We start from the raw sequence: 72,089 nt of genomic DNA, 5'->3' as shown, positions 1-72,089 counted from the left end.
ATTTTATTCTATTCCTATTCTATTCTATTTCTATTCTATTCTTCTATTCTATTCCTATTCTATTTCTATTCTATTCCTATTCTATTCTGCAATTCTATTCTATTTCTATTCTGTTTCTATTTCTATTCTGTTTCTATTTCTATTCTGTTTTTATTCCATTCTGCAATTTAATTCTATTCCTATTCTATTCTATTCTATTTCTATTCTATTCTTCTATTCTATTCTATTCTGCAATTCTATTCTAATTCTATTCTATTCTGCAATTCTTTTCTCTTTTTTTCTATTCTACCCTATTCTATTCGACTCTATTCTATTTCTATTCTGTTCTGCAATTCTATTCCTATTCCTGTTCCTACTTATATTCTCTCTCCATGGAACCAGTCCCTGGTGCCCAAAAGATCGGGGGCCGCTCCCCTAGATAATAAGTCGAACCCCTTTTCTTTTGACAGCCCCCTCAAGACACTTACTATGATTGGCAACTCTCGCTAAGTGATGCCGCTATAAAGTGAAATATCACACGACTGTGCCCAATTGAGGACCTCAGTTCTGCTACAGTCCTCAAGCAAATTGCCCCCCAGTCACTGATTACAGCGTCACTTAGCCACAACTTGTGATTTCCTGCCGGCTTCCCCATTGACTTTGCTTGTCAGCAGCCAGCTGTGAAGATGACAAATGGTAATCATGTAACGGTGGGATGCTGTGACTTACAAGTGCCCGACCCATTGTCAAGTGCCTGAATTGTGATTGTGTGACTGCAGAGACCCCACGACAGCCATAGGTTGAAGGTCTAGTCATCAATCTACTTTTTAAAAAACTTTTTTTTGTTAAGTTTGAACGGTTGAAGAACGAAGCAGCTGTTAACCGAGAACTACTTGATTGTGTCTACACAATGTGTTAATGTTGCCCTGCATGCGGTGAAAGTTGTTGTGTGTACCCAGCCATTGAGTAAATGAAGGTAACGCTTTGTAATCCATCTCTTGATGTCAGCACATGATGCTCCCCACCTCCTGTGATACAAAATTGAACCGAAAAGTTTCATATTTTTTTTAAAAAGACACATATATGGAAATCACAAATAAAAATAATGTGGATTACTCCTTTCGAGGATCTTAGCTATTTCCTTGTCACTTGTCACTTCCATTTAACATCTGGATTTCCTCCCACAATATGTTCTCACTCCACAGATACTGTCTCAAATGGGTAGCAATATATTCCCCAATCCCTAAAATTTCCCCCTACAATTCCTTACACTTGGCAAACATGGCTTTCCCTTCAACCTGTTCATTTGATTAGGGATCCCCACAATCTCCTCTGCAAAAATCCAGATGACCCTTAGATGCCAATAAAGAAATAAAGTTCTATGCACAAGTTCTTTGCTGCCATCTAGTGGCTGACTGACGTTTTGCAGCTGAGGTATGGTAATAATCCTAGGTGTGATGCCACCTGCCTCTGTAATGTTCTGTTGGGACCTTGGGAGACAGGAAGAAGAGCTGCCAACAGGACAATTGGCATGTAAATGGCCTCTCAGCCCATCGAAGGAGGGAGGGCATGGGAAGCATCTGAGAAGGGACCCTCCCTAGGTTTCCAGAGAGTAAAAGCAAAAGAGGAGAGAAATACTTTCTGTCTTGCAGGAAGTATTCTACACTTCCATTTCCTTTTGCAACAACTTCTCATTCAATCTTTAGCTTAGGGATGTCGAACTCAAGGCCCACGGGCCACATCTGACCCGTGGGGTGCTTAGATCTGGCAAGAAGGGACAGGAAAGGAGAAAGGGAAAGAGGAAAAACAAAGAAAAAAGATGGGGAGATGGGAAGAGAGCAAGGAAGGGAAATAAGAAAAGAGGGGAAGGTAGAAGAAAGAATGAAGGGGGAAGGAAAAAGAAGGAAAGGAAAAGAAACAAAGGAAAGGAAAAAGATTATAATGAGAGTGAGAGAGGGTCTAAGGGAAATCCTGCCTTAGCACTTGTCCACCACAGGTCCCCCCACCTCCGAGTGATGTTGAGCTGGCCACGGCCACTATGGCCACACTATAGCAATAGCAATAGCAGTTAGACTTATATACCGCTTCATAGGGCTTTCAGCCCTCTCTAAGCGGTTTACAGAGTCAGCATATCGCCCCCACGGTCTGGGTCCTCATTTCACCCACCTTGGAAGGATGGAAGGCTGAGTCAACCTTGAGCCGGTGAGATTAGAACCACTGAACTGCAGATAACAGTCAGCTGAAGTGGCCTGCAGTACTGCACTCTAACCACTGCGCCACTAATGCCCGGCCACACACCCCTGGCCTTCCAAGGTAAAATACAACCCTGATGTGACCCTCAATGAAATCGAGTTTGATACTCCTGCTCTGGCTGAACAGCCATTGCAATTAAAAAACCGGATATAAATCCATTAATCATTTGTTCATCTAGCAAGGGAAAGTAAATTATTTATTTACAATTATTGTGGTCTCTTCACAGGTATCTAACTCTTTTGTGTTTAGTCATCTTTTACAAAAGCAATTTGGAAGCACGTTTTGCAGGGAACTTGGGGGGATACCCCAAAACTTTCAGGGATAACACACAATTTTAAGGGCTCGGATAGTTCAGCTCTGCCTTAAGGGAATACCGATGGAATATTCCTTTTAACAGGCAGAGCTAGCAATATAGATAGTTCTCGACTTACGACCACAATTGAGCCCAAACGTTTACGCTGCTAAGTGAGACAGTGGATTTTGCCCCATTTTATGACTATTCTTGCCACAGTTGTTAAGTGAATTCTTTCAGTTGTTTTTTTTTTAAATATATTTTTATTCTTTTTAAACAAAACAACACATACAAAACAAAGCAAGAGAAGGAAATAAAGAACAACTTTCCTCCATTTCATCAAGCATGTCGTTTGGTTACAAGTTTTTGTGCATCAATTCTTAAATTTAGGATTAAGATCACTGGTTTACATTAAATGTAGCCGAATGTTTCGCTGTCATTGAGCATTATACATTCAGATTACCATTAATATTATTTCATTTGTAACAATCCTTATTTCCTTGAATTCATAATTATCTATCAAATAACAATAGGTCTTTAAAGTATTATAGTATCACCTATCTCTAAAGAGAAAAAGTGAAGATTCTTTCAGTTGTTAAGTTAGTAACATGGCTGTTAAATGAATCTGGCTTCCCCATTGATTCTGCCTATCAAGTGGTCACAAAAAGTGATCCCATGACTCTGGGACACTGCAACCGTCACAAATACGAGTCAGCTGCCAAGTGTTTGAATTTAGATCAGGTGATCAGGAGATGCTGCAATGGTGGTAAGTGTGAAAAAGCCATCATAAGTCACTTTTTTTCAGTGCTGTTGTAACTTCGAACAGTCACTAAATGAACTGTTGTAAATCGAGAACCACTCATGAGGGGACACGGAGGTACAGTGGCTAAGACGCCTGAGCTTGTCGATCAGAAAGGTCGGCAGTTCGGCAGTTCGAATCCCTAGCGCCGCGTAACGGAGTGAGCTCCCGTTTCTTGTCCCAGCTTCTGCCAACTTAGCAGTTCGAAAGCACGTAAAAAATGCAAGTAGAAAAATAGGAACCATCTTTGGTGGGAAGATAACAGCGTTCCATGTGCCTTCAGCATTTAGTCATACCGGCCACGTGACCATGGAGATGTCTTTGGACAGCGCTGGCTCTTCGGCTTTGAAACGGAGATGAGGACCGCCCCCCAGAGTCAGGAATGACTAGCACATATGTGCAAGGGGAACCTTTACCTTTAACCTATTCATGACAGCTCATGATGTGGCTATCCTTTTCTTTTCTCTTTCATGTGCCACCTTTACTTTCCAATCCTTGTTTCTCTTACCTGCCCTGCACACCCAAACCCAGCATATTTATAGGAGGGGAAAATATTCTTTTAACCAACAGCTGAAGATCCTCAGCGCAGCATCCATGCTACAAACGCAACGCTCTACTTCCAAAGGAGGAAAACCTTTGTCTCAGTTCTGAGCCTCTTGGTTAATCATTAAGTACATCATCCCTTGCCTTCCTGCTGGAAATTCCCTTATTACGCTGAAAAATGTGGCATCTGCCGTAAAATCAGATTTAAGCCATGGGCTCCGTGGGGGAAGGGTTTACATTTGCTTGATGTCCCCGCAGGCGAAGAGCAGAAGGGGATGGGATGGCACCAGGGTGGCGCAGACTGTGGGAGGCCCACAAAGCCCCCCGCAGGTTGGTGGCTTAAGCCAACTGTGGGCCTGCTGGGGGCCCAAGTGGGAATGCCGAGACACCCCGCTGGCTTCTGCGTCATGGTATGGAGATGGTTGGCATATTGAACAGATGTGGGTGATCAGGTGCCGAGTCCCAAGCATTCCTGGGTGATTAAGGGACAATTTTCAAAGGTCCTCGGACCACCCCGAGAGGCAGACGAAGCTCGCAAAGAATGCCAAGTTGTCATTCTTGTCCCGAGCCAAGTGAAAAACAGAGGGGGAGCTTGCGATGACTTCATGACCCGGAAGCTGACACGCCTGGCACCCGGAGTGATACAGTTGTGACATCACTGATAGTGAATTGGAAGCCACTTCCAGAGCCCTGCAGTGCTAGAAGGGAGCCTGCAGGGTGGGGGGTGGGGGGAAGCAGACAACAGAAGAACAGTTGCTCAAGCAAGAGACATTCTGGAGAAATGGCTGTCCAATTTTGGACCATTTTTATTTGTATCATTATTTGTAGTTGTATTTAGTGCACCATCAGCCAGATGTTCAAAAAAACAAAAAGCTTTGCAAAATTAAGTTTACAACTCTTAATGCTTTTTTTTTTTTTTTAGCAGGGGTGAAATCCAGCAGATTCTGACAGGTTCTGGAGAACCGGTAGTCATGCCGGCCACATGACCACAGAGACGTCTTCGGATAGCGCTGGCTCTTCAGCCTTGAAACGGAGATGAGCACCGCCCTCTAGAGTCGGGAACGACCAGCACATATGTGCGAGGGGAACCTTTACCTTTAGCTAGGTCCTTAGTAAAGTGAGGCTCATCAGCTAGATCAATGTCACCTAGCTTATACTTGACATTCTGATTACGTTTACCAATATGTAAGACAGGGCATTTATTAATCGAACTTTGAAGTGGCCAAATAGATGACCATTCAGACACATAGCCGGGGTCATGTTGCAAAACAACAGAATTATCTGTAGAATTGAATAATTGTACGTCATCGGCAAAAAAAAAAGAAAAAAAAAAGAACGCAATTGTTTTTAAGTTGATCATATAAATCATTGATATAGAGCAAAAAAAAGCGTGGTAGTAATAACGTTCATGTGCAAGAGACAAAGTCTTAAGGTTTTGCAAAGGTGTTATCCAGGGGTGGGTTCCTGCCAGTTCTAACCTCTTCTATAGAAGAGATTCCACAAATCTACAGTGCCATTTAGAACCGGTTCCAGCTCCCTCCCCCCACCCGTCCGCACATCATCAAGATGAAGAGCGAGAGGAGGAATTCTGGGAGTTGAAGTCCACAAGTCTTAAAGCTTTCAAGTTTGAACACCCCTGGGGTTTTTTTTTCTAAAGGGTTAGGGGTGCGAGGGTCTGGTAATTTGACAGCTTTAAGGCTTGCACACTTCAATGCCAGAGTTCCTGAGCCAACATGACTGGAGGAGGAATTCTGGGAGTTGAAGTCCACAAGTCTTAAAGCTGTCAAGTTTGAACACCCTTGGTTTTTTTTTTTCTAAAGGGTGAGGGGTGTGAGGGTCTTGTAACTTGACAGCTTTAAGACTTGCATGCTTCAAATGCCAGAGTTTCTGAGCCAACATTTTGGTTGCTAAGCAAGAGCGTTGTTAAGTGAGTTTCACCACATTTTATAAGTTGGCCATGCCCACCCAGTCACATGGCCGGCAAGCCACTCCCACCTGGTCACATGGCCGGCAAGCTACTACTCCCACAAAGCAGGCCACACCTACAGAAGAGGGTCTAAAAATATTTGAAACCCACCCCTGGTGTTATCTCATAACTACGCTAAGAAAGGCCTCTCTCTGCATGTGTGTGTGAGAAAGTTAAGATGGTGACCATAAACAGATGACAGAAGCTCCTCCTTTAAGTTGTGCAATTGTAGCCTGCATCTTGCTTTTTGGATAGGCGCCCTTGTAAAGAAAAAGAAAAAAAGTTATGAGGAGATACATTTTTGGTTAGAACAACTGCTTTTGTTTCTTTCAAATGCAGCTATTTATTTAGATTTTGTGTGCTGTCAAGCCCCCAAGTTTTTTTGGCATCTCCTTTTATTTACATTCCATTTTTCTGTTATAAACCATTCAAGGTGGCTCAGAAACTATAAAATCCAGAGAGAACCCAACAGAAAACTAAAACAGGCAAATAAAGAAAAACCTCCCAAATTAACTAAAGGCAAAAAGGAGGCCCAACAATCAAATCAAAGCCATCCACCACCCTTAAAAAAAAACACAGGAAAAAACACAGCGATGCATTCATTATTCCGTGCCAAAAATATAATAACACTGGTGCTTTTCTATTCAGTCAAAAGGCTGGTCCGTAGATTAATTTAGGGCAGGGGTATCCAGCCTTGTGAACTTCAACCGGTGAATTTAGGATGGCTGGGGAATTCTGGGAATTGAAATCAGTGGTGGGTTTCCATTTTTTTTTTACTACCGGTTCGCTCGTGCGCATGTGTGTGTGCGTGAGACGCTTCTGCACATGTGGACGCCACTGCCACCACTACCTCCCGCCGGCACCACTACCGGTTCTCCCAGTCCGGGCCAAACTGGGAGCAAACCCCCTCTGATTGAAATCCATAAGTCTTAAAGTTGTCAAGGTTTGACCCTCCTGATTTAGGGGCAATATAGCAATAGCAATAGCAGTTAGACTTATATACCGCTTCATAGGGCTTTCAGCCCTCTCTAAGCGGTTTACAGAGTCAGCATATCGCCCCCACAGTCTGGGTTCCTCATTTCACCCACCTCGGAAGGATGGAAGGCTGAGTCAACCTTGAGCCAGTGAGATTAGAACCGCTGAACTGCAGATAACAGTCAGCTGAAGTGGCCTGCAGTACTGCACCCTAACCACTGCGCCACCTCGGCTCTTTATTATTTAATATTGTTTAGCCACTCGCATTATGGAACCAAAGAATTGTTAGTTTGGTTTAGTTTATTGATTAGCGCTTGGGGCCTATTAAAGTACAGAGTTCCAGAGGCAAATTATTACTAAAAATCTGATAAAAGCAGTTTAAAATGGAATTGGAGAAGATACAATTTAAAATGAAATTGGAATAAAATACAATTTAAAATGAAATTGGAATAAAATACAAATTAAAATGAAACTGGAACAAAACACAATCAAGTAATATGTGGATGGATAAAATATGATAAAATTATATTTCGGTATCACCCCTACAATCTACCCCAATCAGTCCCACATATGCTGATCTCAACCGAACCATTTTGCTCAAGTAGTGTGCTGTGTTAAATGTTGTTTTCAGATTTCGGCCGCACATAAGACAAGTTGTTTTGATAGGGGGATACCAATGGGTCATTCGTTTAGTATATAGACCCGTGAGGGCAAACCTATGGCATGAGTGCCACGCATGGCACGCGGAGCCATTTCTTTTTTTTTTTATAGAATTTTTTTTTATTTTTGTTACATAGACAACATAATCACATAACAATAGAAAAAGAAAGGCAAAGAAGAAAAAAGGAAAAAAAAACACACACAAACAAAAAGAAAAAACAAAGCCCATCATCCCATGCAGTATGTCATTTGATTACAGGTGTTTTAACCTTTATCATTCTTATACATTCATTGTTTCATTTAATAGATTATAATTTAGTATTGTTTCTTATTCCCCTGCCTGTAGCAATCCATCCCTATTACGTTTCCCCCCATACACATACCCCGTATCTCTCTGTTATATATTTAATAGACACCACAATAAACTAGGATTTTTTTAAAAAAAAAGGAAAATTATTTTTCTGGGGAAAAATAATGCTAATGTTAACTGAATATATATTGTAGAATGAAAATGAGGCTTTTAGTTATACTAGATGAAACATTTGAGACGGTAAATATTATTTGAAGATGTAGATGTTAAAACACTTGTAACCAAACGACATGCTGCATGTGATGATGGTTTTTTCTTTTTCTCTTTTTTTTTGTGTGCACGCGGAGCCATTTCTGAGGGCATGCGAGGCGTTGCCCTGTCGTCTCCAGCACGCATGCTCATTTTCGGCCTTGATTTTTGGCTGTTTTTCACCCTCCGGAGGCTTCCTTGAACCCTCCGGAGGGCAAAAAAACACCCAATGCGCAAACCAGAAGTTTGGGAATGGACTTCCGGGTTGCCCATTGGGCTATTTTTCTCCTTCCGGAGGCTTCAGGAGGCTTTCCTGAAGCCTGCAGAGAGCATAAAACGGCCCAATGTGCCTCCCGGAAGTCCGGAGTCTTCAGTGAGGCCTGCGCGCATCCGTGGGGTGGGGTGGTTGTACGCACATGCGCAGGAGGGAGGGCATTGCCTTATGGGTATGGGCACGTCCGCTCCCCCAAGCTCCCCTCCGCTTTTGGCACACCTCGATAAAAAGAATAGCCATCACTGATATAGACCAAGATATCTGTCTCTCACTCTCTAATTCAGGCAACAATCGTATAATGGTCAATAGCCATTCATTCTAAACTAAGGGTGTCAAACTTGATTTTATTGAGGGCCACATCAGGGATGTGTTTGACATTGGGGGGCCATGGGGGGCGTGGCCAGCTCAATGTCACTCATATTGGGGACACTTGTGGTGGCCCAAGGGTTGCACCACAAATGCACGCACAACAAAAGCGCGCCTGACTAAAGCGCGGTGTCTAAAGCGCGGTGACAAAACCGCGTGACGAATTAGCGACTAATTAGCCCTAAAGCGTGCCGACAAAAGCACGCCGACAGAAGCGCGCTGTAACGTATCCCTCAACCTAACCCTCAACCTAACCCTCAACCTAACCCTCAACCTAACCCTCAACCTAACCCTAACCCTAACCCTAACCCTAACCCTAACTGTAAATCTTACCTTAAATGAAATCGTGCTTCTGTCGGCGCGCTGTTGTCGGCGCGCTGTTGTCCGTGCGCTTTTGAAATCGCGGTTTTAGCGCCGCAGTGTTGTCGGCGCGCTTATGACGTTCGCGCTTTTGACGGGTCACGGGCCCAAGCACTCTGCCAGTGAAAATGGGCTCCCGAGTTCCTTTTTCGACTGCAACGGCCTCCTGCAATTCTCTGCCAGTGAAAATGAAAAAGCGCACGTTTCTCTGGCAGAGGCACTGCGGGCCGATCGTTCCTGTTTCCAAGGTGGCCCCATGGGCCAGATCTAAGCACCCCACGGTCCGGATCTGGCCCCTGGGCCTTGGGTTTGACACCCCTGTTCTAAACAGGGACTCTCAAAGCAGCTAACAACCACCCTTATGGAATGACAGTAAATAAAAGCTGAACATTAATGGTTGCAAATGGAGTTTTTGGAATTCTCTGGCTTTTTTAACCCAGTCCTCTGCTTTCCAGATGTGTTGGAATCACCAACATTCCCAGGTAGTGGGGCCAAGTTGGCAAGGACTGGATTACTCAGCCAATTAATCAATCCAAATCTGTATGATTAATCAACTGAAATGGGACGCCGCCGCCTTAATTGTAACAGGAGATTTGGGACAGCTTTGATCTTCCTCGTAGCGCCTTTTTAACGCACCCTCGATAATCCAAAATATGTTATCCAGATGTGCCCGGAAAATTGCCTGTAAGATAAAATGGCACTTGCAGAAATTATTTGCTTCCTAAACATCACACACTTTTTTTATCTTGGGCAGGGGCTGGGAAATGGAGATCCAGACTCCCTTCCGGATACCAAGCAGATTGTTAGAGAAAAGGGTCAACTCTCCAATCAAGATGTCAGAGGCTGCTAATTATTCTGTTAATAATACCTGTATTAATACAATACACGTATTCTTCGACTTACAACCACAATTGAGCCCAAAAGTTTTGTGCTAAGCAAGAGAGTTAACTTAATTTTATCCCATGTTACAACCTTCCTTGCCACAGTCGTTAAGTGAATCACTGTAGCTGATAAGTTAGTCACACGGTTGTTAAGTGAATCTGGCTTCCCTGTTGACTTTGCTTGTCAATGACAGCATGATGACCGTTTTTGAACTTCCCAGCCAGCTTCCAATAAGGAAAACCAGGCATGGTCACATGATATCTCACTTAATGACTGCATCACTTATTGATCAAAGTTCCAATCCCAATTGAGGTTGTAAATTGAGGACCACCTGTAATAGTTAATTTGAAAGGTACGCTTAATATTTTTATAAGAACCAAAGACCTCAGGGTGGGAGGAGTGGGACATGTGTCATATATTTAAGTGAATATATTTCTCTGTTTTTCTGACAGGGATTTTGCTGACTTCCTCCGTTCTCTAAGTTCTGAAGCCTGTTTTAGGGGTAAGATAAAAGATTCTCTTTGCATATAGTCATTTCCGACTCTAGGGGGTGGTGCTCATCTCCATCCAAAGAGCCAGCACTGTTCGAAGACGTCAATGCATGGTATAGGAAGTCACCCGAACAAGTTCAATCACCAAGTTGAATATTCAGTATTATGCATAGCTCTGGAATTAGGGCTGGGATTTAGTATTTGCAAGGGAATTCGTGTTTGCAAGTCTGAAACGCCAGAAGTGTTGCAAAAAATAGATTCCCCCCCCCCCAAAAAAAAACCCTGGAGCATGAAGCAAAGAGATTCCCACTGGCAGGAAGTTTCATGCCCAACCACTATCATGGATCCACAGTTCTTGTAGATAAAAGGCTATAGGGCAGAAGTGGGGAATGATGGTCCCTTTAGGTTTCAATCATTCCCTACCTCTCAAGAATCAAGATCAGGTGAAGTGTTAATATCACTTTATCATGCCACACTTGGAATACTGCATCCAGTTTTGGTCACCACGATGTAAAAAAGATGTGGAGACTCTAGAAAGAGTGCAGAGAAGAGCAACAAAGACTATTAGGAGACTGGAGGCTAAAACATATGAAGAACCGTTGCGGGAACTGGATATGTCTAGTTTAATAGAAAGAAGAACTAGGGGAGACATGATAGCAGTCTTCCTATATCTCAGGGGCTGCCACAAAGAAGAGGGAGTCAAACTATTCTGCAAGGCACTTGAGGGCAGAACAAGAAGCAATGGGTGGAAACTAATCAAGGAGAGACGCAACTTAGAACTGAGGAGAAATTTCCTGTTAGAACAATTAATCAGTGGAACAACTTGCCTCCAGAAGTTGTGAATACTCCAACACTGGATGTTTTTAAGAAGATGTTGGATAACCATTTGTCGGAAGTGGTGTAGGCTTTCCTGCCTGAGCAGAGGGTTGGACTAGAAGACCTCCCAGGTCCCTTCCAATTCTGCTATTCTATTCTATTCTATTCTATTCTATTCTATTCTATTCTATTCTATTCTACTCTAATCTATTCTGTCTTGTGAAATTCAACTCCCAGAATTCCTGAGCCAGGAATTCAGAAGGGCCACCATCCCCTACCCCTACCATAGGGCCCTGGCCCAATCACTTTCATTGAGACTTTTATACAGAACCGGGGGTGTTTTCTTGCCCTCCCCATTGAGGCTACTCCTTTTTTTTTTCTTTGCACCTTTAATGGGGGCTGCTCAGGGCCAGCTTAACAGTGTTAGCAGTGTACTGGAGCCCCTAAGACAGTGTTTCTCAACCTTGGCGACTTTCAGTCCTGTGGACTTCAACTCCCAGAATTCCCCCAGCCAGCTGAAAGTCGCCAAGGTTGAGAAACACTGCCCTAAGACAACTACTCACAGGAATAAAAAGGTAAAATGGTTGATAAAATTAAACATATTTTATTGGCACTTCCAATCAAATCGCTGTTGAAACCTTTAAATCATGCTGGGCTGCAACAACTAATCAACATGACTAACATTTGAACGATAGGCGAGGCTTGAAAAATACAATAATATTCGGTAAGCCATACAATTGCTATTTATATGATGTAAGGTGCATGGAAGGGTTAACATAAAAGAGATTAGTATGGGGCCCCTATGCTCGTGGGACCCATGGGCAAGTGCCCATCAGGCCCATGTGTTAAGACAGCCCCTGGTGCTCTCTGGACCTTCCTTGTTAATCAACTGGAAAAGCACCTGGCCTGTATCTCCAAGGCCTACTTGCTCCTCCTCTGGCCTCCCAATTCTTTTCTGCCAGCACCTCTGCCCTTCCCAGCCCAGATGTCACAGCACGATTGGCCTCCTCTATCCGCCCCCCCCCCCTCCACCTGATCTTTCCCTTTCAGCCCTGGTCTTCTTTTCCTTTGAGTCCCCTTTGGTCCTTTCTTGAGCCTGGCAGCTACGAGCCTTTCCTCTTCTCTTCTCTTGGACCATCCATCCATTTGATCCATCCATCCATCCATCCATCCCTTTTCTCATCATCCATCCATCCATCCATCCATCTCTCCTTTCCTTCTCTCCCTTTCTCTCTTCTCTTCTCCCATTCAACCATCTGATATCTCTTCTTTTCCTCCTCTCTTCCTCATTTCCCATTCAACCATTTGATATCTCTTTTCTCTTCCACTTTTCCCATTCAATCATTTGATACCTCTTTTCTCTTCCTCTTCTTCTTTTCTTCTTCCTTTCCTATTCAACCATTTGATACCTCTTCTCTTCTCCCATTCAACCATCTGATATCTCTTTTCTCTTCCTCTTCTTCTCTTCCTCCTTTTCCATTCAACCATTTGATATCTTTTCTCTTCCACTTTTCCCATTCAACCATTTGATATCTCTTTTCTCTTCCTCTTCTTCTCTTCCTCTTTTCCCATTCAACCATTTGATATCTCTTTTTTCTTCTTCTTCTCTTCCTCTTTTCCCATTCAACCATTTGATCTCTTCTCTTCTCCCATTCAACCATCTGATATCTCTTTTCTCTTCCTCTTCTTCTCTTCCTCTTTTCCCTTTCAACCATTTGATCTCTTCTCTTCTCCCATTCAACCATCTGATATCTCTTTTCTCTTCCTCTTCTTCTCTTCCTTGTTTCCCATTCAACCACTTGATATCTTTTCTCTTCTTGTCTTCCTCTTTTCTCATTCAACCATTTGATATATCTTTTCTCTTCTTCTTCTCTTCTTTTCCCATTCAACAATTTGATATCTCTTCTCTTCTCCCATTCAACCATCCGGTCTCTTTTCTCTTCCTCTTCTTCTCTTGCTCGTTTCCCATTGAACCATTTGATATCTTTTCTCTTCTTTTCTTCCTCTTCTCCCATTCAACCATCTGATATCTCTTTTCTCTTCCTCTTCTTCTCTTCCTTGTTTCCCATTCAACCACTTGATATCTTTTCTCTTCTTGTCTTCCTCTTTTCTCATTCAACCATTTGATATCTCTTTTCTCTTCTTCTTCTCTTCTTTTCCCATTCAACAATTTGATATCTCTTCTCTTCTCCCATTCAACCATCCGGTCTCTTTTCTCTTCCTCTTCTTCTCTTGCTCGTTTCCCATTGAACCATTTGATATCTTTTCTCTTCTTTTCTTCCTCTTTTCCCATTCAACCATTTGATATCTCTTTTCTCTTCCTCTTCTTCTTCCTTTTCTCTTTTCCCATTTAACCATTTGATACCTCTTCTCCCCTCCCCTCCCCTTCCTTTCATTTCCACCCATTCCACCCTCTCCTCTTCCTTCTCCAATGCCCCCTCCCGGGGCATCCTTTCCTCGCTCGCAACCTCTTTGTCCCCCCTCCCTCCCACCCCCTCGCCTCTTTCTCTCCCGCTGGCCCGTCTTGCGCCCAGCCTCCGCCGCGCTCTGCCTCCTCGCCAGCCCCGCTCCCGGGCACGGCTGCCTGCTTCCCTCCCTCCGCCGCTCCCAGGCTGCTCCGCTGCTCGCCCGGCGCGCCCCCGACGCCACCCCGCTCCTCTTGCGCCCGCTCCTGCCTGCCGTCGCCGGCTCGCCCCGCTCCTCCCCCTCCTCCTCCTCCTCCTCTCCTCCGCCGCCGGTGCAGCCTCCCGTGGCCAGAGAGGCCCGAGCGCGATTCCCCTCTGCACGATCCCTTCTCCAGGCCGGGGCGATGGCAGCGAGCGCCGCGCTCTTGCAGTTGCTGGCGGTGGCCCTGGCGTGCCTGGCTGCGGCGGCTCCTTCCTCGTCGCCTCCTCCACCGCCGCCGCCGCCGCCTTCCGAGGACGCCGCCGATCCCTTCGCCGCTCAGCTGGGCGACATCTCCGCTTGCCAAGCGCGCTGCGCCCAGAGCCTCCGGCAGAGCCCCGAGGCAGCCCCCGCCGCCAAGGTAGCCGCCGCCGCCCGCCGGGAAGGGAATGGATGGGTGGATGGATGGAGAGGCAAGGTGGGGAAGGGCGCGCGGGGGGGGGGCAACATTTGCAAATTAAATTTCCAAAAAGGCCCCCTAGTCGAACAATGGGGGAGACCCCCCCTCCAAATCAGTCCTCTTCCTCCCCCCGGGAAATCTGCCCCCCCCCCACCCGCCCCGGCTGTTTCCCTTCGCTTCCAAGAGGGGGAAAATATGATTGCCCCCCCTCCTCCCAAGCATCCATATTTGGGGAATCTGTTATTTCTGGATCCCGCATCCATATTTCTGGGCTCCGCATATCCGCAGCTACCTGTAATATCGGTGATTGCGCGACGCACGCAGGAAAAAAATAAGGGAAGGGGGGAGAAGCGCAGCTGCATCGTAACGGCGGAGCCCTGTGCCAAACGGGGAAGGGGGAGCTGGGGGGGACGACGTCGCTAAGCGATCTTTTCCTTACAGAAAATGGGTTGGGTGAAAGCGACCCCCCCCCCACTTTAAGAAAGGGAGGCAGCCGGGCAGATTTGCAAGGATTGAGGTTGTTTTTTTTTTTAAATACACCCCCCCCCCCGTTTTCCTTTATGATTAGGAATAGTTATTTTACCCTCCTTTCTTTCTCTTCTCCCTCCTCCCTCTTTCTTTCTCTCCTCCCTCCCTCTGTCTTTCTCTCTTTCTTTCTCTCTTTCCTTCCTCCCTGTTTCTTTCTCTCCCTCTCCTCCCTCCCTCCATCTTTCTCTCTCTCTTTCTCTCCCTCTCCTTCCTCCCTCCCCCTTTCTTTCTCTCTCCTTCCTCCCTCTCTCCCTCTTTTTTTCTTTCTTTCTCTCCTTCCTTCCTCCTTCCCTCCCTTTCTTTCTATCTCTCTACTTCCTTCCACCCTTTTTCTTTCTCTCTCTCTCTCCTTCCCCCTCCCTCTTTCTTTCTTTCTCTCTCCTTCCTTCCTCCTTCCCTTCCTTTCTCCCCCTCTCTCTCCTCCCTCCCTCCCTCTTTCTTTCTCTCTCTCTCCCTCTCCTTCCTCCTTTCCCCCTCTTTCTTTCTTTCTCTCTCCTTCCTCCCTCCCTCTTTTTTTCTTTCTTTCTTTCTCTCCTTCCTTCCTCCTTCCCTCCCTTTCTTTCTATCTCTCTCCTTCCTTCCACCCTTTTTCTTTCTCTCTCTCTCCTTCCCCCTCCCTCTTTCTTTCTTTCTCTCTCCTTCCTTCCTCCTTCCCTTTCTTTCTCCCTCTCTCTCTCCTCCCTCACTCCCACCCTCTTTCTTTCTCTCTCTCTCCCTCTGCTTCCTCCTTTCCCCCTCTTTCTTTCTTTCTCTCTCCTTCCTTCCTCCTTCCCTCCCTCCCTCCCTCCCTCCCTCCCTCCTTCTTTCTTTCTTTCTTTCTTTGTCTTTCCTTCCTTCCTTCTCCCCCCCCCCCAAGCCTAATTTAGCTTTCCCTCTGCCTCTTTGGCTTGCTGGAGAGGTCAATCTGACCCCTGACCCCGCCCCCCCCTCCGTTGGTGGACACCTATTTTATAAAGAAATTCTGCATTGCTGCATTTGAATCCAGCCTTTTATGAATGCCACATCGGAACTCTTATCATGCGCGTGCTTGAATTTGCAATGGTATTTCCACTTGCCTGAGAGTAGATCCTATTGAACTCCAGTGAGATTATTAATACAGGTGGTCCTTGACTTAAAACCATTCCTTTAGTGACTGTTTGAAAATACAGCAGCAGTGAAAAAAGTGACTTATGACACTTCCTCGCACTTATGACTGTCGCAGCATCCCTGAGGTCACAGGATCAAAATTGGGGCGCTTGGCAACTGCAGGTAGTTCTCGATTTACAGTTCGTTTAGTGTCCGCTCAAAGTTGCAACGGCACTGAAAAAATTGAATTATGACCATTTTTCACACTTCCAACCATTGCAGCATCCATAGGGTCATATGATCAAAATTCAGACTTGCCAACTCATATTTATGACGGTTACAATGTCCCAGGGTCACGAGATAACTTTCTGTGACCTTCTGACGAGCTTCACTTAACAACAAGGTTACTAACCTATCAAACGGCAGTGATTCACTTAACAAATGGTGGCAAGTAAGGTCGCCAAATGTGGCAAAATTCCCTGAACAAATGTCTCACATAGCAACAGAAATTGTGGGCTCAACTGTGATCGTAAATCGAGGACTACTTGTATTCATGAAGGCTGAAGTGTCCTGGGTTCAAGTGATTGTCACTGGCAACTTACCCCAGAGGAGTCCCACAAGGAAAGTCAAGCCGGAATCATTTAAAGACCACAGCAGAAAGGTTGTAAAATTGAGCCTGACTCACTTAACAACTGCATTGCTTAGGGAAGGAAGTTCCGGTCGCAAATTGTGGTCATAAGCGGAGGGCCTGCATTGCACCTGTATTACACTTCATCGTGGAAAAGTATTCAAGCAATTTCTCCAGGTCTGTGCATGTTTACGTAGAAGCAATTATAAGCTGCATTGGGCATATTTTTACTCTCCTACAAAGCAGGGCTGAGCTTTTTCACTTTTCAGTCCTCGTTTCGGCAGTGAGATAAAAATTCGAAACCCCGTTCCCAAGGCCAACATTTCAGTGAAGTTTGTTCCCATGCAGGATGGAGGGTCTTAAATCACATTCATCTTCTGCAATAGATACGAAGGGATTTCCTCTCTGTCTCTCGCCAAAATGCATCCGTCATGCTCAAATAATGTCATGTTATCCTGAAGGAATTCATAATATGAGATGCGGGCTTTAAAAATAAATAAATAAATAAACAAGCGGAAGTCCCGGGACATGCCACATTTCAGTGCAGTTTTTCCAAATTCTGTTTCCAGTTTGAAAGCTTGAAGGACAGACAGCTTGGACAGAACTATTTTTTCCTGAGTGGCTCCTGATTATTTATTTTATTTACAGCACCTGCTTTTATGCCACTTAGATACGGATTGACAAGAGTTGGAAGGGACCTTGTAGGGACAGCTAGTCCAACCCACTGCCCAAGCAGACAGTACACCAGGGGTATCAAACTCGATTTCATTGAGGGCTGCATGAGGGTTGGTGTTTGACCTTGGGGGACCGGGGTGGGCGTGGTCAGGTTAGCCCCTCAAATATTGGAAGACTGCTATCATGTCTCCCCTGGTCTCTTCACTAGCCATGCCCAGTTCCTGCAACCGTTCTTCATATGTTTTAGCCTCCAGTCCCCTAATCATCCTGATTGCTCTTCTCTGCACTCTTTCTAGAGTCTCCACATCTTTTTTACATTGTGGCGACCAAAACTGGATGCAGTACTCTCTAGGTGTGGTCCTACAAAGACTTTATAGAGTGGTATTAGTGCCTCACTTAATCTTGATTGTATTTAGGATTGCATTGGCTTTTTTGGCTGCGGCCACACATTGTTGGCTCATATTTAATTGATTAAATAATTATGACTCTAAACAGCTCCCAAGTCCTAGTAACAGTACAACACTAAAAAGTCAGTTTGGTCTAGTGCAGTGTTTGTTAAGTAAGCTCCTTGCTGGAAGAGCGAGTACGTTCAGCGAAGCGCTGTGAGTGTTGTGTTGGAGAATTCAAAAACCAGCATACAGAGACACTGCAGTTTAAATAGGCTTTTACTTTAGTGGAAAATAGAGGTATCAGAGTTCATCAAACAGTCCAAGTCATACACGGATAATTCAGTCAGTCATCAATGTCTTTCAGTTAAGAGATAATCCAAATAAGTCCAGTACTCATACAAACAGTCCGGTATTCAAAGTTTGCTAACAGTGGCAAAACTTACAATAGCTCACGGCACTCAGATCAGAACAGCCCAGCACCTAACAAACAGAGAGAGAGCTAACAGTCGTTCTGGCTCCCTCTTATGGCCAGTTGGAGAAAACAGCAACCAATCACATTTTACAGTATGATTTAAAGACACAGCTACAACATTGTTACATGATTTATATATTGCCAACCCAACCGTTAGAATTATATTCCTAACAGTGTTTGGCAAACCTTTTCGACACTGAGTGCCAAAACGGGAGTGTGCATGTGTCCCGGAAACCAGCCGCCTGGTCTTCCGGTTTCTGGCGTGCATGCACGCGTGAAGAGCAGCTGGACATGACCCCGGGACACTGCAACCGTCATAATTGTGACTCAGTTGTCAAGCATCTGAATGTAAATCACCTGAGCATAGAGAGGCTGGAATGATCATAAGTGTGAAAATTGATCCTAACTTGCCTTTTTCAGCGCTGTTGTAACTTTGAGTGATCACTAAGTGAACTGTTGGAAGTTGAGAACTAATTGCACATCCCTGAGAAAGCACTTTAAAAGCATATGAACCATTCATCGGCTGACCACTTAAAGTTACAACAGCACCCGAAAAAATGACTTATGACCGTTTTTCACACTTACAACTGTTGCAGCATCCTCCAGTCACGTGATCAAAATTAGTGTGCTTAACAACCAGCTCATATTTATGACAGTTGCACTATTCTGGGGGTCATGCGATTACCACTTGTAACCTTCCCAGCCAGTTTCCCGCAAACAAAGTCAATGGTGGGGGGGGGAGGGCAGAAGATTCACTTAATGACCGCATGTTTCCCTTAAAAATTGCAGTGATTCCCTTAACCATTGTGCCAAAAAAAGGTGATAAGATGAGGCCCAACTCACTTAACAACTTCCTTGCTCAGTAAGAGAAATGTTGGGCTTAACTGTGGTTGTAAGTCAAGATGTACCTGTGTGAACTCAACTCCTTTAAAAGAAACCAAGTGTTATTATAGAACTTATTACAGAATAACAGTTGGAAGGGACTTTGGAGGTCTTCTAGTCTAACCCCCTGCTTAGGCAGGAAACCCTACAGCATTTCAGACAAAAGGTTATCCATTTGTAGAATCTTACTTTTTTCACCATTGATTTTCATTTTGTTACCTTGTTCCCCTCAAAATAAGACAGGGTCTTATTTGCTTTTGACCCCCGAAATAAGCAGTTGGCCTTATTTTTGGGGAGGTCTTATTATTTTTGAGGTGCAGGAGGCAGCGAGCGTGGTCACTTCATGGCTGCTGCTATGTTGCAATATTTTCAGGGAGGGCTTATTTTAGTGCATGCACTCAAAAGCCCGATTGGGTATTATTCGGGGAGGTCTTATTTTTGGGGAAACAGGGTAGATAGCACCCAATGTTCAAGTATGTCAAGAGCCTTCTGTATCTTTAGCCTAACCTCCAGAGTGTTGGTTATTCCTGCCAGCATGGTGTCATCTGCAAATTTGATGAGTTCCCTATTTATCCCCTCATCCAAATCATTGATGAAGATGTTGAAGAGTACTGGGCCCAAAACAGAGCCTTGGGGTACTCCACTGCATACTTCCCTCCATGTAGATGCAGTTCCATTGAGGACTACACGTTGAGTGCGGTTGGTCAGCCAGGTACGAATCCATCTGGTGGTGATGCTGTCTAACCCACATTCTTCTACTTTATCTAGTAGTAGGTTATGGTCTACCTTATCAAATGCCTTACTGAAGTCCAAGTAAATTATATCGACAACATTCGTCTGGTCCACTAATTTTGTCAAAGAATGTGATAAGATTAGTCTGTTCTTTAGTCCAGGGTGTCAAACTCAAGGCCTTAATTGAATGCTTAATGGAGCAGTCGTAGAAACGGAAGAAGGACCGGCCTGCAGTGCCTCTGCCAGCAAAAATACAGTTGCTCTGTTTCCACTGGCAGAGGCTTCAGGAGGCTGTACAGCAGTGGTGGGTTTCAAAAAAATTTCGAACCTACTCTGTGGGTGTGGCCTCCTTTGTGGGAGTGGCTTGCCGGCCATGTGACCTGGTGGGAGTGGCTTGCCAGCCATGTGTTTTCTTTCTCTCTCTCTCCCTCTCTCTCTCTCCTTCCTTTTGTCTCTCTGTCTCTTTTTCCTTTTTTTCTTTTCATTTCTCTCTCACTTTTCTTTCTTTTTTTCTTTTTTCTTTATTTCTTTCTTCCTTTCTTTCTCTTTCTCTGTGTGAGTCTGTGTGTGTGTGTGTGAGTGGTGGGTTTCAAAATTTTTTGGAACCCCTTCTGTAGGTGTGGCCTGCTTTCTGGGTCCACTGGTGGAACCTCTTCTAACCGGTTCAGTAGATTTGACGAACCGGTTCTACCGAACTGGTGCGAACTGGTAGGAACCCACCTCTGCTGTACAGGCCAAAAATGTGGCCTGGGGGGTTGCGGAAGGAAGGAAGGAAGGAAGGAAACTCCTGCCTTAGCACTTGGCCACCAGCAGATGACAAGACAAGGGTTTGTCGCTTTCCCTGGTCTCGACTTCCTCCACTGGTCTCCATGGATCCCCCAGCCCTTCCCGAGTCACCACAGGTGTCCCCAATACAAGTGATGCCAAGCTGCCCCCCGTCAAACAGAATCCTGATGCGGCCCTCAATGAAATCGAGTTTGACACCCCTGTTTTTAGTCCAAGAGGTTGTTTGCCCCAGGGATCATCTTAATGTTTTTTTTGCAGATTTCAGATGGGTAACGAAAGGTAAGACAATTCAGGCCTTTCCTGCTCAACTGGCTGGAAAGTCTAAATGAGCTCTGACTGCTGGCAGGCAGGGTGGGTTTCCCTCCCTCTTTGGATTAATCTATCCTCTGATTAGTTTAATGATGTTGTTTTGGATTTTCGCCTTCATTACCGATTGTTCAACAGCTTGAGAATATGAACCACATGAAAGAGATGCTGTAGATGCTGACAATATGGGTAAATAAACCATATAAATATGTTATATAACAGTGATGGCGAACCTTTTTGGCACCAAGTGCTCAAACCGGAACACATGTGCGTCCACCGGAGTGCCGGTAACCTATAAAACCAGCTGGCCGGTGGATGTGCGCACACCAGCCAGCTGATCTTAGGGTTTCCAGCACACACATGTGCTCCAGCCAGGTGATCTTCGGATTTCCAGCATGCACATGTGCGCACCAGCTGGTCTTAGCACATGTCTGAGTACTGGAAACCCGAAGGCCAACTGGCGGGTATGTGCATGCCCATTTTCTGGGCCACTTTAAGGCCGTTATCAGGATGTTTTTCGGGATGTTTTCAGGATGTTTTCTGACGCTCTAGAGCCTGTGAAGACCAATGGGCAATGTGTGTGCTGGAAACCAGAAGAGCAGCTGGCGACAGCAGGCATGCCCATAGAGAGGGCTCTGCGTGCCACCTGTAGCACGTGTGCCATAGGTTCGCCATCACGGTTACAGTATATAATGTTTCATTTCTGAACCACAGCTAGGGGTTGGGAGGGCTTGCTTCCTCCATCGGAATAAAAATGTTACCGCGCCTATCAGCTGAATTGGATTCACACAATTTGTTGAACCATGGAAATAAACACACAGGAGATGGATTCCCAATGCAGGTAGTCCTTGACGTATGATGGTTCATTTAGTGACCGTTCAAAGTTGCAACGGCACTGAAAAAAAGTGACTTGCGACCATTTTTCGTGCTTACAGCCTTTGAAGCATCCCCATGTTCAGGTGATCAGAGATCAGATGCTTGGCAACTGGTTCATAGTTATGACCATTACTGTCTCCCAAGATCATGTGATCTTCTCACAAGCAAAGTCCATGGAAAAGCCAGATTCACTTAACAACCGGGTTACTAACTTAACAACTGCAGGGATTCCCTTAACAACAGTGGCAAGAAAGGTTGTAGAATGGGTCACTTGACAACTGTCTTGCTTAGCAACAGAAATGTTGAGCTCAATTGTGGTCCTAAGTCGAGGACTACCTGTATTTCTTCAAAGTTCGCTAAATGTACTTTGATATATCACCTTTGCAATGTGCTTCCTGCTTCAAAATAACTATTAAATTAAGCCCCGGGTTCAAATCCATCCTCAGCAATGAAAATTCCTGGGCTATCTTTGAGCCAGTTTCTTTCTTTAAACGAAACTCTCTTAACAAGATTGTAGATGGGATAATGAGAAGGGGGAATCCTATCTCTATTGCCTGGAGGTAAGCTAATATATATGTATCAGAAATAAGTGGTAATTTTTAATGTAGTAGGGAACCATACCATCAATTTTGGCATATATGTTCCTCTCGGCTTTTAGGTGGTCACTAAGATTTTTCAAAATAACCATCAGATCATTAGTATTAGTATATAGTAATTAACACGCTCTGATGCTAAGGAGTTCTACTCCCCCTCCCCACCTGAAAAGAACTCTGTTCCAACTTCCAGTTCCCTTATATTTAAGTATTTAATAAATTTATAGGCTGCCCAATCCCGAAGGACTCCGGGCAGCTTACAGAAATACATTTTTCTAAAAAATAAAGAATTAAAAATAGAGAAAAAACAGATTAAAACAGATTAAAAAATCGCTTCATGCACTCAATCTAGGCGGGGCTGGACCTCATTCATGAGATCAACAGCCCCAGGCCTGCCGGAATAGTCAGGTTTTGGTAGCCTTTTGGAAGGCCGTGAGAGTGGGAAGGATCCGGATCTCTGGGGGTAGATCATTCCATAGGGTCGGAGCGGCTACAGAGAAGGCCCTCCCCCGGGGAGCCACCAGACGGCATTGTCTGGTCGACGGCACCCAGAGAAGGCCCACCCTGTGTGATCTTATCGGCCGTTGGGAGGTATGTGGCAGAAGACGGTCTCACAGATATCTGGGTCCTAGGCCATGTAGGGTTTTAAAGGTAATAACCAGCACCTTGAAACGCATTCGGAGACCAATAGGAAGCCAGTGCAGCTCGCGGAGGATAGGTGTAACATGGGTGTATCTTGGTACACCCAATATCGCTTGTGCAGCTGCATTCTGGACCAATTATAGTCTCCGAACGATTTTCAGGGGCAGCCCTATGTTAACACGCTCTGATGCTAAAGAGTTAGACATTCTACTCCCCCTCCCCACCTGAAAAGAACTCTGTTCCAATTGCCAGTTGCACGACCCCCCTGCGCTCCCCCCACTTTTGGCACAGGATCCAAAAGAGGTTACCCATCACTGCCTTAGGAGGAAGCTCTTACTAACATAAGCTTTGGCAATGGAGGAGCTGCCTCTGAAAGAGACAGGGTCTCCTTCACTGTTAGGACCACCAACTCCTATTAGGAATGATATCGTCACAACCTGCTATGCAAATTCTGCCCCGAGCAGAGGACTTAGACTAAATCAGGGGTCTCCGCCCTTGACAACTTTAACTTCTGGGAGTTGAAGTCCGCCAGGCTTAAAGTTGCCAAGGTTGGAGACCCCTAGTCTAAATGACTGCAGGAGCACCTCCTGGTTCTTATGATTCTGTGCATTGGTGTCAAAATAAATAAATAAATCGGCTGCGTTTTGTGGACCCTGTTTTGTGTTCAATTTGGAGACCGACAATTGCAGTTGTAGCTTCTCAATTCTCCCTCCCACCCTGCAATTTCCTTTGCCTCCCTCAGGATGCTATTCTCAACGCCTGTTACCGAGGCTGCCGGCTGTTTTCCATCTGTCATTTTGTGGATGCCACTGCCGAGCTGAATGCAACCAGAGCCGAGTGCGAATCGGGTAAGGCGGTAAACTCTGGGTCCACCCTCCTCCTCCTCCTCGTCCTGGTTTTCTTCCTTTTCCCCCGCCCACCTCTTTAATCCACACACACCCTCTTCCCTCCCTTCCCCTCTTTTACATTATCCAGAACCTTCCCCCCACTTAAGAGGGTCATCTCCCTTCCTTCTTTCCGAGCTTCTGAAAGAAATTCCCACCAACAGTCTAGGATAATGGAAAATGCAGGTGGGAATGGGGAGGGGGGAGACAGCCTTCCTCTCCTAAATCTGTCAAAGCAGAGATTTCAAAAGGCTGGTGTTGCATCCATGAATGATTTTGATAACTTTGGGAGGGGGGGGGCTTTTTGAAAAGCAGGGTGCCCTGTCTTTAAAATGAAACAAATCCCACCCCATCTGGAATTCTGAGGCTGGTTCGACCTCCAGTTCCTACATTCCCAAGTGGGACCATCTGCCTGTCGGACCAGCAACCTGTTTCCAGCAGCCACATTCTTCTGGATTTCCAGCAGCTGGTTATTCGGATGTAGCTGCCTTTGAAAACTGAGCACCATCTAGCTGTCACGAGGTGCTGATGTATTTATTAAAGGAGCTAGGAAATCGTCTCTCACTATCGGATGGAAGGTCAGTCAGCTTGTCTGGGCCAAACCTGCGTCTCTGGGAAGCAGAGCTTAAAGGAAATTTTGTAATTTAATAAATTATGCTTATTCAATTTCTATCGCCGCCCAACTCAGCCAAGTGACTCTGGCTGTTTTACAGTTCTAACGTTTTTTTTTAAAAAATCAGTGATTCAGATGCTGAAAGATCGACAGTTCGGCGGTTCGAATCCCTAGCGCCACCTAACGGAGTGAGCTCCCGTTACTCGTCCCAGCTTCTGCCAGCCTAGCAGTTCGAAAGCACATAAAAATGCAAGTTAAAAAATAGGGACCATCTTTGGTGGGAAGGTAACAGTGTTCCCCGCGCCTTTGGTGTTTAGTCATGCCGGCCACATGACCACGGAGACGTCTTCAGACAGCGCTGGCTTTTCGGCTTTGAAATGGAGATGAGCACCGCCCCCTAGAGTTGGGAACGACTAGCACATATGTGCGAGGTCAGGGGTGGGTTGCTGCCAGCATTACTGTCAGTTCGGAACCTACATGCAATGGGCACACGCTATTCAATGTAAATTGTTCTGCGCGCATGCAGGCACAGTCACTAAAATCCAAAATGGCGGGGCCCAAGCGGCAGCGAGGGAACTGGTTCGGGGGCGTGGCAGGCCTGGGTCGCCGCTAGTTTTGTGAACCAGACCTGAATTCCACTACCGATTCGGCCGAACTGGGCCAAACCGGCAGCTACCCACCTCCATGCGAGGGAAACCTTTGCCTTTTACCTTAAAACAACAAAAAGACATTAAAACCATAAAGACATCCATAAAAGAAAGAAGTATAAATATAAACAACAGCCGGGATGATTAATGAAGTAATAGTAAAGCCAAGTAGAGGTAGTTGAAAGGAGAAATGTTTTCCCTTTTGCATTTGAGCATGCAAAAAAGGAGGAACGTTGGGAAGAGAACAAGGAAGGAAAAAGAAGGAAAGAGGGGAAAGAATAAGAAAGGAGAATGAAGAGGGAAGAAAAAGGAAAAGGGAGGAAGGAAGGAGATGATAATGAGAGTGGGAAGTCCTGCCTTAGCTCTTGGCACCACAGGTGCCCCCTCACACGAGTGATGTCAAGCTGGCCACACACACCCAGCCCTGTCCCACCGTGGCACGACAAAACCGTGCTCGTCAAAATAGCAGTGATAAAACCGTGTCGCTAAAGCCACAACGTCATCACCGCGCGTCATCACCGCCGCGACAACAGCGCGGCGACAGAAGGGCGCTTCAAAACAGCGCGGCGGCAGAAAGCCAATTTAAATTAAGGTAAGGGTTAGGATTAGGTTTAGGGGTTTGCTTTAGGGTTAGGTTTAGGGTTAGGTTTAGGGTTAGGTTTAGGGTTAGGGTTAGGTTTAGGGTTAGGTTTAGGGTTAGGGTTAGGTTTAGGGTTAGGTTTAGGGTTAGGTTTAGGGTTAGGTTAGGCTGAGTGCTTCGGAAGGCGCGGATTTGCCCTCCGCCCTTATGTCAGCGCGGTAAGGTCGCATTTGCTTTAGCGATTCGGACGGCGCGGATTAGCACTCGCGCTTATGTCTCCGCGGATAAGGGCTTCGCAATATTGTGGTGGAACCCTGGCCCACAACCCCCTGAAGTCAATGATGATGCAGCCCTCAAGGTAATCAAGTTTGACCCCCTGGTCTAGGAGAAGGGAGGATCAGGTTCAAGGCCCCCGCTCAATTACATGAAGTCCCTGGAAGATTCCAGCCTGATCTACAGATAGTCCTTAACTTATGACGGGTCACTTAGGGACCATGCTAAGTCATGAGGGACTACCCCCACCCACCAAAATAAAGCTACCGATGAACTGGTTTTGGAGTTCTGAACATCGTTCTCTCCGCACGACCACATGAGTGAATTTTGGGTATTTGGCAACTACTCACATTGATAGTTGTTTGCAGTGATTATATGACTGTGATTTCAAATGGTTTTGTTGAAAACGGGCATTTATTTCCGGTGTTTGGCAAAAAACAACAACACAACCCCATAGCAAACAATAGGTTTGCTTACCAACTACCTTGTTTGCTTAACTACGGTTGTGAAAAAAGGGGTAACATTGGATCTGGTCATGTGGTCATCTGCTTTATCACCACTTTCGACCCTACAGGTAGGTAGTCCTCGACTTACAACAGTTCACTTAGTGACCGTTAGAAGTTACAATGGCACTGAAAAAAGTGACACGACCATTTTTCACACTTGTGGCACATGGGCACGTGATTTACATTCGGATGCTTGGCAACTGACTTACATTTTTCGACGGTTGCAGTGTCCCGGAATCATGTGATCCCCTTTTGCGACGTTTTAACCATCAAGTCCGTGGGGAAACCAGATTCACTTAACAGCGGTGTTGCTAATTTAACCAGGGCAGTGATTCACATCACAAATGTGGCAAAAAAGTCGTAAAATGGGACAAACTCGTTTAACAAATGTTTCACTTAGCAACATAAATTTTGGGTTCAATTGTGGTCGTAACTCAAGGACTACTTGTAATTGCCTGGCTCAATTAAGTTACCAGTCCTCACGTAGTCATAAGGACTATCTCTATTTTACAGCGCTCTTGGGGAAGAAAATGAAGAAATATCTCCATGCAAACCATCTTAAGCTCCTGGAGTAAAAGCAGGATATAAATCTGACAAATAATCCCATAAATATGTAACGTAGTGTCAGGGTTCCAAATAGCATCCAAAATTAAATTAGAATTCGAGGCAAAGTATTGCTCAAAGTTCCAATTTATGAAGAGAGCCATGTTGGCACTTCTGGGAAAACCCGAATCTGAAAGCTTCCGGGTTTTCCCCACCCAGTTGAAAGTTCAAGATCTTTCCCCCACACCCACCAGTCGATCACATGGTCCAATCTCCCACTTCCATGCTGGTAGTTCCACCCATCCAGTTCCGGTCAGGTGCAGAGGTGCAAAGACAAAAGATGACCTTAGCTTTCTAGAAAGTATTTTGTTATGGCTGCATGTCTTCTAACTCTGTACAATCCTCCCTCCCATTTCCCTACAATAGAAAATGCATAGTAGAATAATAGAAAGTGTGGCAGGCCAAAGATCCACAAGAAAAGATGGCTGCAGGCCTGATAGATAGACTGCAGGATGAAAAAAAAATAGGGCTTTTCCCAGGAAATGAAATCCAACATTTTGTAGGGCACTAGGCTAAAGAAAGAAATGGTGGCTAACACTGGAGCTGCAAGTTTGCATTTGGTTGGCATTTTTGAACTACATTTGTGATTTCAGCTACTGAAACTGAATCGATTTCCAAACGCTGGATTTTGTTCATTTGTGCTGAATTCTGTTTTTCCCTTTCTCTTGGATATTGCAGCCTGCATGGAAGCTTACATTGGTGTGGAAGAGCAGTTTGGCTGTACGACCGGATGCAAGACACAGCTTCCAGAAATGGAAAGCAGAGGAGAAAACATGGTAACTCTTATTTTTTAAACCCAGAATGCAGAAGATAATGAGAGGGGGGTGGTGGTATTATTATTAAACATTATGTCATCATCTAATGACGAGGCTTTAACTAGCTTAAAAGCTCCTTTTCCTGACTGAGATTTTTGAGTAGGGTTGCGTAGGATTTTGTTGATGATGGAGGAAGTGTACTCTACATATGAATAGGGAGGGCCTTTGTCACAGCTTCATCTCTGGATGGCCACCTTGCCATAACACATTTTATTGAAATGGAAGAGAACAGAACAGAATAACAGAGTTAAAAGGGACCTTGGAGGTCCAACCTCCCATTCAGGCAGGAAACCCTATACCATTTCAGACAAATGGTTGTCCAATCTCCTCTTAAAACCTCCATGTTGGAGAATTCACAAGTTCAGGAGGCAAGTTGTTGCACTGATTAATTGTTCTAACTGTCAAGGAAATTTCTCCTTAGTTCTAGGATGCTTCTCTCCTTGATTAGTTTCCACCTATTGCTTCTTGTCCTGCCCTCAGGTGCTTTGGAGAATAGCTTGACTCCCTCTTCTTTGTGGCAACCCCTGAGATATTGGAAGACTGCTATCATGTCTCCCCTGGTCCTTCTTTTCCTTAAACTAGACATACCCAGTTCCTGCAACCGTTCTTCATATGTTTTAGTCTCCAGTCCCCTAGTCATCTTTGTTGCTCTTCTCTGCACTCTTTCTAGAGTCTCCACATTTTTTCTACATCGTGGCGACCAAAACTGAATGGCGTATTCCAAATGAGGCCTTACCAAAGCATTATAAAGTGGTATTAACCCTTCACATGATCTTGATTCTCTCCCTCTGTTTATGCAGCCTAGAACTGCATTGGCTTTTTTGGCAGCTGGAACACTCTGCTGGCTCATATTTAAGTGATTGTCCACTAGGACTCCAAGATCTAGTTCTGCCTTAGAAATATAAGCCAGCTGGATAACTTTGGGTCAGTCACCAAGAGACAATGAGTTCTAGTTCTGCCTTAGGCATGAAAGCTGGCTAAATGACTTTGGACCAGGCCCTCTCTCTTAGCCAACCAGAGATGGGTTGCGGCCGGTTTGCCCGGTTCGACAGAACTGGTAGTGGCCCGGAGAAGCTGAGAGCGAACCGGTACGGTGGCTCTTTTGGCTCACCCGCCCGCCCACGCTCTATAACTCCTTTTATGGCAAAAGACAAATTGTGCATGCACACACAGCATATGGCGCCTGCACGAACCCCGACAAGCAGCTGGTTGTCTTAGGGGCGGTGGATTGTGCATGCGCACACAGCGCCATTCCAGGCAAGCCCACAAATGTAACGCTCGCAGACGCGATCCCCGAACCAGTAGTGACAGTAAGTGCAACCCACCACTGTGCCCAACCCATCTCAGGGTTGTTATTGTGGAGAAAATGGGACGAGGGAGGAATATTAGATATGTTCACTGTCTTGAGTTATTTATAAAAATATAGTGGGGAAGGAATCTAAAATGAAGCAAAAATAAATAAATGTAAGTAATAAACTGGGTGCCTTCCACACGCAAAACAGGGGCCCTTTGGAACATGAATGGAGTGTTGTATTGTGTACCACGGAGATGGGAGGGGGGTGTTCAGTCACAATGACATTATTATTGTTGTGTCGGTTTTGAGCCCACCCAGGTGCTCTGCGGAAGCCCTTCCCTATGGGGCCTTGCTCATAACAATGCTTTCCCTAAGCTAGGGCACCTGGTAACTGCATTAATCTCTTTTTTTGGCAACAATATTTCTGCTCCTTCATTTACTGCCATTATTGGATGTTGGACTTTCCAGTTTGGCTTATTAATTTATGGTTGGGGTTTTTTATTTTTAAAACTTCCTTTATTGTAATCTGCCAAAGCGGTTACTGAGTGGATGAAAAGCGTCATTATAATCTAACTCAGACCAAGTAAAATAAAATAAAAACTTAAAGGCTGTTTTGTTATCTGGATGTAGGCCCTGTAGACCTTTCTGTTTACACTGTAATTATTCAGCCTGGTGGATACACATTGCTAAGCCGGCAGCTGTCAGGACTGGTTTCAGGATTTGTTATCACTGTTTGCTGGGTTGGGTAGAAAACAGCCGTTTTTATTAAGCTGATCCCAAAAAGCACGTCAGGGACAGAACTGGAGAGTCTATCTGTCTATCTGCCTGCCTGCCTGCCTGCCTGCGGAGTCTGTTTTTTACCTCTGGTAGAATACATAGAATAGAATTCTTTATTGGCCAAATGTGATTGGACACACAAGGAATTTGTTGTGGCCTGGGGAGCTGGCATCAGAGTCGGACAGTGGGGAGGTTGGGGAGAAACATGGGCCAGTCCTGAAGTCTGGGGAAGGCTCGGACGAGGGCTCTGCGTCGGAGGCAGAAAGGGGGCCAGGGCCATCTGGTAGTTATGTGCTGCCTCTGGAACCCCCAAAGCAGTGGTGGGTTTCAATTTTCTTTTAGAACCTCTTCTGTAGGTGTGGCCTGCTTTGTGGGAGTGGCTTGCCAGCCATGTGACCGGGTGGGAGTAGCTTGGTGGCCATGTGACTGGGTGGGAGTGGCTTGCCAGCCATGTGACTGGGTGGGTGTGGCCAACTTGTAAAATGTTGTGAAACTCACTTAACAACGCTCTTGCTTAGCAACCAAAATATTGGCTCAGAAACTCTGGCATTTGAAGCACGCAAGTCTTAAAGCTGTCAAGTTACAAGACCCTCACACTCCTAACCTTTTAGAAAAAAAACCCAGGGGTGTTCAAACTTGACAGCTTTAAGACTTGTGGACTTCAACTCCCAGAATTCCTTGTCTCTCTTCATCTTGATGATGTGTGGACGGGCGGGGGGGAGGGAGCTGGAACCGGTTCTAAATGGCACTGTAGATTTGTGGAACCTCTTCTATAGAAGAGGTTAGAACTGGCAGGAACCCACCCCTGCTCCAAAGTCTGACATCAGCGAGGCAGAAGAACAGTGCGAGCCTGTTCCCAGTGTGCTCATGCACAGAGCTGCCAGAAGGCAAGAACAGTTAAGAAAAAGAGGGCGACATAAGACATAAAAGAGGAGCCAACGGACGTGAGCCTTTGCAGGAAACAATTCGTTCATATGGCCGTTCAAGCTCTGAGAAGTTTTGTTTGACTCTGTGCTACGTTTGGCCTTGCAAAACTATTGGCAATTAGGTCTCTGGCAGGGTTTCAAGGGAAATAAAGGTGGGGGCTTATCAACATTACCCTGAAAAGCTGTGGCAACTCGAGCAGACATCTGTCAGAATCTTCACAGACTGTTTATGAATCATTACGGGCTGTGAATGACCATAATTCACAGCCGTCTAAAGAAAAGAGGGTTTGGGGCACTAAGATTGTGATTTATGCTTTCTCAGGAAGCCTAGGACCAGTGGTGGGATTCAGCCAGTTCTCACCTATTCGGGAGAACCCGTTGGTAACTTTCTAAGTAGTTCAGAGAACCGATTGTTGGAAGAAATCTCCTTTTGTTTTCCCCCCACTTTACAGGGCTAATCATGTAAGGAAGGCAGGAAGGAAACATTCTGGTGTTGTTTCTAGCCTGATCTTTATTGCCCTGCTTACAGAAATTGCCTCTCCGGTTAACCCTTATTACCATTGTAACAACTAAGGCGAAGCGCCCATCGACCTGAGTGACCTTGAGTTGGCCACGCCCACCCAGTCACATGACCACTGAGCCCCACCTACCCAGATGGTCATTAGGGCAGAGAACCGGTTGTTAAATTATTTGAATCCCAGCCTAGGACAGAACAGAATTTGTCTTTGATGCACATGCTCTCAGTGTACACAAGGAGAATAAAATACGCCGGCCAGTGTCGACTGGCGACTACCCGGAGGAGGGCCTTCTCTGTGGCTGCTCCGACCCTCTGGAACGAACTCCCCATGGAGATTCGAACCCTCACCACCCTCCAGGCCTTCCACAAAGCCCTTAAAACCTGGCTGTTCCGACAGGCCTGGGGCTAAAGAACCGTTGCCCCTATCTCGAATGGTATGACTGTTGCGCTTTTTAAATTATGTATTGTTTTGTGTTGTTGTCAAACTGTCTGTATCCCCTTTCCCTTGTTCAAGTTGTGAGCCGCCCTGAGTCTCCCTCGGGGGAAAAGGGCGGCATACAAATGAAATAAATGAAATGAAATGAAATACATTCATCAAGAATAAAAGATACAGCACTTAGAGAAAGGCAAGGTTACTAACAAGCTATCAAATCATACTAAGAAACAAATAAAAACAACATAAATTGAAAGATACAAGGAACATGGTTATAGTCCTTAGTGGGGAGCGATAGATACTAGGAAGGAAGAGAAGAATAATAGTAATGCAGTCTTAGTAAATTATTTCACAGTGTTGTGGGAATTAGTTGTTAAGCAGAGTGATGGCTTTTGGGGGGAAGCTGTCCTTCTGCCTACCTGTTCTGGTGTGCAGAGCCCTATAGCATCATTTTGAGGGTAGAAGTTGAAACAATTTATGTCCAGGATGTGAGGGGTCTGTAGATATTTTCACAGACCTCTTTTTGACTCATGCCGTATACAGGTCCTCAATGGAATTCCAATGAGTTTTTTCATTGAAAAAAATTCAACAATGTTGGAGAATGTCTGGAAAGGCTTGCTTGGAAAGCCACAGGGCCTGACCTAGCTTTTTTTTTTTTCCCTGCTGTGGCCTCCAGGATTAACACAGGATTCCTTGCCGGCAGGAAAAGAACAAATAACTAGCTGGTATTAGAAGAATTTGGCCTGCCTGTGAGTCATTTCCCACCTGTTGCTTCAGTGGAAATGGACTGCTGGAATTTCTTGGATTATAATTGCTATCCCAAAGCTGCCAGGGAAGGACAAAGGGGAGGAGAGACTTAAAACACATAAATACTCAAAATATAACTTCTGTCAGGCTTGTTTGGGGTCTGTAATAATAATCTATAATAAGCTCTGCAATTTGTGATCCATTCCATTGAAGAGACAAGGTAGGCAACGGTGGGATTCAAAAATGTTAGCAACCGGTTCTCTGCCCAGTTGCTGAGTAGGCGTGGCCAAGATGGGCGTGGCCTGTGTGACCTCCTGCACCACGGTGGCGGCAGAGGGCGTTTTCACCCTCATCCCCAGGCTCCGGAGGCTTTCCCCAAGCCTGCGGGAGGGCAAAAACAGCCTCCCCCGGGCTCTGGAGGCCTTCTGGAGGCTGGAAACGACCCCATTTCTGCACTTCCAGAACTTCTGAAAGGCCCGGTTTTTGCCCTCCCAGACCCTCCATGCGGGCCCTGTACTCACCCGCCATGATGAACGGGCCATGTGGACACTCCTGGGAGGGGCAGGACAGAATGGGCGGAGCCAGTAAAATTAGCATCCGATTCACCCGAACCGGTCTAAACCGGCTGAATCCCACTTCCGAGGGTAGGGTAGAATCTGAATTAGATCTCTTTCTGATTTGCAAATGATTGGCAAAGACTTTATCAGACTACCCCTGATCTTTATTCTAAGAATCACAACTATTATTCAGAAATAAGTTACCTCTGGGAAGGGAATTTGCAGATTATCTGTGTCAGTGTTTGTTAAAATGTGGTCTTAAGGATCCCATACGTTCTTCTCGTTTTCTTTTTTCTTTTTATTCTACATTTTTTTATTTGACATTTTCCAAATTGCAATTACACTTTTATAGCTTTCTTTTATCAGTATTTCTTTCTTCTGATTTCATGTTTTCCATTTTCCATTCTATTATTTTATACATATTCTTCTTTGTTTCATACTTTCTCATTTTTATAATATATGTACATCTATACACAATATTTCCATCTCTATTGCTTTCTAAATATATGCCATCTCTTTTCATTGTGTTTGCTATGTGTTCCTTATGTATTGATTTTACATCTCTTTTTTCAAGCTAGTTATACCACCTGTTCTATATCTTGTAGCACTGTGTTTCCTCTCTCTCTCTCTCTTCGTTCCATCATTAGTTTGTCCATTTCTGAGCATTCTAACACCTTTTTTATGATTTCTGCATTTGATGGAATGGTTTTTCGTTTCCAACTTTGGGCATATGAAATTCTGGCAGCAGTGATTATATGAAGTATTAAATTTTGGATATCCTTACTAATATTTTTTTATTATTCCTAGAAGAAACAGCTCAGGGTTTGTGTCAATTTTTTGTTCTATTATTCCTTCTAACCATTTTTGAATTTTGGTCCAGAATTCTTGGGCTTTCGGACACTTCCTCCAGATATGATAGAAGGTCCCCTGTTGGTGGTTACATTTCCAACAGCTTGGTGATCTATTTGGGAACATTTTGGCCAATCTCACCGGGAATAAATGCCACCTGTAAAACATTTGGTAAATGTTTTCCTTATAAGCCGCCGACATTGTCAATTTATAATGTTTTCCCCATACTTTTTCCCAATGCTCCAATTCAATATTATACCCGAAGTTTTTAGCCCAAATTATCATTGTTTCCTTCACGGTTTCACATTTTCCTTTTTCAACTGATACAAGTAGTCCTCAATTTACAACGATAATGGAATCTACCCATCACGGTCATAAATTGTGATGATTGTAAATTAAGTCACTCATAGAACCGACCTGATTTTTGTGATCTGTTTCACGGCATTTGTTAAGCAAATGCTTCAGTCATAAAGTGACTTCTGTGGTCATTAAATGACCATCATGGTTATTAAGCCAACCAACAATTTGCTATAGGCTGGTTTGGCCAAAAACTGGAAGTAATGCCGGTTTTGGGCATAACCATCACAAAATTGTAGCTGTGTGATTGTGGGACACTGCAAATGGGTTTTAATGGTGTAGAACAGGAGTCTCCAACCTTGGCAACTTTAAGCCTGGTGGACTTCAACTCCCAGAATTCCCCAGCCAGCTGGCTGGGGAATCCTGGGAGTTGAAGTCCACCCAGGCTTAAAGTTGCCAAGGTTGGAGACCCCTAGTGTAGAACCCATTTAAGCAACTGATTGTAAGCTCAGGACTACCTGCGTAGGAGTCATCTATATTGTTGGGTGCAAAGACACTTCTTTAATCATTTGTTGCAACGCGTGGCACAACAAAACCGTGCTCGTCAAAATAGCGATGATAAAACCGCGTCGCTAAAGCCACGACGTCATCACCACGCGTCATCACTGCCGCAACAACAGCGCGGCAACAGAAGGGCGCTTTAAAACGGCGCCGCGGCAGAAAGCCGATTTAAATTAAGGTAAGGGTTAGGATTAGGTTTAGGGTTTGTTTTAGGGTTTGTTTTAGGGTTAGGTTTAGGGTTAGGTTTAGGGTTAGGTTTAGGGTTAGGTTTAGGGTTAGGTCTAGGGTTAGGATTAGGGTTAGGTTTAGGGTTAGGTTTAGGGTTAGGTTTAGGGTACTGAGTGCTTGGGAATGCACGGATTTGCCCTCCGCGATTATGTCATCTCGGTAGGGTCGCATTTTTCCTTAGCGCTTCGAACGGCGCGAATTAGTCTTTGCGCTTATGTCTCCGCGGATAAGGGCTTTGCGGATTTGTGGTGGAACCGTTGCAACAGTCCGTGAGCATGTCCTTGAGAGAGACACGAGGCAGTAGCAGGAGCTGCAGACTGAATAAAGGTCAGATAAGGGCAGTTTAGTCTGCAGAAGGGATGAGGATCTGGCAAGGATTTCTCAGAAGGGATCTTCCCTAATTCTTGCATCATAAAGGGGAGAGACGTTATTTGCAGATGTGCAAGATTGATGTCAGCCTTTTGAAGTCATTCCTGACAAGAAGCACCAACCAGGAGTATTAACTCGAATTTTATTGTGAGGTTACAGTAAGAGAATCTTGCTCACACTAGGAATACTATAACCAAGAACATGACAAAAAAGCAAGAAGAGGAACTGGAAGTAGCAACCAGAATGCAAATAACTAAGAAAGTGAAACACTTGGGGATCTGAGTGTCGGCAAAATGTTCCACAATTAAAGACGATAATCATAATAAATTAGTGATACAAATAAAGAAAGATTTAGAAAATTGGAAAAATATTCAGTTATCACTCATGGGACGTATAGCGACAATTAAAATGAATATTTTGCCAAGAATCCTATTCCTGTTGCAAGCCGCACCTATTAATCCGGGTAAAAAAATTCTTTCAAGAATTAAACAAAATAACCGCTAGGTTCATTTGGCAGGGACGAAAAGCGAGGATTAAACTAAAGTCAATGCAAGACAGCAAGGAGAGGGGAGGCTTAGCATTACCAAATTGGGATTTAGACGCATCAGCAGTAACAATAACATTGGTGAAGGATTCGATAGAGCTAAAGAATAAAATAATTTTGACCTTAGAAGGCCATGATCTGCAAGCAGGCTGGCATACATTCCTATGGTATGATAAAAATAAAATGCACAAATACCTTCAAAATCATTTAATCAGAAGAGCGTTATTGCAAAAAGGGCTCAAAATCAAAAAAATCCACTATGTGAAAATCCCGAATTGGCTATCACCGACAGAAAGGACGACTCACCCAAATTTTATAGATTTGAACAAATTGCTAAGATACAGAGACTTAATTGATAGACAGGGAAATTTAAAAACAATTGAAGAATTGGCAGATCAGAACATGAAAGTTGACTGGCTAACTTACCTCCAAATCAAAACTAAATACAATAAGGATACTAAATTATATGAGATAAAAACAGAACCACACAAATTGGATAAAATTATTCAAAGCTCAGATAGAAAGATGATGGGGAGAATATATAAATTCTTCCTGAAGTATAAAATGGAAAAGGAAATGGGCGCAGAACTTTGGCTATAATATTTAATTAGACAAATGGGAAAAAATTTGGGGAACAAACTTAAAAATGACACTATCAGTTGCATACAAGGAAAACCAGTACAAAATGTTTTACAGATGGCACCTGGCACCAACAAGGTTAGCTAAAATATTAACAAATACCTCCCCAAAATGTTGGAAATGCGAATCAATACATGGAACATATTACCATTTATGGTGGACCTGTGAGGAGGCTAAATTTTTTTGGAAAAGGATCAAAAATTGGCTGGAGGCAACAACAGGGGTTAAAATAGAATGGAAACCTGAAGTTTTTTTATTAGGAATAATGTCTGCGAAATACAAAAAAGAAATCCAGTATTTAATACTACATATAATTACGGCGGCAAGGATTGCCTTTGCCCAGAAATGGAAAAACAAATTAACTTCAAGCGAAGATGAAATAATAAGAAAGGTTATGGATTGTGCTGAAATGGACAAATTAACTAAAGAAATCCAGGGAAAAGAAGAATCAGAATTCTACCAGATATGGGATAAATGGAAGAAAGAAACAAAAATCAATGGAATATAACAAAACTAAAAAAAATAATAGTTATGAATAAAATAAGAGGCTTAAGAATGGTGAAATCTAAATGAAATACAATAGAAGGGGAAATAATATAAGGTGAGCGGTATCGATTGATAATTGCTATTATAAAGAATTATATAGCATGTGAAGGATGTGTGTTTGTGTTTTTATTTTTATACTTATAATATACACTGAAGATGGCATTTAATTTCGTTTTATGCGGTGCAATGACAATAAACTAAACTAATCTGAGAAGTAACAATCCTAGCAGCAGAGATTCCTAGCAGAAAAATATGGGGGAAATCTTGACATAAGGAGCTATATTTTTTACAGCCCAGACTTGGAAGATTTTATTTATTTATTTATTTTTTGAGAGAGAAGAAAGCATTTGCTTCCCAGGTGCAGAATTCTGTTGAAGGATCAATGTCTGAAGAGAGGGGGGAGTGATTTTCTAACGCTGCTTCTTTCTCTCTTTTAAAATATGCTGGTTGTTTATAATGGGCCTTTTCCTCCGGGACAAGAAAATCAGGAGAGGGAAGAATTACCTAAAGACCGATGTGGTCTTCTGCAAAACAGGCCACCCTTGTGGTGTGGCAACCTTGCGGACGAAACGTAGGGCTTGTCACTTTAGAGGCGGTGAGCCATCTGGTTTTTTTGGCTTGGCCTTCTTCCTCGCTCTGTAGTATCGGGGCAAAATGGCAGGCAGGCAGTTAATTTCAAGGGGTGGAGGAGCCCAAGGTTTCCTTTTAAGCAGAGAAGTCGAATTCTCCAAAGTTGATGTAGTGGGGAGAGGGTGAAGTGGTGGGAAAATGTGTTCGAAACAAAAATATTCAGTAGTACATCTATTGAAATATGTGGTAAGAGATCTAGGGAGGGAGAGAGGGAGGAAGGAAGGAAGGAAGGAAGGAGAAACGGGGAGGAAGGAAGGAAGGAAGGAAGAAAAGAGAAGGGAGGGAGGGAGGGAGGAAGGAAGGAGGAAGGGAAGGAGGAAGTAATTATGATTCAGAATCAGTGGAGCAAGGATGATGAGGCTTGCTTTAGCCACAATTTGTGGGCTTGTCCCTGCCCTTTTAGGAGAGTTTTAACCCTATTCACACAATTTTCTTAAATAGATTTTGCCACTATCCTGGTTCCTACCTGAGCAGAGGGTTGGAGAAGACTGCAAAGATCCCTTTCTATTCTATTCTATTCTATTCTATTCTATTCTATTCTATTCTATTCTATTCTATTCTATTCTATTCTAGCCCTAGCCCTAGCCCTAGCCCTAGCCCTAGCCCTAGCCCACTCTACTCTACTTTACTCTACTCAATCACATGAACCAAATTGGGGCACTTGGCAACCAGCATGTATTTTACAATGTCTCAGGGTCACGTGATTCCGATTTGCAATCTTCCCAGTGGTTTCCAACAAGCAAAGTCAATGGGGGAAACTGGATTAACTTAATGACCACCTGATTTAGTTAACAACTGCAGTGCTTTGCTTAACAACTGTGGCAAAAATGGTTGTGAAATTGGGCTCACTTATCAACCCCTTGGATTAGCAACTTATCACTGATGACTCAATTATCAACCACTTGATTTAGCTATGGAAATTCTGGCCCCAATTGCGGTCGTAAGTTGAGGACTGCCTGCACTGGCTTGGTGACATCTCAGCTTGGCTTCTGTCGCCAGTCGTCTGTCCAGAGATGTGACTGATGCTGTCAGACTTTGCCTTTTAAATGACATTCCTTGTTAGCTATTTTCTCTTCATTCCCCCCCCCTTTCAAAACTGACAAGAGAAATGGAACTATTGTCAAGGGACGTGACCCGTCAAAACCGCGGTCCACTAAAGCGCGCCCGATTAAAGCGCGTACCTGACGTCATCAGCAGCGCGACAAATACGATCGCGGAGAAAAAAGGGCGCTTTAAAAAGCGCTTTTAAAGCAAGCCGATTCACATAAAGGTAAGGGTTAGGGTTAGGGTTAGGGTTAGGGTTAGGGTTAGGGTTAGGGTTACCTTAAGCGTTAGGGTTAGGTTTAGGGTTAGGTTAAGGATTAGCGTTAGGTTTAGCGTTAGGTTAAGGGTTAGGTGTAGGGTTAGGTTTAGGGTTAGGTTAAGGGTTAGGCTTAGGGTTAGGTTTAGGGTTAGGTTTGGGGGGGTTAGGTTTAGATTTACGGGTTAATTTTAAGTTTACCGCTCACAGCGTGCTGTTTTGGTCGCGCTGTGATGACGTCACGTACGTGCGCTGCTGGGATGGGCCAAATTAGACCTAACTTCTTAAAATTGATACACCAGGTTTACTTACTCTCCTTTTTGGAGTTCTTCCTATTGAGCCACTTAAGACTTTTGTGCTAACTAAGGCTACCCGTAAGTTCTCAACCTCAGACCACAATGGAGCTCAAAAATGTTGGTTGCTAAGCAAGACAGTTGTTGTTTTGCCTCATTTTATGATTGTTTATTGTTTGTTTATTGGATTTATATGCCGCCCTTCTCCCAAAGGACTCAGGGCGGCGTACAACATTAAAAAAAAACACATATTACAAAAGTTAAAAAGAAAATTAGATAAGAGTATCCAAAAACAAACCCAATTAATATTAACAATAACATTTAAAAACAGGTTAAAATTAACAATAATCAATCATTTATTTTATTTTGTTCGGGCCAGGCCAGCTTGCTGGAAAAGCCAACATTTTAGGGCGCGTCGGAAGGACCGGAGGCCGGGGATTATACGAAGCTCCGGGGGCAGCTCATTCCAGAGGGAAGGCGCTCCCACAGAGAAGGCTCTCCCCCTGATCTTTCCCCCCACTCTTGTTAAGTGAATCACTGTGTCAGGGTTCCTGGTAACACCCCCAATGAAAGATGATTCTGAGGCTTGAAGTTCCTCAAAGTTCCATTTTATTAGAGATGTCATATTGGCACATCTGGGAAAACCCGAATCTGAAAGCTTCCAGGTTTTCCCCACCCAAATGAAAGCCCCAGTCCCTGCCCAGCACCCACGTGTCCATCACATGATCCAACCAGGCACCATCCAAAACTGGAGACGCCTCCCGGTCACACCATCGCAGCTGCAGGGCAAGGTGTCCTTGACTCTCTGAGAAAAGAATGTTATTTTGACTATATCTCTCCCATACTCCATACAATCCCCGCTCCCATTTCCCCACAGTAGAAAATGTGGCAGGCCTGAAGGCCCAGTGTAAAAGATGGCTTCCAGGCCTGACATCCCTACAGTCGTTAAGTGAATTATGCAGCTGTTAAGTGAATCAGGCTTCCCCCCATTGACTTTGCTTGTCAGCTGGGAAGGTTGGTGATCACGTGACTGTGGGGGCAGTTTAGCTGCCATAAACACATGCCAGTTGTCAAGCCCCTGAATTTTGATCATGGGAACATGGGAAAGTAGGGTTCACCGACAAAAGGGCGAACGACAAAACCGCGCCCGACTAAACCGCGTCGCTGATGTCATCAACAGGGCGACAACAGCGCGGAGACAGAAGCACGCTGTAAATCCTAAACCTAAACTTAACCCCTAAACCTAACCCTAACCCTAACCCTAAACCTAACCCTAAACCTAACCTTAAACCTAACCCTAAACCTAACCCTTAACCTAACCCTAAAACTAACCCTAAAACTAACCCTTAACCTAACCCTAAACTTAATCCTAACCCTTAACCTAACCCTAACCCTAATCCTAACCCTTAACCTAACCCTTAACCTAACCCTAAACCTAACCCTAACCCTAATCCTTAACCTAACCCTAAACCTAACCCTTACCTTAAGTTGAATCGACTTTCTTTCAACGCGCTATGTAAAGCGCCCTTCTTTCTCCACGCTGGCTGTTGTCGCCGCGTTGATGACGTCAGCGACGCAGTTTAGTCAGACGCGGTTTTGTTGTTAGCCCTTTTGACGGGTCACGGGAAAGTAGAAGGGTCATGAGTGTGAAAACCAGTCATAAGAGACTTTTTTCAGTTCATTGTAACTTTGAAGGTTTGAATAGTTGTAAGTCACTTTCGCTCTTCCTCCTCACTTGAACAGGTAGTCCTCAACTCATAACTGCAACAGAACCCAAAATTTCAGTTGCTAAGCGAGACAGTTGTCAAGGGAGTTTTGCCCCGTTTTATGACCTTTCTAGCCCTGGTCGTTAAGGGAATCACTGCAGTTGTTCAATTAGTAACCCGGTTGTTGAGTGAATCTGGCTTCCCCATTGACTTGGCTTGTCAGAAGGCCACGAAAGGAGATCACGTCACTCCTGGGACACCGCAACCATCGTAAATACGAGACAGTTGACAAAAATTGGGATTTTGATCATGTGACCATGGGGATGCTGCAGTGGTTACAAATATGATGAATGGGCATGAATGGTTTTTCAAAGTGTCATTTGTTGTAATGTTGGTCACTAAACTGATTGTAAGTTGAGAGCTATGAATACATTTACCTGAAAACATCGTGTCAGGGTTAAGAGGCTGAGTTATCTTTTCCCACTACTGAGGCCACGTTTTCTAGGCCTGATTACCTGGATCCTGTTTATTCTCACCAGGCAACTATTTAAGTCAGGCAGTGGTGGGTTTCAAAAATTGTTCGAACTGACTCTGTGGGTGTGGCCTCCTTTGTGGGAGTGGCTTGCCGCCCATGTGACCGGATATGAAGATGCCGACGACACTTGTCAGAACCACCTTAAATTACCTCACCCACAGCGTTGGTATGCATAAGAATATGATGTAAACTTGTTTTTTAAAAGGCATCTTTGGTTTGCGTTAAAACAACTTCAACACACGCAATGTTCTGATTGCACCACAAACGCAGTAGTCATCCTTACCTTTCACAGAGGCACTGAGTTTTATAAATATGAGCATGATGGTGTAGAATAATCATATCCAAGGACCAAAAATTTTTGGAACCTCTTCTGTAGGTGTGGCCTGCTTTCTGGGTCCACTGGTGGAACCTCTTCTAACCGGTTCGGTAGATTTGACGAACCGGTTCTACCGAATAGGTGCGAACTGGTAGGAACCCACCTTTGAAGTCAGGGGTCTCCAACCATGGCAACTTTAAGACTTGTAGACTTCAACTCCCATAGTTCCTCAGCCAGCTGGCTGGGGAATTCTGGGAGTTGAAGTCCACCAGGCTTGAAGTTGCCAAGGTTGGAGACTCTGTTCTACACCATTAAAACCCATTTGCAGTGTCCCACAATCACACAGCTACAATTTTGTGATGGTTTTTGCCCAAAACCCGGCATTACTTCCAGTTTTTGGCCAAACCAGCCTATAGCAAATTGTTGGTTGGCTTAATAACCATGATGGTCATTTAATGACCATAGAAGTCACTTTATGACTGCAGCATTTGCTTAACAAATGCTGTGAAACAGATCACAAAAATCAGGTCGGTTCTATGAGTGACTTAATTTACAATCATCACAATTTATGACCGTGATGGGTCGATTCCATTATTGTTATAAATTGAGGACTACCTGTATCAGTTGAAAAAGGAAAATGTGAAACCATGAAAGAAACAATGATAATTTGGGCTAAAAACTTCGGGTATAATATTGAATTGGAGCATTGGGAAAAAGTATGGGGAAAAAATTACAAATTGACAATGTTGACATCCTATAAGGAAAACATTTACAAAATGTTTTATAGGTTGTTTTAGCTGGCTGAGGAACTCTGGGAGTTGAAGTCCACAAGTCTTAAAGTTGCCACGGTTGGAGAGCCCTGGTTTAAGTGACTCTTTTCAATTTCATGGGAGAAGGAAGGAATCAGTTTAATCAGTGCTAATTTCATTTTGTAATTTAATAGATCCAAGACGAGAAGCCAGCCTCCTTCTCCGTCTTCGACCTGGTCTCCAGTTTCTGCAATGACATCGTCAGCTCTGCTCAGAGTTTTATTTCCTCCACGTGGACCTTCTATCTGCAGGCAGATGATGGGAAAGTAGTCGTGTTTCAGGTGAGTAGTGGGAAAAGTAGGGGTGGGGGAGATTCTATTTCTATTTATTGAATTTATAGGCCACCCAATCCCGGAGGACTCCGGGCGGTTTACAGAAATAAGAAATATTAAAAAGATTAAAACAAACAAGACACAGCAAATTAAAAAGAAACACAACATACACCCAGTCTAAGCGGGGCTGGACCTCAATCAAGAGGTCAACAGCCCCAGGCCTGCCGGAAAAGGTTTTGATAGCTTTTCGGAAGGCCATGAGAGTGGGTAGGGTCCGGATCTCTGGGGGTAGCTCGTTCCATAGGGCCGGAGCGGTAACAGGAAATTCAGGAAAGGAATAGTAGAAATGAGAAACCTAAATCAGAAAAGAATTAAGGGGAGGGGGCTCTTTTTAATTGATTAGAATTCTGTTCTGCGTTTGCATTACTCGGTGTATTTCGTTAACTGATTTAACCCATGTTATTTAGCACAGAATATTGAACTATAATTAATGGAATGATCTTGATCTCTGCAGCACGTTAAGCCAAGAAAACAAAAATAACAATTCAAGATTAATATCAATCAAGTTGAATTTGTTGTACAGGTGCAGGCATTGACACATTATTGAAAATAACCTGTTCAGATCTCTGGCAGGAGTGATTTCCCTCTAATTAAAATTTTATTTCACAGCGCTTACAACTCATCTAATAGGACCACATTTAGGTAAAAATGCAAGCTCCATGATTATGTGGAGCCTTCCTTCCTTCCTTCCTTCCTTCCTTCCTTCCTTCCTTCCTTCCTTCCCTCCCTCCCTCCCTCCCTCCCTCCCTCCCCCCCTCCCTCCCTCCTCATCCAGTTTCTTCCACAACAACATCCCCATAACATTGGCTGGGCTGAAGGTTAGTGACATCAAGTCACCCAGAGAGTTTCCATGGCTGTGGGTGGACTAAACCACTCTTATCACCCTGGCTTTCTATAGAATTGCGAGGACTTATGGAATAAATTTACTTCTTTCTCTTTGGGCATTTCCCCCCCCCACACCCCAACTTTCCAGTCTAGCTTAGAGCCCTGGGATTTCTTAGTGGTCTCTTATCCAGTACAAACCAGGTCCAACCCAGTGTCATCCTTTAGATCATCCAACATTGGTTAGGTGCTGCTACCTGCTGTGACCAAATTAGATTAAAATCAAAATAATTAATTAAAAGTCATCTTTGAGCTGGACATTTCCATTAAAAATGGGACATAAAAATGGAAATGGGGGATAACTGGGGTGGATATTATTCATCACACTGAGTTATCCCACTGTTGTGGCCCGCCAGCAGCCAGTGGATCTGGCAGCAGATTCGGACACTGAGGAGGTGGGGGAGGAACCTGGGCCAGTCCTGGAGTCTGGGAAAGGTTCTGATGAGGGCTCTATGTCGGAGGCAGAGAGGGGGCCACGGCCGTATGCCAGTTATCAGCTGCCTTCAGAGTCAGACATCAGTGAGGCAGACGAACAGCTGGAGCCTGTTCCCAGTGTGCACATGCGCAGAGTTGCCAGATGAAGGGAACAGCTAAAGAACAAGGGTCGACTTGAGAGTAAGAAGAGTGGAGTTTGCAGGAGACAATTAGTTTGCTTCATTGGTTTGTGACTCTCCAAGACTCCTTGCCAGGTTTTGCAGAGATTGGCCTGTAAGCTCTCCAAGCCAGATAAGGTCCGTGACTGTAAATCCTCCCTTGAAAGACTTTGCTGGATGTGAATGAGCAGAATTCACAGTAAATTAATAAAAGGGTTTTTTTGTCGGGACAAGGAGTTTGCTTCATGCTCTTGGGAAGCCTAGTTCAGAACACCCACGTGGAATTGTCTCGTGCCAAGTTGTCCCATGCCGAGTTAGCCACAACGAGATGATTGCGGCGAGTTGTAATGTTTGAACTGAGGTCCACTCTTTGTAACTCATAGACCTTCCTTTTATGGCCAAAAGAATGAAGGCAGGAAAAACTGCAGTCACCTTTTCTCCCGTGAGATGAAGCTGAGGCAGAATGAGTACCTTTAGAATTGCAGATGGTGAAAGTACTTGTAGTCCTCAAGTTAGGACCATAATGGAGCCTTGCCATCAGAACCATAACTTGTGATGCGCATAAAATGAAGGGGTCAGTCGTGTGACTGACTCAATTTTATGATCTTTTTGTGATAATCATTAAGCAAACGAATGATTCGCTATGGAGGAGGTTTTCCTGAAAACTGAAAGTAAATGCCAGTTTCTGGCAAAAACCATCGCAAAACGTGATCATGTGACCGTGGGACGCTGCAAAGAGCCATAAATGCAGTCAGGTTCCTGAAGTGCCGTCCTATGATTGTGGGGTGGCAGGTTTCGACTGTCGAAACTTCAAATCCAGGTCATACATACCCCAGGTTCAGTGGTGGGTTTCAAAAATTGTTCGAACCTACTCTGTGGGTGTGGCCTCCTTTGTGGGAATGGCTTGCTGTCCATGTGACCGGATGGGAGTGGCTTGCCACCCATGTGACCGGATATGAAGATGCCGACGACACTTGTCAGAACCATCTTAAATTACCTCACACACAGCCCTGGCATGCATAAGAATATGATGTAAACTTGTTTTTTAAAAGGCATCTTTGGTTTGCGTTAAAACAACTTCAACACACGCAATGTTCTGATTGCACCACAAACGCAGTAGTCATCCTTACCTTTCACAGAGGCACTGAGTTTTAGAAATATGAGCATGATAGTGTAGAATAATCATATCCAAGGACCAAAAGTTTTTGGAACCTCTTCTGTAGGTGTGGCCTGCTTTCCGGGTCCACTGGTGGAACCTCTTCTAACCGGTTCGGTAGATTTGACGAGCTGGTTCTACCGAATAGGTGCGAACTGGTAGGAACCCACCTCTGCCCAGGTTGGGTCCATCGGAATGTGGTTGCTAAGCCACTGGTTGTAAGTCAAGGACTACGTCTACCCATTTTCTTCAGTGAAACCTCATCGCAAAGTGGACCCTAACCTTGCCCGCCTTTTGAGGGCGACCTGCGGGATGCCAAACTTAGTCTAGCTCAGTGACGGCGAACCTTTTCGGCATTGAGCGTTTGCTGAAAAGGTGGCATGGAAATGTCATGCATGCATGCTCCTCGGGCTGGTTTTCAACACTGCCCCAGACGTGAAGTGATCACGCTCCAGAAAAGCTGAACTTCCAGGTTCTGGAGCGCGGGTGCACCCAATAATCAGCTGGCTTGCGGGCATGCTCCCACCAGTTTTCAGTACGTGAAGGTGTGCGAAGGACAGTTGATCGTTGCATGCGTGTGCCCGCCAGAAACCCAGAAGACAAACAGGCGAGGCCGCGCGTGCCAGGCGACATGGCTTCATGCGCCATTTGGGGTGCAACGTGCCAGAGGTCCACCATCGTGGGCCTAGCCCATCCTTTGAGCCAAATGTAGCTGTCCACTTCACTTCAGGTTTAAGCAGGGGTGGGTTTCAAAAAGCTTTACTACCGGTTCGGTGGGCATGGCTAGATGGGTGGGGCATGTGACTGAGTGGGTGTGGCCAACTTGACATCACTCATGCACACTCAGTCACGTGACCCCCTCGCCAAGCCAGGCCCACCGAAACGGCTTACAAACTACCCAGTAAGAAAAAAAAATTATTGTCCTCTCTGGCCCCCCAGGAACATTCGGCAGGCTTCAGCAGAGCTGGGGGAGGCAAAAATGCCCCCGTTTTTTTGTGAAAAATTGGTAGAAAATGGGCCATTTTTTGCAAAAACTGAGGCCTTTTTGCCTTCCCCCAGCCCTGCTGAAGCCTGCAGAGTGCTTCTGGGGGCGGGGAAGGAAAAAACATTATCATTTTTGGGGAAAAACAGTCCATCTCTGCAACCTCTCTGGGACTGGCATGCGCACACCATTAAAAAAGGGGGGAAATTACATTTTTTCAATGAAGATTGTTCTGCGCATGTGCAGAACAGAAAATAAAGATGGCGGCGCCCAGGATAGAACCAGTGCGGTCACATGTCCGGCCGAGTTACTACCTATTCGGCAGAACTGACCCAAACCGGTAGGAACTCCCTCTGGGTTTAAGCTTCCAGAAGACACAGTCCTTAAAGCTGCAGGGACATGTGGTCTGGAACATGATTTATGCAATATTCTTGCCTGGGACGCCCTCATCAGAAGGTCAGTTCTCCTTAAACAAGATGCAGCAGATACGAAAGACCTTCCTTTCTACCTTTCTTTGACAGTCACAACCCGAAGTTGAGTATCCCGTTCCTGAGGCCCAGGGACCCAAATCAGAGGTTTCGGAGAAGACCTGGACAGTCTCGGCTCCCAACACCTTGAAGCCACACACAGGTAACGTGAAGATTCAGGATAGATATGAGCTGGCTGAAGGCAGATTTTAATTGTGGCATGTGTGTTAGGTAAGCTCCCCGTTGGGAGAGCAAGTGCGTTCAGAGAAGCGTTGTGAGAGTTGTGTTGGAGAACACACAAACCAGCATACAGAGACACTGCAGTTTAAATAGGCTTTTACTTTCGTGGAAATAGAGGTATCAGAGTCCATCAAACTATCCAAGTCATACACGGATGAGACAGTCAGTCATCAACGTCTTTCATTTAAGGGATAATCCAAATAACATAGTCCAGTATCATACAATCAGTTCAGAACTCAAAGTTTGCGAGCAGTTGCAAAACTTACAATAGCTCACGCCACTTTCTAACAGCCAGCTTCCAAAACACTCAGATCAGATCAGCCCAGCATCTAACGAAACAGAGAGCTAACAGTCATTCTGGCTCCCTCTTATGGCTGATTGAGGAAAAAAACAACCAATTACAGTTCAAATCTCACCGGCTCAAGGTTGACTCAGCCTTCCTTCCTTCCAAGGTTGATAAAATGAGGACCCATATTATTAGGGGGGGGGGCAATATGCTGATCCTTTTAACTGCTTAGAGAGGGCTGTAAAGTACTATGAAGCGGTGTATAAGTCTAAGTGTGATTGCTATTGCTAATTAAATAAACTTGCTGGCGCTCGTCCTGAGCTTTTTGTAACCCGTTCCTCTTATTTCCTTTTTATTTTTCTCTTTTCTCATTTATTTTATTTTCAGGCCTTCAGGAGAAATTGGAGAAACCTCCCATCGAAGAGCCCAAGAGTCCAGCTCCAGCCCCAGCTCAGCCCGTGGGGGAATCTCAGATGCCTCTGGAGCACGATTTCCTAGGCTGCATGTCCAAGTAATGCTGCTCTGGGTTTTTTTTTTATCTTGTGGTTTAGAAATTAGGAAGAGAAGGAAACTGAGAAAGTTGGGGAATGAAATTATATTTGGATTGGATCAGATGCAAGATAAATTGTGGTGAAGCTGATCTTGGTGGCAGGATAATCCAAACATCTGCATTAGGCTTGAGGAAAATGCTGCTTTCCCTTCCTTTTTTCCCTTTGGGTTCCCCCCCACCCTCTACATTAAATTCATACAAGTAGTCTTTGACTTAAAACATTCGTTTAGCGGCCATTTTTTAATTATGTGACCATAGCGATGCAGCTATAGTCTGTTGTGGCCCACTAGCGAAGCTGCCACCAGAGTTGGACAGTGAGGAGGTTGTGGGGGAACATGGGCCAGTCCTGGAGTCTGGGGAAGGCTCTGATGAGGGCTCTGTGTCGGAGGAAGAGAGAGCGCCAGAGCCGTATGCCAATTATCAGCTGCCTTCAAAGTCAGACATCAGTGAGGCAGACAAACAGCTGGAGCCTGTTCCCAGTGTGCGCATGCGCAGAGTTGCCAGATGAAGGGAACAGCTAAAGAACAAGGATCGACTTGGGAGTAAGGCCAGACAATGAATGGCCCTTCCCAGAGGAAATAAAAGAGGAGTGAAAGGGGAGTGGAGTTTGCAGGAGAAAATTAGTTCCCTTAATTGGTTCGTGACTCTCCGAGACTCCTTGCCAAATTTAGCAGATATCGGCCTGGCAGCTCTCCAAGACAGATAAGGTCTGTGACTGTAAATCCTCCCTTGAAAGACTTTGCTGGATGTGAATGAGCAGAATTCACAGTCAATTAAGTCAAGTTTTTTGCTGGGACAAGGAGTTTGTTTCATGCTCTTGGGAAGCCTCGGTCAGAACAAGGTCGTAAGTGAGAAAAGTGGTCATAAGTCACTTTTTTTTCAGTGCCATTGTAACTTTGAATGGTCACTGAATGAATAGTTGTAAGTCAAGGACTACCTGTCCCATAACTTTAAAATAAAAGCAATATTGTCCGGCAGGACTTTGGTTTTCTAGCTTCGTCTATATCAGGGGGTCTGCAAAGTTGTCCCCTTTAAGACGGGTGGACTTCAACTCCCAGAATTCCCCAGCCAGAGTGGCTGGGGAATTCTGGGAGTTGAAGTCCACCCGTCTTAAAGGGGACAACTTTGCAGAACCCTGTTCTATACTGAAGGACTGACACCAGTAATTTCTTCCTTTTGTGTTTTTTTTTCTTTCTTTTTCTGTTTAATTTTTTCCCCATTTATTCATTCATTTTATTTTCATTGTTTCTTTATGGGTTGTAATTTAGTTAATCTTTTGTAGTCCTGTTGAGAAATATTTTCTTTAAAAAAATTAAAAACTCAAGTGGATAGCCCTGATGATGGGATAGAAGCTCCATCTGTATTTTTTTAATATGCATCAGTGCAGATTAAAAAAACAGGCCGAGCTTCAATTCCACTGTTGCCATCCCCATCTTCACTTTTCCGATCATCCCTGGTCAGATCCCCAATTCAACAATACGAGCTCTGTGAAATGTTAGACAATAAAGAATGAAACATTGGCAGAAGTACAAGTTAGAAATCAACCGCTAATCAGCACTCAGAAATAGGGCAAAAATGATCACCCATGTATAGATCTATTGAAATTTTATTGGCCTTTATAACTTCACAAATAAATCAAGGCAGTGAATATCCCTAATACACCTTCCTCCTAATTTCCCCATAACAACAACCCTGTGAGGAGGGTTGGACTGAGAGAGTGCTTGGCCCATTGGTGGGTTACGGATCCCAGCGTCCTCCACATGAATGTGCGCATATATGTGCAGCGTGCGCATATGCCTTACTGTCCAGCAGCGCCTCCGCGAGCCTTCGCAATGCTCATGCTGCTCAGTGGAGCATCACGAAGGCGCTGTACGTGCTGTGCGCATGCGCAGAAGCGCCAAAGAGTTTAAAGATAGGTAAGGAGCGTGGGCAGGAACTCCAGAGCACCATACACCCTTCGGGGAAAAGGGCGGCATACAAATATAATAAATTCAATTCAATTCAATTCAATTCAATACAGAAACGGTACCAGGTGATCTGGGCAGGCTCCGGTACGCTCACCACTGATTTGGCACAAAGTCAACCCAGCCAACTTTTGTGCATAAGGCAGGGCTAGAATTCACCGTTTCCTGGTGATAGAATAGAATAGAATAGAATAGAATAGAATAGAATAGAATAACAGAATTGGAAGGGACCTTGGAGGTCTTCTAGTCCAACCCCCTGCTTAGGCAGGAAACCCTACACCATTTCAGACAAATGGATATCCAACATCTTCTTAAATACGTCCAGTGTTGGGGCATTCACAACTTCTAGAAGCAAGTTGTTCCGCTGGTTAATCGTTCTAACTGTCAGGAAATTTCTCCTCAGTTCTAAGTTGCTTCTCTCCTTGATTAGTTTCCACCCATTGCTTCTTATCCTACCTTCAGGTGCTTTGGAGAAACCTTGACTCTCTAGCCCAAAGTCACCCGGCCACCTTTTGTGCATAAGGCGGGACTAGAACTCACCGACTCCTGGTGATTGGCCCAAAGTCACCTAGCCAACTTTTGTGCATAAGGCGGGACTAGAATTCACCGACTCCTGGTGATTGGCCCAAAGTCACCCAGCCAACATTTGTGCATAAGGCGGGACTAGAACTCACCGACTCCTGGTGATTGGCCCAAAGTCACCCGGCCAACTTTTGTGCATAAGGCGGGACTAAAACTCACCGACTCCTGGTGATTGGCCCAAAGTCACCCGGCCAACTTTTGTGCATAAGGCGGGACTAGAACTCACCGACTCCTGGTGATTGGCCCAAAGTCACCCGGCCAACTTTTGTGCATAAGGCGGGACTAGAACTCACCGACTCCTGGTGATTGGTCCAAAGTCACCCAGCCAACTTTTGTGCATAAGGCGGGACTAAAACTCACCGACTCCTGGGTTCTAGGCCAATATCTTAATTGCTAGCAAACGTGTCTCTACGCATGTATATGTGGATACTTTGAAGCTCCCTCTCCATCCCTCCAAGGTAACCTTGTGGCCTCTCTTTGGCGGGTGGGGTGGCTGCTTGTGGGTGTTACAGGCGTTCGGGGCTGCCCCGCTGGATTCTGGCTGCTTGTCTTTTCCTTTCCATCATGGTGATGCTCTGGCTGAGTTGCGCCAGTTTGGTGACTGCGCCGGATCAACACGTCAAGACTCAGGTAGGGAGAAATTAATAGGGGTGGGTCCTTTTTGTAGCTCTGTTCGTCACTGGCTAAGTCTTTTTTCAGGACTTTGGATTGCGTGAACTCTAACGTGGGGTTCTGGAGACCAAGAAGACAAGTAGGAAGATTGCTTTGGCCCCTGACGTTTTCCAAAAATCATTTATCCTTCTTTAAATTTGCAAAGAGTCATTCTTGTTTTCTTTGGCAACAGGTTAATCTGGGTATTAGCAATAGCAATAGCACTTATATACAGTTTTATAGTGCTTTACAGCCCTCTCTAAGCATAGGTTTACAGAGTCAGCATATATTGCTCCCAATAATTTTGGCTCCTCATTTTATTGATCTCGGAAGGATGGAAGGCTGAGTCAACCTTGAGCCTGGTGCGATTCAAACTGCCAAATTGCAATCAGCCTGCAGTCAGTAGAAGTAGCCTGCAGGACTGCACGCTAACCACTGCGCCACCGTGGCTCGTTAAAGTGTTTGATGCATTCAGAAGGAATTAGTTACTTTTTATTATCAATTTTGTGCCTGGATGGGGAAAGAGAATAGATTCAGAATCAGAATATATATGTAGTGTGTTTGTGTGTGTTTGTGTGTGTGTATGGACATATATGTACACACACACATAGATATGCTGGTCTTGTTGTATTCGGGTCTTTTATCGTGTGAGATTGTTACAAGATTGTTAATCTTACATGGGAAAAGACCTAAATACCAGCATACCTACACCCGTGAAAATCTATGAAAACACACACACACACACACACACACACACACACATACATATATGAATTAGTTACCTTTTATTATCAACTTTAATAGTACCGTATTTTTCGGAGTATAAGACACATCATTTTCCCCCTAAAAGAGTGTGGAAATGTTGGTGCGTCTTATACACCGAATACAGCCATTTTTGACCTCCTGAAGCCCCGCCCCCGCATCCCATTTTTGTGAAAAACGGCCTATTTTTCTTACCTCTTCGAAATCTTGGTGCGTCTTATGCACTACAGTCCGAAAAATACGGTAAGCAATGTATTCTGATATAATAGTTTTCCTCTCAAATATACGCATAGTCCTTCGGTTATGACCATTCATTCAGCAACTGTTCAAAATTACAAGAGCACTAAATGAATGGTACTTATGATTAGTCCTCATCATTCTCTCTGTTGCAGCATCCTCATGGTGATGTGATTGTGATCCAGGCATCTGGCTTGTGATTATGGTGTTGCAGCAAGCCATAGTCACATGGTTCTAATTTCAGACCTTCCTTGACCCTTTCCCACAAGCAAAGTCATTGGGGAAGCCAGCAGGAAGTTGAAAGCTGCTGTCAAGTGAAATCCTTGCTTAGCAACCTGTACAGTCCTCATTCAACCACTGCAATGAGGACTGCTGGAATTGCTGTCGCTAAGTGACACGCTCATCGCGTAACCTTGTGGTTTAGCACCCAATTGCTGTTATAAGCTGAGGACTATCTTTCAAAAGGCTCAGTGATTCTGTCTACCTACCCAAGCCCAATTTTATCACCCCAACAAACCTGCACAGTTGGCCTGAGGCCAAGGAGAAGTCGGAAGTGAGAACAATGGCCCTGTGAATAGATGAGTGTAGATTCTGATGGAATCCTTTAATCCCTAACTTCCTATTCTCAAAAGGATAAGCACTGCTCTCATCCAAGATGTTTTTGGACATTTGCCAGGCTGATGTACACTGGAAGACTCCTAGCCAGAGATTGAAGGCACAATTCAATACCTCTGATAAGATACTTCTATTACAGATAAAGAAAAGCCCTTTACTGAAGAAATGAACTACTGGTCACGCTAAGACTCAGGACATCTCTTATTCTCTCTCCCGCTCCCTCCCACCTGCCCTCCCTCCCTCTCTCTGTGTCTGTCTGTCTGTCTCTCTCTCTCTCTCTCTCTGTCCCTCTCCCTGTCTGTCTCTCCCGCCTTCCCTCTCCCTCCCTCCCACCCTCCCTCTCTCTGTGTCTGTCTGTCTGTCTCTCTCTCTCTCCTGTCTCTTCTCCCGCCGTCCCTCTCTGTCTGACTCTCTCTCTCTTTGTCCCTCTTCCTGCGTCCTCTCCCATCCTCCCTCCCTCTGTTTCTGTCTATCTCTCTCTCTGTGTCCCTCTCCCTGTCTGTCTCTCCCGCCTTCCCTCTCCCCCCCTCCCTCTCTCTGTGTCTGTCTGTCTGTCTGTCTCTCCTGTCTCTTCTCCCGCCGTTCCTCTCTGTCTGACTCTCTCTCTCTTTGTCCCTCTTCCTGCGTCCTCTCCCATCCTCCCTCCCTGTTTTTGTCTCTCTCTCTCTCTCTCTCTCTGTCCCTCTCCCTGTCTGTCTCCCCCGCCTTCCCTCTCCCTCCCACCCTCCCTCTCTCTGTGTCTGTCTGTCTGTCTCTCCTGTCTCTTCTCCCGCCGTCCCTCTCTGTCTGACTCTCTCTCTCTTTGTCCCTCTTCCTGCCTCCTCTCCCATCCTCCCTCCCTCTGTTTTTGTCTATCTCTCTCTCTCTCTCTCTGTCCCTCTCCCTGTCTGTCTCTCCCGCCTTCCCTCTCCCCCCCACCCTCCCTCTCTTTGTGTCTGTCTGTCTGTCTCTCCCTGTCTCCTCTCCCACCCGCCCTCTCTGTCTGTCTGTCTGTCTGTCTCTCTTTCTCCCTCTCCCTGTCTGTCTCTCCCATCCTCCCTCTCCCTCCCACCCTCCCTCTGTGTCTGCCTGTCTGTCTCCCTGTCTCCTCTCCCGCCCTCCCACCCTCCCTCTGTGTGTGTCTCTGTCTCTGTCTCTCTGTCTCTGTTTCTCTTTGTCTCTCTGTCTCTCTCTCTATCTCTCTCTACATACACACACACACACACACACACACACATCTGTCTTTGTCTCTGTGTCTCTCTCTCACTTTCTCACACATACAAACACACACACTTAATTTTTAGATTGAAATCCTATACAGGTAGCTCTCAATTTGCAACCATTCAATCCTTCGAAGTTACAACAGCACTGAAAAAGTGGCTTTGATGACCGTTGCAGCATCCCCAGGAAAGAAACGAAAGGTTTATGATATTGATGTAGATGCTTATCAAGCACATCTAAATTATATTAAAGTAATCAAAATATCTTTACGATCCTCGAGGCATGTCACAAATTTTGAGCACCCCCCTAATGTTTGGAAATTGAACGTTGACAAATTTAACACCCCTCAAATCACCATGGTCCCGCGATCGAAATTGCGGTGCTTGGCAATTGGCACGTATTTATGGCTGTTGCACTGTCCCGGGGTCACGTGATAAATGATTTATAACCTTCCCAGCTGTCTTCCGACAAGCAAAATCAAGGGGGATGCCAGATCCACAAAACACCCACATTACTCACTTAACAAGTTGTTTAACAACTGGGGGGGGGGGAAAGATTGTAAAATGGGTCACAACTGACTTAACTGTCTTGCTTACCAGCAGAAGTTTGGGGTTTCATTGAGGTCATAAGTTGAGGACTACCTGTATCTAAACATATCTCAGTAGTTTCCCTGGAAATCTTTAGAATTTGCTTCTTCCGTACCAGTATGGATCTATCAGTAACATTATACAGGTAGTCCTCAACTTATAAAGTTCATTTCCTGACTGTTCAAAGTTACATCACAGAAAAAAAGTGACTTATGATCATGTTTCACACTTATGACCGTCGCAGCATCCCCATGGTCACTAAATTCAAACAGTTGGCAACTGACTCATATTTATGACGGTGGCAGTGTCCCGGGGTCACGTGATCCCCTTTTGCGACCTTCCGACAAGCAAAGTCAATGGGGAAGCCAGATCCACTTAACAACCATGTTACTGACTTAACAGCTGCCGTGATTCACTTAACAACTGTGGCAAGAAAGGTCATAAAATGGAGCAAAATTCACTTAATAAATTTCTCGCTTAGCAACATACATTTTGGGCTCAACAGTGGTCATAAGTCGAGGACTACCTGTGCTCTTGGTAAAATTATGTCCCAGGAGTTTCTTTTTTTTCCTGCATATGCCAATGAGTCAGTTGACATGGCTAGTTTCTCCAATGGAAAAGTAGTTGCCCCCCTTGTGTTGCTACTGCAGTGGAAAAGATTACCTTCTGATTTGGTCAGCTCTTTATTTATTATTATTTATTAAATAAATGTATATGGCCACCCTGTTCTGATCGAGGCTTCCCAAAAGCATGAAGCAAACTCCTTATCCCAGCAAAAAACCCTTTTATTAATTTGCTGTGAATTCCCCTCTCATTCACATCCAGCAAAGTCTTTGAAAGGAGGATTTACAATCACAGACCTTATCTGGCTTGGAGAGCTGCCAGGCCGATATCTGCAAAACTTGGCAAGGGGTCCTCAACTTAACGACCACAAATGGGACCAGGATTTCTATTCTTGAGCCAGACGATGGTTAACTGAGTTGCACCCAATATTACCTTTTTACCATGGCTGTGAAGCAAATCACTGCCATTCTTCAATGAATCCTGCGGTGAGTCTGGCTTCCTGTCTTGGCTTTGCTGTGAGGAGATGATCACATCAGCTGTTGTAAATATAGGCTGGTTGCCGAGCCCCTGAATTTCAATCGGGTGACTGTGGGGATGCTGCAAAGGTCATAAATGCAAGGACCAGTCGTATAAGTTATTTTTTTCAGTGCCGTAACTTCAGACAGTCGCTAAGTGAATGGTTGTAACTCGAGGACGGCCTGCGTGGAGTGGGAAGGCATTGCAAGAGAGTCATCTAGTCCTGCCATCTGCAACGTGCTGGAAAACCAATTAAATCAGGGGTATCCAACTAGGGACGTGGTGGCTCGGGGCCTAAGACACTGAGTTTGTTGATCAGAAAGTCCGGCAGTTCAGTGGTTTAGAATCCCTAGAGCCACGTAACGGAGTGAGCTCCCGTTACTTGTCCCAACTTCTGCCAACCTAGCAGTTCGAAAGCAGGTTAAAAATGCAAGTAGAAAAATAGGGAACCACCTTTGGTGGGAAGATAACAGCGTTTCGTGCACCTTCGGCATTTAGTGAGGACCCAGACTGTGGGGGGCAATATGCTGACTCTGTAAAACCACTTAGAGAGGGCTGAAAGCCCTAGGAAGCGGTATATAAGTCTAACTGCTATTGCTGTTGCTATAGTCATGCTGGTCACATGACCACGGAGATGTCTTCGGACAGTGCTGGCTCTTCGGCTTTGAAACGGAGAGGACCACCGCCCGCTAGAGCGGGAAATGACTAGCATGCATATGCAAGGGAATCTTTACCTTTATCCAATTTTGGCAACTTTAAGACCTGTGGACTTCAACTCCCAGAATTCCCTAGCCAGGCAGCTGGGGAATTCTGGGAATTGAAGTCCACAGGTCTTAAAAGTTGCCAAAGTTGGACACACCTGAATTAGACCACCTGAATTAAAACCACACCAGGTAGTTAATACTAATTAAGCCAGGGGGCTGCCCAGCCTCTTCTAAAACCATCCAAGAAGGAGAATGACAGTGACAGCATTTTTTGTAACAATCTCTCTGTCCTTCCTTCTAGCCCCTGAGCATCAATGGAGACAAAGAATACCTAGATGGCCCTGTGCCCTATTCCTTGCGCCCCGTCATTGCTATGGCCATCTGCCCCACGGAGGAGAACAAGGAAGCAGGTGTACTGCCGGTCAAGGTGGATTTAGACAAGACTGTGCTCTAAGAGCCCACCCCCACCCCCCACCCCTCTTAATGCCCCATCCGCCCCTCCCCTCCTTCTGCGTTCCTCTCAACAACCACAACAACCTTTCCATGATGCTTCCCGGTCCCTCCCATAGCGCATTCTGTCAACGCTTTTTCATCCAGGAAGGTCTTGCGAAGCCCAGCACTTTTCTGCAAAGGGCTCTGCTGGAAAACACACAAGTTCATGATATTTTTTTTCCCCCAGCAGCAACCCTTTGGCTGTTGAGAAAGAGGGGGCTAGTCTGTGAGACCCGGCTCTCAAAGGCTGCCATCGCGGCTTTCGAAATGAACAAACCCAGCATTAAGATCCTGAGGTAGGGCCGGAAGGATTTGGGGAAATGGGCTTCACATGGGACACAGGGGCTAAGACGCTGAGCTTGTCGATCAGAAAAGGTCGGCAGTTTGGCGGTTCGAATCCCACACGCCGCCTAACGGAGTGAGCTCCCGTGACTTCTCCCAGCTTCTGCCAACCTAGCAGTTCGAAAGCACGTAAAAATGCAAGTAGAAAAATAGGGACCATTTTGGTGGGAAGGTAACAACGTTCCGTGCGTCTTCGGCGTTTAGTCATGCCGGCCACATGACCACGGAGACGTCTTTGGACAGCGTTGGCTCTTTGGCTTTGAAACGGAGATGAGGACCGCCCCCTAGAGTCGGGAACGACTAGCACATATGTGCGAGGGGAATCTTCACCTTTACTGAACAAGGCTGGGCGATTCCTTCTGCCTCAACGCCATTGAGGAGCTGCTGCTTATCCTGTTTTTTCTTTTGTCTAAAAGAATTGGGGGGGGTGATTAATGGGGTGATGCCTGCTTTTTATTTGAGCCTTGGTGGGAAAACTACACGCAGAAAAAGTCAAGGGTTGCCGATCATGGTTAAGTTTGCTGTTCTTCTGTCCCCTGATTTGCCTGACAGACTAGGATAGGGTTCCTTGGATGGACCATGATTTCCTGAGAAGCCATAACTGCTTAGTTTTGACACGCCACACGGAACCATGGTCTGCATATTTGAGAGGTGGCGTTGAGTTTAATATTTACATAATAAAGTTATGTGGCCGCCGATTTCACTTGAATATGACTCTTGAGCAGCCTGCCACCAAAACGTAATATCATAGCTGTTTTTTAAAAAAAAAAAACTTTTAAGCATTCAAATGAAAGTAGGATTGCAAGAGAGAATATTTATCTAAACCAGTGTTCCCCAACCTTGGGAACTTGAAGATGTCCGGACTTCAACTCCCAGAATTCCCCAGCTGGGAATTCTGGGAATTGAAGTCCAGACATCTTCAAGTTCCCAAGGTTGGGGAACACTGATCTAACCAAAATACCGTCCTGTGGGCTTCCCGAAAGACTAGCAGGTATAGGACTATTATCACCTTGGTGAGGATGCTGCTTCAGAGGTCAGGGGCCACAGCAGAAGAGGCATGCAGTGTGCTAAGCCACAGAAAAACAAACCAACTTAGATTGCAGTGTGATTCAGCCTATACTTCCTTCTTTCTTTTCCACTCCCCACACCAGTGGCGGGTTCCTACCGGTTCGGCCAAACCAGTAGTGGTTTGGCGGCCTTGGTTACTGGAACCAGCAGCAACCCAGGCCTGCCACACCCTCAAACTGGTTCCCCGGGTGGTGTGGGCAGTGGCGCCATCTTGTTTTCAGTTCTGTGCATGCACAGAACAATTTGAATTGCATTTATGGGGAAATGCGTATGCGCACAGTGTGTGTGTGGTGTGCGCACGAGCGAAAGGAGCGCGCGCGCACCGAACCGGCAGTAATGCCGGCAGCAACCCAGCCCTGCCCTACACCAAAAGATATTTTGACAAACGAGATACAAAGGGAAGACAGATTCCTCTGGCTCAATCAATTTCTCAACCTCGGCAACTTTAAGCCGCGTGGACTTCAACTCCCAGAATTCCCCAGCCTCTTTCTGAAGTCCTCTTTTGGGGACTTGGGCCGCCAGCAAAAACTGAAGAGAATGGGACCATGTGGGATATAGGAGGACAAGACAGACAGTTGAGTTTGAAAATGGGTTGGACCCGGATGGGAACTATAGGAGCTGTGGGAAACTCCTCCCCACTCCACATTTCACCTATCAGAGACACAGTTAGGCATCGGCTCAGGATTCTAAGATCTGATCACATGACCCAGAACGGAGCTGCCACCTCCTTCATTTTAAGCCTCCTTGGTCACATGACCCAGGACGGAGCTGGTAGGCCCGCCATTCTACGCTCCCTCCCTCCTCGTCATGTGACCTAGAATGGAGCTGTCCTTCATTTTAAGCCGCCTTCCTCTTGGTCACATGACCCAGAGGGGAATGTTAGGTCCTCTGTTCTAAGCCCCCTCCCTCCATTTTGAGCCCTCCTCCCTCTTGGTCACATGACCTGCCACTTCTTCCATTCCAAATTCCTCTCTCTTGATCACCTGAACCCAGAATGGGTTTCACCTGACTTACTCCGTGTTTCCGAGTTTGCTCAGAGACAGGTGCAAGGAGAACAAAGAGCAGGAACCCAAGGCTTTATTTCAATACCCACAAGAAAGTAGGCGCTCGCGGCTACTCCTTGGGGAAAAAAAATCCAGAAGCTGCTCTCTTCCTGTTTTCTTTTTTCCCTTGTGACGGGAGACCTCTTCTTTTCACTCTGTGAATTCAGGGCTTGTGGCAAAAATCGGATCACAAGCTAGAACTGGTATTCCTGATCTGAGCATGCTAGTGTTGATGCCCTGTAGGTCTGCAGCAAGGACCTGGCCTCTGGGACTAGATATTCCTTTCTTGGCACTGCAATGCCAGTGTTTCTGCCCCACGGGTCAGATGAAGAACTGTCAGCTTCATTCACTCAACACAATTACGGTAGTAGTATTAGCCTTGGCTCAGTTCTCTGTGATTTAATTGTGGGCCGGGGTGGTGGTGGGGAGAGTTAAAGGTTTATTTCCAATCCCTCTTTATTATTTTTAATAATATAACTCAAATGGCGAAGATATTTAATGCTTCCTGTCAAGCCAGCCTCCCTCAGCAACCAAGAAAGAAACCACTTAACTCCATTTCGCAGAATTAAGAGTACTTTGACTGGTTATGAAAAGATCGCAGCTAAGCAAAGCAAGATCTGAGGCAAAAGCGCGCGAAATCATAGATATCAATAGGTGACCCAACCCCTTCCCCCTGGTAACCCTATCCCTAGTCCAATCTGCAAATCCCTCAGGTGTCATGTGAGTGCCATCTTCAAAAAACATCATCAGGTTGGTATGCAGGACAGTTGGCCTTGGCGGGCCCAATCACTATCTCCAGCATGCGTGGTAGATGGTGAGAAGAAAAACTCCCTTTTCACAATCTCCGCTGTGCTTAAAACTCCCCTTCCCAAATACCATGCCTCCCCCTCCCCTGTTTCAATGGCAGCCGAAAAGCAAGTAGCCAAACAGAGGCTGACACTTCCTCCTCCTATTTTTCCACAACGACCACCTGTGAAGTGGGTTGGGCTGAGAGAGGGTGCCTGGCCCAAAGTCATCCAGCCAGTTTTCATGCTTAAGAGGAGGGTGAGGGGGAGAGACTAGAATTCATAGTCTCCTGGTCATTGGCCCCAAATCACCCAGATGGATTTCATGCCTGAAATTAAGATTAAGATTAAGATTAAGATTTAGTTTATTTGTATGCCGCCCTTCTCCGGGAGGGACTTAGGGCGGCGAACAACTCAAAAGGGGAAAAGGGGATACAAACACAATACACGTAATTAAAATACACAAGAGTCATACAGCCATACAAGTCGAGAGGGGAGGGGAACTCGTCAACCCCAGGCCTGCCGGCACAGCCAGGTTTTGACGGCTTTCTGGAAGGCCTGGAGAGAGGTGAGGGTCCGAATCTCCGCGGGGAGTTCATTCCAAAGGGCCGGAGCTGCTACAGAGAAGGCCCTCCCCCGGGTGGTAGCCAGATGGCATTGGCTGGTAGACGGAACCCGGAGGAGGCCGACCCTGTGCGATCTAACGGGTCTATGGGAGGTAATTGGCAGCAGGCGGTCTCTCAAGTACCCAGGTCCAATACCATGAAGGGCTTTATAAGTGACGACTAGCACTTTGAAGCGTATCCGGAGACCGATCGGTAGCCAATGCAGCTCACGGAGGATAGGTGTAACGAAATGGGACTAGAACTCACAGTCTCCTGGTTTCTAGCGTGGTGTCTTCACCGCTAGATCAAACCAGCTCTCCTGTTGGTTTTATTCTGCAAATCCAGAACAATGGGCGAATTCGGTGTTGGAAGAAATGTCCATCTGGGTTCAGTTCCAAGTGGGGGGAAAGACACTGGATTCACGGAAGTTGCTTGGGAAGATGGTTTTAGTGGTGGACAAGATCACATGCCTTGAAGTTGTTGGGTGAAGGGGAAAAAGGGGAAGAGAGGCTGAAAGTCCCTGGTTTTATGCCCTCTCTGGGCTTTGGAATTTGAGTTTGTATTCTATCAGACTCCCGTAGGACCATGCAGGGACAGCTCTGTAGGATGTCCTGAGTCCCAAGCTTGGTTGACTCTTGCTGGGTGATGACCAAAAGTGGTATTCTGCCGGTTCAAGTGAACCGGTTGTGGCGGTGGCACAAGGCTCCGCCCACCCACCCAGACGTCATCATCACAGACCTTCTGTGCATGCCCAGACGAGTGTGTGCTCCTGCTACCGATCTTGTAGTGAAGATAATAGGATGCCATTACTGGTGATGATGTAATGAAAGGGCTTTGGGATTCCTATTATGGCTCTGCCTGAAGGAAGGACATTTTTGTTATGTAGAATAATACACTGGCTCAGGCCTTAATGGCCCATTGACAAAGGTGGGGTGTGGGCTGAGTTTCTGCCTCCCTTTTAGGGGAAATATTTTGTCCTTTTAATATTTCCTAAAATATCTCCTTTTCCTAGGAGAGGGGTGGTGGGTGCTAATGTCCTACATCAGTAACCATGTTAAGTATGCTAAGGAGAGGCAGCCTGTGTGCATTGTGTCTAAACACTGAGCATCAAAGTCTGAGGTTTGCCCTCAGAGCTATACTGTCTTTTTTTAACTTAAAAAAAGTCCCACATCATTGGGAAACACTGAGACAAGAAAACAAAACGAAGAGCAAAGTAATGCAGTCTTTCCTTCCTCAGGGCCAATGAAGCAAAGCGAAGTTTGCTCCAAAATAATTCTCAACTGACCGTCTGCCCTGATTTTACTCAGAAACGCCTCTGAGTCTAACAGGGATATGTTGCTGTAGTTGTCACTGTTGCTGGTTCTATTAATTATTATTATTATTATTATTCTGCCCTTGATGAATGCAGGGCACTTTTGCGAACCCAGGATATGTTTGTGAGCGATGCCCATCCTTCCACGTTCTCTCCCTTCTGGAACCTCACCCTGTACAGTAGTATCACAAGTGCAAAAAGTTTCCTCCCTCACAAACTGGTGTAATTTTCCCCCCCGCTTGCTTGTACATTTGGCCTAAGGATTCTCTGTATATAGATTTAACATCTCCTCACCCCCGTTTTGGGCTCTCTAACTCCTTTCCCCACGTATCAGGCTGCGTGTCTACGTGTGCATATGTGGGGGGGGGGGAAGATGGTGTTTGTGACCACGCAAACAAAGCCTCACACACTCACACACACACACACACAACAAAGGGGTGGATCTTTGATCTGTGATGCTGCGGTGTCCAACTTAAGCCCCTTCTGCAGAGAGTTTGCTGCGTATTCTGAGTTGGAAATACAGCTGAACATGTATGAAGCAAGAGCTGGTGCCAATCAGGACTGTATATCCTAGAATGGGAAGTCAACAACATAGCTGGAAGGCGCCAGATTGAAGAAGCCTGGACGAAGCCAATGCGGAGCCTTTAGTATGGCTAAAAAGAGCTTGCTTTGCATTCAGTAACTTTTTAGATTTTTGAAACTCTTAACTCTTAAATATATTCTGGCATTCTTCATATGGGGAGAGTATTAGGGAGGTGTGTGTGTATGTGTATGTATGTATGTATATATACATACATACATACATACATACATACATACATACATACATATATAGTTGTATTTGTGCTGATAAATAAATAAAGGGAGACTAGTATAGATCTATTTCAAGCTATTTAGCTCTCATCAGCTAGCCATACCCTTACTGGGATTTGAACCTGGGCTATATTACATACTAGGCAGACATCTTAGCCATTAGGCCACAGGCTCTTATCCGTTATCAGCGAAGCCAGGGTGAAAGGTATCTATTAGGGTTGTAAAAAAAAATCTAATAGATACCTTTCACCCTGGCTTCGCCGATAACGGATAAGAGCCTGTGGCCTAATGGCTAAGATGTCTGCCTAGTATGTAATATAGCCCAGGTTCAAATCCCAGTAAGAGTATGGCTAGCTGATGAGAGCTAAATAGCTTGAAATAGATCTATACTAGTCTCCCTTTATTTATTTATCAGCACAAATACAACAAAATGTAACAAAAAGGCAACAGTAAAAATATTGGGTTTCTGTCTGGATGGTCTCTTGTGACGAGCCGAAGGACAGAGAATGGAAGTAGTGATCTTCCTCCCATATTTGGGCATACCGGGGGTTGTAAAAAAAATCTTATATATATATATATATAATATCTCTATGAAGTTCATTCATCTCTCATCAAAATGTCTGCATCTAATTATTTGCGTGAAAAAAATAAGCTACCGTCATGGTACCTTTGTTCTGCCTGGCTTGTTTTAATTCCCTTAAAATTCTCTTTTCTTCCTAGAATCTACTTTTTCTTTTCTCTTGGGGGAGACTTACAAAGGCATAAGGCCTTGGTTGAACTGAGGTGAGATTTGTTGAAAACCTGTATCTGCTAACTATATCTGTATCTTTAATAACCCCTTCTGTCTGTCTCGGAAATCCGGAAAAGTTGTTTACCTGGTTTATTAATTTAAATTTTAAAGAAAAGAAAAGAAACAATAAAATCAAAGCTGTGAAAAGGAACTGGCATTTTTACTATATATATATTTTAGTTTGAAAGTGGATTTTTTTCTTTCTTTCTAAAACTTTCCATCAACAATCTGGGCTGTGTGCTCCTTGAAAGAAAGAAATTGGGAGATTCAGGCCTGAATAACTTTACATTTATTACAGATACACCTTTACAGAAATGCTTCAGGACTTAATTCACCTGATTAAAGAAATCTAATTTACAAGATCGTGTGCGGTCCTTTGTAGCCGATGCACTCTGCACATCTTTGCATAAGTTTACACATGTTTTCACACATATGAAATGAAACGGGGGGAACAAGATATGCTTCCTTTGTCTTTAGAGGGTCCATTTATGCATTGTGGAGTGTTAGAAGATGTATTCTATTTTCTGTGAAGGAAAAGTGATAATGCCTCTTCTTAATTAGAGGTGAACATTCTGAACTTGGAGCTGTGTAGGCGGCAAAACCTTGGATTGGCTCATTAAAAATTCCATGGAATTATAATGGGGAAAGGCTCATCTAAAGGCTTTTATAGAGAACAAGATTAGCCTTGAGGGATCAATTCAAGGACCATCTTAATTAGCATTTTTCTCATAGCAGCCAACCAGATTTATATCTTGATTTTATTCACATCCTCTGCAGCCCAGCTGATTCTGATATGCCCCAAGGTTACAGTACTCACAAGTGTGAAAATGTGAATACCACTATCTGTACATGGAGTTATTCCAAATATTTGGAGGCCTGCTTCCTGGAGGGATAACACCGAGTCTTGAAAATTGATAATCCTTGATGTTTATTTTTAACCCACTTTTTATTGTTTTATAAATACATATGCTTGTTTTGTTTGGATTTATTTAGTTCCCATTTAAAGCCCATGTAATGTACAGGCAGCCCCCGACTAAGGATGACAATTGGGGACTGGAATTTCCATTGTAAGCTGTTGCAGTGATTAGTCGAGTTAGACCTCCTTTTGTGACGATTTTTACTGCAATCGTGTGTACATCACTGTAGGTCGTTAAGCAAATCACATGGCCATTAAGTGAATCCAGCTTCCCAATTGCATTTTTTTGACAGAAATCGGCAAAAAAAAAAGTAGTAAATCATGATCATCTAAGAGTAAGCTGCTGCAACTGGTCAAAAATGAAAAGCTAAAGAATGAGGGGCCCTTGATGTTTTCTGAGATTGTTTTTTTTCTTCAGACATTTCATTACCAAACTAGGTTACGTCATCAGTGCAAGACCCCACTCCCTTCTGGCACTGATCATGTTTAGTTTGGGTAATGAAATGTCTGTATAAGAAAACAAGCAAGCTCAGAGAGCACCAAGGACCCCTCGTGTCAACCCTGAGCTTCAAATATTTTCCTTTATTGGTAAACTAGTCTTTTTCTTATAGGCAATGGATATAAACCAGAATCGGCCGAACCGCTAGTAGCGGTGGCGGGAGGCTCCACCCACCCACCCAGATGCTTCTGCACATGTGTAGAAGCGTCATGCGCGAGCCCACCGGTAGCGCCGGATTTTGAAGCCCACCTCTGATATAAACCCCCTGATAATTTCATTTTCCCATCTACAATTGTACACAATATTCCAGATACAAATATATCATAAAGGGAAGCTAGGAAGGAAGTAAAGAAGCTGTTTGTTGGACAGAAGAAGGGCCAAATGAGGTTTAGTGCTCCATTTGCACTTCTCTACCCTATATGACCGCACGCAGTTGTGGGAGAAAGGAGGAAGGAAAGCCCTTGAGTTTTGAAAAGAAACATGAAAATATTTCGCAAGAGCTGGAAACACACAGCAGCACTTGGTTTGGGCAACAGGTTTTAGTGAATTCTGTCTCTGATTTCTGATTATACCACCCCTTTTAAAAATCTGTTCTTTCCTCTGTGTGCTTGTGAAGTGGCAGCTGCCTTCTTGTTTTGCAGCAGCTGACAGCCGATGGACTGATCCCTGATCCTGTTATAATAAAGAGACTGGGAGAGAGCATCCCTTCTCAGATAAAATCTGATCTCTGCAAAGTGTTTATTTGAAAATAAAACCAAACCTGAACAAAAATGAAAACGGAAGACTAGCGCAAAAGGGAGAATGTTGGGTAAAGCCAGTTTCTAGGGGAAATTTCTAAATATTGCAGAAGAGAAGATAAAAGGGCTCTGCATTCTTTCTTGATCTCTCTCTCTCTCTCTCTCTCTCTCCCCCTCCCTCCCTCCCTCCCTCCCTCCCTCCCTCTCTCTCTCTCTGCCTAGCTTAGTGCTCCAGCCACTTTAAGATATGTGGACTTCAACTCCCAGCATTCCCCAGCCAACACAAGGAATTCTGGGAGTTGAAGTTCATACATCTTACACTGGCCAAGGTTGAGAATCACTACTAGCTGAATGGAAGCGCCAAACAATTCTTTTTACCCTCAGACTTAGGGAATGTGACATGAGTATTTTTTTAAAAAGGCATCAGAGATTACAAATATGAAATATGCAGTGCCTCTGACTTGCAGAGGAGAAACATTAATATTCTCCAGAGCAGTGTGTCTCAGCCTTGGCAACTTTAAGATGGGTGAACTTCAACTCCCAACATTCCCCAGGAAGTATGCTGGCTGAGGAATGCTGGGAGTTGAAGTCCGCCCATCTTAAAAGTGTAGAGCAGTGTTTCTCAACCTTGGCGACTTTGAGTCCTGTGGACTTCAACTCCCAGAATCCCCCAGCCAGCACAGCTGGCTGGGGAATTCTGGGAGTTGAAGTCCACAGGACTCAAAAGTCGCCAAGACGGAGAAACACTAATGTGTAGAGGAAAGAGAGGATTGTTTTTTTTAAAAAAAACAAACCCCTTCTACTTTCAAAAATATCCAATACGCTACTTGGAAAGAGCAGAGGGCCAGTACTAGTAGTACCAGGAAGAGTGAAGCGACTGGGCCAAAGCCGAAAGGATGCTCAGTTGTGGATGTATCTGGTAGTGAAAGGAAAGTCTGATGTTGTAAAGATCTATACTCCATAGGAACCAGAGGTGTGTTCCTACTAGTTCAGACCAGTTCGGCCGAGTAGCCAAAATAACTCAGTCTGCCACACCCCCAAACTGGTTCTGTGGTGCCGCCATCTTGTTTTTGGCTTCTGAGCATGCGCAGAAGCAATTTTTTTTACTACTGTGCATGCCCGCATCAAGTGTGTGCACACACAAAACCCATCCCTGAGCAAATTGGCAGTAGCAGAAGCCAGAACCCACCCTTTGATAGTAACATAGAAGGCCAGATCCTGAAGAGGAAACTCAAATCCTTTGGCCACCTAATGAGAAGGAAGGACTCCCTGGAGAAGAGCCTCATGAGTCTCCTTCGGGGAAAAGGGCAGCATATAAATGAAATAAATTCAATTCAATTCAATTGCATATAAATGAAATAAATTCAATTCATGCTGGGAACGATGGGGGCAAAAGAAGAAGAAGGGGACGACAAAGAAGGAGGTGGCTGGATGGAGTCCCCGAAGCAGTCGGCGTGAGCTTAAATGGACTCCAGAGGATGGTAGAGGACAGGAAGGCCTGGAAGAACATTGTCTATTGGGTCACGATGGGTCGGACACGACTTCGCAACTAACAACAACAACTTTCAAAAAGCACAATTTCTTTTGATTTATTAACGTTTCTCTTCACGACAGAGTCACCAGACAATGCTTTTTTCCTGCACTCAGCTGGGTCAGGGCCAACAAAAATGGTTGGCCAGGTTCATACTCTGGCTGTGTTTATGTGATGTACTTAAGAATGATTAAGCTCAATTTTCTTGGTTTACATGACATTTTGGCTAGGTTGAAAACCGCTGCTAGCTTTGACTGCTACAGGGTTGGGTAATTGGGAGACCTGAGTATCTTGTTAATCCAAACAGAGGCTCAATTTGCACAAATATTAGAAATATTACCACGGGGGCCAAGAGAGAAAGAGGGCCTTGAAAGAAGAACACAGTGAAGCAGCCATTACAAAAACATCAGCTTTCCCTGGAAGACAGGAGGCGTGAATAAGGAACTCAAGTTCACCGTCCTTAACTTTCTAAAACAGAAACGCTGTTTGGTTTTCAAGATGTTATTACAGCCTATGCCAACTCAGTAGACTGTTAGCATTTCTTGTGGTCTGCTTGGTGACCTGGTTTGCCTCAAAGGGCTGACAGGTTGGCTAATTTGTGGTTGTGTAGCAGACATAGATGATTAATGTCTCGAATGGAGAACTGAACCAGGTATCGGATTCCCTAGCCTAAGCATTTCCTTTAGGTAATTTGGACCCACATTTATGACCACAATCAGGAGCAGAATTTCCATGGCTAAACAAGGCAGTTATTAAGAGAAAGAGCACTTAGACTTATAGACCGCTCAGAGGTGGGTTCCTACCAGTTCGCACCTATTCGGTAGAACCGGTTCGTCAAATCTCCCGAACCGGTTAGAAGAGGTTCCACCAGTGGACCTGGAAAGCAGGCCACACCTATAGAAGAGGTTCCAAAATTTTTTGAAACCCACCACTGGAGGAGAGAGATACACAGAGAGAGAGAGAGAGACAGACAGACAGACAGACAGACACAGAGAGAATCACATAGAGACACAGAGGGAGGGAGGGAGAGAGAGGCAAAGACACACACACACACACACACACACACTCACACAGAGTGAGAAAGAGAAAGAAAGGAAGAAAGAAAGAAAAAAGAAAGAAAAAGTGAGAGAGAGATGAAAGAAAAAAAGAAAAAAGGGACAGAGAGAGAAAAGGAAGGAAAGAAAAAGAGAGAGAGAGAACACATGGCCAGCAAGCCACCACCACCAGGACACATGGCTGGCAAGCCACTCCCACAAAGGAGGCCACACCCACAGAGTAGGTTCGAAATTTTTTTGAAACCCACCACTGATACCACTTCACAATGCTTTACAGCCCTCTCTAAGTAGTTTACAGAGTCAACATAATTGCCTCCAACAATCTGGGACCTCATTTTATCGACCTTGGAAAGATAGAAGACTGTGTCAACCTTGAGCCAGTCAGAACTGAACTGCTGGCAGCGAGCAGAGGGAAGGAAAGAAAGAATAACAATAACAATAGCAATAGCACTTATACACCGCTTCACAGTGCTTTATAGACCCTCTCTCTAAGTGATTTACAAAGTCAGTGGCAGGCCAAAGACCCAAAAGAAAAGATGGCTGCAGGCCAACAATCTGGGCCCTCCTCATGTGACTGACCTCAGAAGGATGGAAGGCTGAGTCAACCTTGGGCCGGTCAGGATTGAACTGCTGGCAATGGGCAGAATTAGCCTGCAATACTGTATTCTAATCACCGCATCGGCTCTTTAAGTGAGTCACATCCATTTTTTGATCTTTTTTGCCATAGTTGTTAAGTGAATCACTGCAGATGTTAAGTCAATTGTGCGGTTGTTAGGAAAATGTGGCTTTTCCCATAGACTTTGCTTGTTGGAAACTGGCTGGAAGGTTGCAAACCACACGACGCTGGTGTCAGAGTTGCAGGTGTGTTACCTGGGATGCACCAAACGTCATAAATACAACCCTGAATTTGCCAAGCATCTGAATTTTGATCATATGACCATGGGGATGCTGCAATAATCATGTGAAAAATGGTCATAAATCACTTTTGTCAGTGTCATTGCAACTTTAAACACTAAATGAGCTGTTGTAAGTTGAGGACTACCTGTAGGATATGTTTTGGGTTGCTGTGTTAAAAATGATCTCTCATATTTCAAGTGATAAATTATTTACCTAACAGCCTACAATTTCCAAGCTGAAATCTGGCGCTGTAAATTCTTCCAGCGACAAACATTTGCATAAGATTTTGTTGACATTCTTTTGATTGACATCCTGCCTTTTGTTCAGGAGCACAGGTACCATTGCCATGGTTGTTAAGCAAATAACTGCAGTTGTTAGTGAATCGTGTGGTCGTTAAGAAATCCAGCTTCCCCCACTGACTTTTTTTGTTGGGAGCCGGACGAAAAGGTCACAAACGGCAACCACATGACTCCGGGACGCTTCAACTATTACTAAGACACCCTGATTGCCAAGTGTCCAAATTCTGAACACTGACCGTGAGAATGCTGCAATAGATGTAAGTGTAAGGATCAGCCATAAGTCACTTTTTTCAGTGCCATTTCACTTAGAATGGTATAAAATAGAGCTGGAAGGGACTTTGGAGGTCTTCTAATCCAGCCCCCTGCTCAAGCAGGAGAACCTATACCAGTGATGGCTAACCTTTTTGTTGTTGTGTGCTAAAAGTGCGTGCGTGGGCCCATAATGCAACGCACGGGTGACTCCCCCGCGTGCATGCCCCACCCTCCCGCGCATAGACGCATGACCCCCCTGCACATGCATGTGACCCCCCTGCCCCCGTGTGCATGTGTGACCCCCCCATATGTGGACCTCTCCCTATGCATGCGTGGCAGAGACCCCAAAACCAGCTGGCCGGCAGGAGGCGCATGTGCATGGGCGGTGGGACTGAGCTGGGGTGACAGCTCACTTGGTGGGAAAGAGGTTCTGTGCGCCTCCTGTAGCACATGTGCTATCCTGGACCTATACTATTTCAGATAAGTGACTATCTGGACCAGTAATGGGAAACCTTTTTCTCACCTGCGCATGTGTGAGGTACCCCCACCTGCGCATGCGTGAGGGACCGCCACCTGCACATGTGTGAGGAACCCCCCCACCTGCGCATGTGTGAGGGACCCCCACCTGCGCATGTGTGAGGGACCCCCACCTGCGCATGTGTGAGGGACCCCCCCACCTGCGCATGTGTGAGGGACCCCCACCTGAGCATGTGCGAGGGACCCTCCACCTGTGCATGAGTGAGGTACCCCCACCTGCGCATGTGTGAGGGACCCCCACGTGTGATGCGTGAGGGACCCCCACCTGCGCATGTGTGAGGGACCCCCACCTGCGCATGTGTGAGGGACCCCCACCTGCATATGCGTGAAGGACCCCCCACCTGCGCATGCGTGAGGTACCCCCACCTGTGCATGCGTAAGGGACCCCCACCTGCGCATGCGTGAGGGACCCCCACCTGCGCATGCGTGAGGGACCCCCACCTGCATATGCGTGAAGGACCCCCCACCTGCGCATGCGTGAGGTACCCCCACCTGCGCATGCGTAAGGGACCCCCACCTGCGCATGCATGAGGTACACCCACCTGCGCATGCGTAAGGGACCCCCACCTGCGCATGTGTGAGGGGCCCCCACCTGCGCATGTGTGAGGGGCCCCCACCTGCGCATGTGCGAGGGACCCCCACCTGCGCATGTGCGAGGGACCCCCACCTGCGCATGTGCGAGGGACCCCCACCTGCGCATGCGTGAGGGACCCCCACCTGCGCATGCGTGAGGGACCCCCACCTGCGCATGCGTGAGGGACCCCCACCTGCGCATGCGTGAGGGACCCCCACCTGCGCATGCGTGAGGGACCCCCACCTGCGCATGCGTGAAGGACCCCACCTGCGCATGTGCGAGGGATCCCCGCGGGGGGGGGGATTTCGCTCTCCCCAGGCGTTATTGAAACCTGGGGAGGGTGAAAATGGCCTCCAATGGCCTAACTGGAAGGCGAAAAATCAAGTGACTCCCCCATATGTTTATGTTTAAATGTTTATTAACATTTGTAGGCCGCCCTTTTCCCTGAGGGGACTCAGGGCGGCTCACATAAAATCAGGAAGGGGGAATACAAACAATGACGTAGACACATATAATAAAAGTAATAAGCAACATTCATTCATCATTCGGGAGGGGCGGCTATCCTTGTCCCCAGGCCTGACGGGCTAGCCAGTTCTTAAGGGCACATGCCCTTATGTGGCACATGCATGCGCGCTGGAGCTGAGAGCTGCTGAGGGCTGCCATGCCAGCAAATATGTAGGTGGCACGCATGCCATAGGTTCGCCAACCTGGATCTAGACTCTTCTTAGAAACCGCCAGTGATGAAACCCCTACGACTTCTGAAGGCAACTTTTGTTCCACTGGTTAATTGTCCTCACTGTTAGGAAGTTTCTCCTTCCTTCCAGGTCTTTGATCATCTTAGTGTTTCTAAGTCACTAAATGAATGGCTGTGAGTCAGGGATTACCTGTAGGTCACACTGACACTCTCTTGGCAACGACCCACAGAGAAAACCCTGTGGAGGAAAACCCTCCCTAGGGGAGCTGTGTTAGCTTCAGCCCAGCCAAAGGACTACCCACGCACACAGCAGCAGCAACTGTGTCATCCA

General features: G+C 45.3%; 1 protein-coding gene across 1 annotated transcript; it reads left to right on the top strand.

The window, feature by feature from the left end:
- Positions 1 to 13,959: 13,959 nt before the first annotated feature.
- On the top strand, positions 13,960 to 57,402 carry TMEM59L (transmembrane protein 59 like). Its single transcript, XM_032232908.1, has 8 exons — positions 13,960 to 14,240; positions 23,596 to 23,701; positions 27,638 to 27,735; positions 42,782 to 42,928; positions 47,114 to 47,222; positions 47,973 to 48,096; positions 51,194 to 51,311; positions 56,819 to 57,402. The coding sequence occupies exons 1-8, from the start codon at positions 14,025 to 14,027 to the stop codon at positions 56,969 to 56,971; spliced, it is 1,071 nt and encodes a 356-aa protein (XP_032088799.1). The 5' UTR covers positions 13,960 to 14,024; the 3' UTR covers positions 56,972 to 57,402.
- Positions 57,403 to 72,089: the final 14,687 nt, after the last annotated feature.

The sequence above is a fragment of the Thamnophis elegans genome, chromosome 1, assembly GCF_009769535.1.
Source record: "Thamnophis elegans isolate rThaEle1 chromosome 1, rThaEle1.pri, whole genome shotgun sequence".
NCBI classification, from domain to species: domain Eukaryota; kingdom Metazoa; phylum Chordata; class Lepidosauria; order Squamata; family Colubridae; genus Thamnophis; species Thamnophis elegans.
Note: the sequence above shows the minus strand (reverse complement) of the source record. Positions and strands in the feature narration are given on the sequence as shown.

Coding starts and splice junctions, on each gene's coding strand:
- TMEM59L (XM_032232908.1), top strand. CDS start 14,025: ATGGCAGCGAGCGCCGCGCTCTTGCAGTTGCTGGCGGTGGCCCTGGCG. Junction 27,736..42,781: donor AAAGCAGAGGAGAAAACATG/GTAACTCTTATT, acceptor GTAATTTAATAG/ATCCAAGACGAGAAGCCAGC. Junction 42,929..47,113: donor GGAAAGTAGTCGTGTTTCAG/GTGAGTAGTGGG, acceptor TTTCTTTGACAG/TCACAACCCGAAGTTGAGTA.